This window comes from Nilaparvata lugens, chromosome 3 (assembly GCF_014356525.2).
Source record: "Nilaparvata lugens isolate BPH chromosome 3, ASM1435652v1, whole genome shotgun sequence".
NCBI lineage: Eukaryota > Metazoa > Arthropoda > Insecta > Hemiptera > Delphacidae > Nilaparvata > Nilaparvata lugens.
In genome coordinates, this window is record NC_052506.1 from 61,292,875 (window position 1) to 61,353,822 (window position 60,948).

Here is a 60,948-nt window from a genome sequence, read left to right on the forward strand (position 1 = left end):
CATTGACATCATCAATATTCACTTAAGAATAATAAGAAAGTGTGTCAGCTGCTGGGAGGGGTGTCAGCTTCTAGACTGATAAAAATGATAACTTTGATAAAAATGATAACTTTGATAAATAATGAGTACCTAACAAAAGATTCATATTGACACACAGCTATTGATGATTACAGATGTCTTCACAACCAAAATACCTTGAGATTTGCACCACACAGATGCTGCATCATAATCGTTGCATGTGCTGTTCTACACAATTTCGGGCTACAAAGAGGACAGTAATATTTAATTTTCAAGTGCAATTTTGTCTGTGGTAATTGATAATGCCATGTAAGTTAGAGTAACAAAATTTCATTGTAGAACAAGTACATTTTAAGTAACTATGGCACTTCACTACTAGGTCACTTTTAGCTTGTAAGAATTTTGGGTACAGAATTATACCCAACACACAACTTGAAAGAAATATATTTTTGGTGATACTGTGCATACTTATTATTCCATAAATATCTGTACATTTTCTGATAACTAAGTGATAAATTACTAAGTAATAAATTGTGTACATATTCTGATAACTGAGTAATAAATTACCGTGATGAATAAATTACTAAGTAATAAATTGTGTTTCTAATTCAAACTACACTTACCAAGTAGAAAAAACTAAAATTTAGCTTATTACAATATTCGATGGTCAAGAAGCCAAACCTCTTATGTCAATTTTTTCAACATTTTCAGGTTTTTATTGTAAAAAATCGAAAAAAAATCGCTTGTTCTGCTGCACTAACCTTCTAAGTTGGATAATAAGCAAGAAAATCGAAGATAATGTTCATATTCCTATGTCAAAACGTTATTTCTGCTGCACAATCCTCCTATGACAAAACACGGTTTGGCAGCCAGCTGACTTGTTTCTATTTTGGAGCAGATTACTCCTTTGTCAATCGTCTGCATGATCTCAGTTTACACATTTACAGTGTTGCTGACATAGTGTAGTTGACCATTTGCTATTATTTCGAAGTTTTTATGATGGAATTTATAGTTTAGAATAATTGAAAAGTTTTTCAAAAACCGAACAAGATTAATAATTATGGCTGCCATTAACCCTCGAGCGCTCGCATAGGTGGCAAATTCACCACCTTTTTCAGAATGTTTGTCATATTTCCTAACCTGGCTATCAGAGAGTGGTGGGAGTGCCAAGTATTCCTCCCCCACTATCTTTCCTAACTTCTTCATGCCTTATCCAGTTCAGTTGGTAACTCGCTTGAGCATAGGAGTGATTTTTAACGTGTGACTACCAGTGGGCGGCCAAATTGCCGCCGCGCGAGCACTTGTGTTGGGATCTCCCCCAAGAATTTTTCTGCACAATGTAAGTATATTTTTTCCAAATTTATAATTTGTATTAACATTACAATGAATAATTTTCATTTCAAACCGATTTGTAATGTATTTCTTGTTTTAAGTTATCTTTCATGGCTTATTATAATTTTAGAGAAATTCACCAGTTACAAACCAACAGTTTATAATTTATCCTATATCTAAAATAGCTGTATCTCTTGTGATCTTGTACATATCTATAATAATCTTATCTAATTTCTATGTTATCTAAAATATTTTTCATTAGTTACAGTTTGAGTATGTTTGTTGTTGTCTCAAAAAATTTTCTATAACTTTTGAAGATATTGTAAAGAGATTTGCCAGTTACAAATTAATAGTTTACAATTCTTTACGATAACACTAACTTATCTTTTGATTTTTCCTGTATTTATAATTATATAATCTATAAACTTAAATTTGTATGAAGAATGAATACTATTCGTTATAATTGGGCATAATAGTTACATTACATGGGTTTTCACATGGGTAAGCCTACTACAATGTTTTGGTATTTTTTTATGTTTTAGGGACGTATGCAACCGACCAGAAGATATTAGGCGTATTTTGGAAGAATTAGAAGAAGACGATCCAGAAGAAGGGGATTTTGATACTGTAGATGATCCAGATGATATAGATTACGACCCAGAAGGAATCAAATCAGACAATCATGATAGTGAATCTGAAGAGGAATTGGAAAGTGCTATTGAAGAGGAGCCTATGGTAAATGACAATGAAGAAAATGAAACAGAAGGTAATGAATTACATTTTTACATTGGAAAAGATGGGGAAACACTTTGGGCAAGTAATCCAGTTTCAAAAGATGTAAAAATAAAAGTGAAAAATATTGTAAAAATATTTCCAGGCTCTATAGGGGATGCTCGACAATGTATGACTGAATATGAATGTTTTTCGCAAATAATTACACCAAATATCATTGACAATATTGTAATGAATACCAATATTTACATTGAGATGAAAAAAGATACACATCCCGAAAGTCGAGAAAGGGATTATAAATTTACAAATAAATATGAAATTATGTCAGTTTTTGGGGCTTTGTTTTTGATGTCTGTGAAACATGGAAACCATGCAAATTTATCAGAGTTCTTCACTGCCAATGGTACTGGGCTCACAATACTCAGAGCTAATTTTAGTGAAAATCGTATAAGATTTTTGATGAGATGCATCCGATTTGACAATGTCAATACTAGACAAGAACGAATAAAGGATGATAGGTTGGCACCTGTTCGTGAACTTTTGACTGAATTCGTGAAAAACTGCAAAAAATCATATTCCCCTGGCGAATTTGTTACTATTGATGAAATGCTGGTTGCGTTTAGAGGGAGATGCAGTTTTATTCAATATATGGCCAAAAAGCCCGCTAAATATGGTATCAAAATGTATGCGTTGTGCGATGCTCGTACATTTTATACTAATGTTGAAGAAGAGAGCTCTTCTGGAACAATTACCAGGAGATTCAGAAGATGTATTCATGGACAACATTGTTGTAAAATATATGAAACGGGAGAAATCTGTAGAAGATATCTGTTTGGCCGAATTCGCTTCTTGCTATTATTCAAAATTAACGAGAAATAACATCAATGATGAGAATGATGATCAATCTTGCAATGAAAATCTTAGCAGAAGAAAACGACCAGCTGTGATACGATATAGAAGATACAAGGCAAAATTGGATCCTCAGAACTATTTCCGAGAGCAGGTCCTTCTTCTACCTTTCAGAGATGAGAAAAAGGAGATTGAAGAGAAAGACTGTCATCAGATATATTTGGACAAAAAAGAATCAATTGAATTGAACTGATAAAAATTTAATGTTGTTGAAGACGATTCATTAGGAGAGGCAATAGAGAATCTTCAGAACAATGAGGAAGAAGACTCTGGAGAAGAAGATAGTTGCACAGAGCCAGTTGATATTTTTGTTCAGGGTGGTATGAATGACAAAACTGATGTTAATATTACTAATAGAATAAGCATCCCGAAGCACATAAATGTTGACGATTTGAGAGAACTCTTTTAATCTCTGAATGAACAAAAGCCATTTGTCATGCACCTTTTGCATAGATACAAAGCAAATAAGTTACCATTCAACATTTTCCTGAGTGGGTCTGCAAGAGTACAGTGATTGGAGCAATTGATCACACATTTCTTTGATAGCCAGCCTGGATCAAATAAAGATAAGGTTGTTGTTCTGCTCTGTGCACCTTCTGGCAAAGCAGCTTTCCTGATAAATGGAGTCACACTACATACAGCATTTGCTCTTCCAGTAGCACAATTTTCTGGGAATATGCCCCGTTTATCAAATGATATTGCCAACACACTACGAGAAAACTTGATTAACATGAAGCTCCTGGTAATTGATGAAATATCAATGGTAGGCAGTAAACTTGCAAGTCGAGTTGACAATATGCTGTGGCAAATAATGGGCCAGTGATCAGTTTTCTTTTTTTGAACTGAAACAAATAATGCGGCAGAAGGACGACCTCTCATTCATCAATGTCTTGAATAATATTGCTCTTGGTAATATATCTTGGTATATATTATGTCGACATAATAAATTCCAGAAAAGTAGATGACAAATGCAATTAGATTATTCTCAAGAAATGTCGATGTGAATGAGTATAATCAATTTAAAATTGATGAAGCCCCAGGAAAAACTTTCATATCTTTTGCTGAAGATCATGTGCTGGGATCACTTTCAGAGCAATCAAAACTGAGAGTATTAAATTCTGTGAAAAAGAAGAAGCCTAAAGAATTAAATGGTTTGAGCAATGAAGTCTATTTCAAAGTCAGTCTCAAATACATGATCACTAGCAATATTGATGTTGGAGATGGCTTAGTGAACGGTGCTTGTGGTACTCTAGAGAAGATAATATTCAAGCCCAGCTCAAACTTACCCCATAAAGTATTCATGAATTTCAATGAAGAGAGAGTAGGCTCAAAAGCCAGATTATTACAAAGAAGTTACATGCTGAGTCATGGCATTGCATCAAATTTAACTCCAATTGACAAATCAAAACAGATTTTGAATTATTCAAGTAAACTGGAACGGCAGGTAATCAGAATTCAATTCCCATTAGTGAGCGCAGAGGCCATCACTATCCATAAAGTCAAGGCCAGACTTATAATGAAATTAGCATCAACTTTGATAAACTAAAAAATGTCACAAACTCAATGCTGTATGTAGCTCTAAGTAGAGTGAAAAGTTTATCTGGACTCTATGTTATGGGAGAATTTAGACGACCAAAGTCGAATAAGAAAGAGGATCCAACATTATTGGAGATGGCCAGATTAAGAGAGAATAAAATTTATAACGTTACTTTTTAAAAAAGATAAATAATTTGAATTAAGCACTGAACAAAACATTGATCTTTTGACTTGTGAAGTGAATTTTAGGTTATGTGATTCAATTTTGCATTGTACAGTTTATTTTACTCAACAAAACATGCCAAGACAAAAAAGTTTGAAATCTAAAAGAAATTTTAGAGCAAATAAGTTCACGAAAAAATCTACTGATAGGCCTACAGTGACTAGTGAACAGACTAGTGAAGCTGGGTCCAGCAATAAGCCTGTTACAAGTGCTTCAAAGAGGAAAATTTTAGACAATTTTGAACAGTTTGAAGCTTTGAATGCTTCATGCAAGAACTTTATTGTATCTTTTGAAATTATTTCTTCGATAATTTCAAAGTTTGCAAAATGTAAAGATTGTGACAGTGAACTGAAATTTGGAGAAGACTCCAACAATGAACTAGCTTGTAAGTTTTTGTTGAAAATTACTAGTGTTAGTTGTAAATTCTCTTTTCAGGACATCAAATAATTGTGTGGATGATTTGTTGGTTTAAGTGCACGTCCAGTGCCAACATACCTGTCATCAAATTTTTGGTTGGGATCGATGTGATATTTTATTTTGAGCACAAAATCACAAAAATTAAACGGCGGTCACTATTGTTTTTAAAATAAACTAAGTTCTTAGTAGCACAACTTTACATGCATTTAACCTATAAGTAGCAACCATAAGTAGCTAAGGTTAGGAAAAGCTTTAGGTTAGGAAAAGCTTAGGTTAGGAAAAGCTTTGGGTTAGGAAAACTCAGATTAGGAATATTATAATTTGATGATTTCAATAATCAAAATTACTGCTACTCATAGGTTAAATGCATGTAAAATTGTGCTACTTTGAACTTAGTTTATTTTGAAAACAATAGTGACCGCCGTTTAATTTTTGTGATTTTGTGCTCAAAATAACATACTAAATCGATCCCAACCAAAAATTTGATGACAGGTATGTTGGTACTGGACGTGCACTTTAGCCGATTTGTTTGATGTGAACTGTAGGTATTTCTATGGACTAAGTTGTTTAGGAAAAGGTCCTGAAGCAGGTAAGTTGTTCTGTGGAATAATGAGCATGACTAAACCAAGCATCTATGTAAATAGATACACAAATTTTGTAAGAGATGCTGCATGCAAAGTAGCAGAAGAATCAATGAAGAAGGCTACTCAAGAAGATATTAAAGATAATAAAGAGGAGGAAATTCCTTTCGACATAGCCTACGATGATTCATGGCAGTAGATAGGTTCTACCACTCCTGGCACAAGGTCAAAAAATAAAATAAAGAAAGAAATTGGAAAAATATTTCATTAAAAAAATATGTATTAAAAATATATATATTATAGCTATATATATATATATATATTTATTTTATATATATATAACTTATATAGAGCACAAAGTTAGGCCTTGCCCTACCAATGCGGTACTTCTAGAATTAGTATTTTTTACTGAATAATTTAGTACATCAGGATACTAAGTTAGGCCTAAACGTTTTGGAAGCGCATAAATGTTGACGATTTGAGAGAACTCTTTTTATCTCTGAATAATGAACAAAAACCATTTGTCATGCACCTTTTGCATAGATACAAAGCAAATAAGTTACCATTCAACATTTTCCTGAGTGGGTCTGCAAGAGTACAGTAATTGGAGCAATTGATCACTCATTTCTTTGATAGCCAGCCTGGATCAAATAAAGATAAGGTTGTTGTTCTGCTCTGTGCACCTTCTGGCAAAGCAGCTTTCCTGATAAATGGTGTCACACTACATACAGCATTTGCTCTTCCAGTAGCACAATTTTCTGGGAATATGCCCCGTTTATCAAATGATATTGCCAACACGCTACGAGAAAACTTGATTAACATGAAGCTCCTGGTAATTGATGAAATATCAATGGTAGGCAGTAAACTTGCAAGTCGAGTTGACAATATGCTGTGGCAAATAATGGGTCGGAATGTGCCTTTTGGTGCTGTATCTCTATTGGTTGTTGGTGATCTCAACCAACTACCACCAGTTATGGACACTCCCGTTTATAAGTTCCCTCCAATAAATGATCTGGAGAAATTAATCAATCACAGTCCTCTATGTGATCAGTTTTCTTTTTTTGAACTGAAACAAATAATGTGGCAGAAGGACGACCTCTCATTCATCAATGTCTTGAATAATATTGCTCTTGGTAATATATCTTGGTATATATTATGTCGACATAATAAATTCCAGAAAAGTAGATGACAATGAAATTCCTGGAAATGCAATTAGATTATTCTCAAGAAATGTCGATGTGAATGAGTATAATCAATTTAAAATTGATGAAGCCCCAGGAAAAACTTTCATATCTTTTGCTGAAGATCATGTGCTGGGATCACTTTCAGAGCAATCAAAACTGAGAGTATTAAATTCTGTGAAAAAGAAGAAGCCTAAAGAATTAAATGGTTTGAGCAATGAAGTCTATTTCAAAGTCAGTCTCAAATACATGATCACTAGCAATATTGATGTTGGAGATGGCTTAGTGAACGGTGCTTGTGGTACTCTAGAGAAGATAATATTCAAGCCCAACTCAAACTTACCCCATAAAGTATTCATGAATTTCAATGAGGAGAGAGTAGGCTCAAAAGCCAGATTATTACAAAGAAGTTACATGCTGAGTCATGGCATTGCATCAAGTTTAACTCCAATTGACAAATCAAAACAGATTTTGAATTATTCAAGTAAACTGGAACGGCAGGTAATCAGAATTCAATTCCCATTAGTGAGCGCAGAGGCCATCACTATCCATAAAGTCAAGGCCAGACTTATAATGAAATTTGCATCAACTTTGATAAACTAAAAAATGTAACAAACTCAATGTAATGGTAACTGAAATAGCTGCTGCTTCAGGACTTGAACAAAACTATACTCTAATTTATTATAACTTTTCAAGGAAAAATGTACTTGGTTAAGTTTAATTAATAAGTTAGCCAAACAATGCTAGTTTTTTTAGAAGTAGGTATGATCCACCTGTACTGATTTTCAAGATTAAACTGAACTAAAGCTAGCATAAGGTTGAACTTCTTGTTCTTATTATTGGCTAGACTACCTTGATTTTATGGGAAATGCTTTGATGAAAAAAGATCTTATACAGACTACATGGACCTTGCTGGACCTACATTTTGGAAGTGATGTTGAACTTAAGTTGTGGGGCTTTGGTCAAGCATTTACAAAGAGTGGATAAGTTTAATATACCACAGTTTTTCTGAGAAATGTAGTCTAGCTATCAGTAATACATTAATATTTTTCTTGCAACTATATACAGTATGTATATTTTTTCCAGGGTTTGAAACTGAGAGCGATTCCAACAGCGATTGTGGTGACAATAATTCAAGTGATTCATACTCTCCTAATGAAGAAGAACTAACTAGTGATTCTGACTGTGAAGAGCAAAATAGAAATTCCAGCCTAGTTGATGATATTGTTATTGGCCCAAGTGATGATGATGATGATGGAAATCCAAATGAACCCACATTAAGTAATGTGAGTCATAGTCAGCAACAGGTAACAGAGCACCATTCACATTTACTCCAAGTTGACGATAATACTGATGTTAATAGTGATGACGATATTATTGGTCCAAGTGATGAAGATAAAACCAGAATCGGCCAAGTGAACTTACTTAGCCAAGGTTTAAATAAATAAATAAATGAATAAATATGATTTTATTGCCGTTAAATTCTTAGAACAATAGGCAAAGTCAAATATTGATTACAGTAAGACAAAAGATAAAAATCAAAATTTGATTTTACAGCAACTGTACATACAAAATTACATTACTGCGTCTTAAAATAATACAGTACTTAAGTAAACTGTAAGTCAATTGGATTTTTCAAATACATTAATAATATTCATTTGAATGTACAAGACATATTCCTTACAGCACAACTTGAGCCTTTAGATCAATATATAAATACAAATAGAAACCTCTTAACTCTAAGCAACAATTATTTCACTCTCAAAGAACTCTTCAACACTATAAAAAGGATTTATCACAAGCCAATTCAATAATCTCGTCTTAAATTTCTTTTCTGTCTCTGATAGAATCTGTAGGTAATTTATTGCAAATTTTTATACCAAATGTATCATAACTTTTGGCTGTTTTGGATAACCTATGATAGGGAATATCAATCCTATGACAATTTCTTGTGTTATAGCTATGAGTTAAATAGCCTTAATTTTAAATTGGATGAGTTTTTTAACATGCAACAATACAGTATAAATGTAAAAATTCACTATTTTCATTATTCTAAGCTGGACGAAAAGAGGCTTACAGTGTGCTAGTCTATGAGAATCAGTTAAAACACTGACCACCTTCTTTTGCAATAATAAAATATTCTCTGCATGACTACTATTTCCCCACAGTAATAAGCTATATGTTGCAATACTCTGAAAAAAGGCAAAATATATCGATCTCAAATAATTATCTGGAACATGATTTTTCAGTTGTCTGATCAGATAAATCACTCTTGAAAGTTTGCTTGATATATAATTAATATGAGCTTCCCAAGTCTAATATCTGTCAATGAATATCCCCAGAAATTTTACTTCGCTTATTGCATCCACACAATCTAAGCCACTTCTAAGGGTGAAGTGCATAGTCTGTGTTTTATTCTCGTTGAGCATGAAACTCTCTTCAAATCAGCTTCCAATAACTTTATTATCTCCTCCTTTGAGGCAATCTCCAATTCAAATGAATGCACTGCTTCCTCCAAGTCTTTCACTCTCAATTTCAGAGCGCAGATTTCACTCTCCCGCCTGTTTTTCATTGGACTATGAATCCTCAAATATCATAGTTCTGTTTTCCCTTTCAATTCTCAACCTCTCTATCAGAGCCTCTTTTTCAAAATTCACATTGTTTAGCATGTTCTTTAAATCAGAATTCACCGTTAGTGCAGCGTCGTATATGTTCAAAAGTGAGGTGATCAAAGGGATTAAATCAATGACTGCTTCATTTGAGACTTTATCACAGATATCAACCAAAGTGGCGTGAAGATCAATAGCAATATCCATAACTGCATTGTTAATAAGGCCCTCCTTCAAACCATCAATATCTGTTTCCATGCCTAGAATCAAATTGTTTCGACTCGCTCTGGTACGGATTACTCTACTCAAAGACATTTTGAAGATGAAGTCTTAGTATGATTGATTGGGAGTAGGAGAATTATAAGAGGGATGAGAAGGAAGCGTCAAGAGGGCAATCAAGACGAAAGAAGAAGGAAGCCCCAGATTGAGGATTTATTGAGTTGCTATTTTAATTTGAAAACCCCGCTTCACGTGAAACAAGCTATAAGAGGTCAATTTGAATTTGTTATGACAACTGAAGAACGCCACAGGTTGCCAAAAGTCAATCAATACAATTCCCGAGATAAGGCAAGTCGACGTTATCTGAGTCAGTTAGAGATTATCTCCAAAGCTGTCTTTTGAAAACGGATCGGTATTAAGAACTGTCAGTAGTGTTGTAGTGTTTGTTCCATTAATAGAAGAACAGCTGTTTTTAACAAGTAGAATCAAAGCAATTCGAACACTTAAACAATTGAATACCTCCACTGTCTGATCAAACGTGTAGCCTCATACGATTAATGTGTGCAATAATTACTTACAGCTTCGTAACTTCCAGGTATGTACAGTTGCAGAAAGATATGGTGTAACCGATTAGACTAGTATGATTTCAAAATTATTAACAAATCAATCTGAATTTTGACAAATTTAGAAGAGCAATATTCCTATCCAAAACTGTATCTTGGCAGTCTTGCCAACCCTTCGTTGAGAGGTGAGCAGCCATTACTTCAAACTAACAAGAAGAAGAAACATTTCCACCTAAGATCAAAGTTTCTAGAAAAAGAAGTAAAAACCCTGATACTTGGGTGAAAAACAAAGCTGCTATTGCTAGGCAAAAAGGCGAGAGTTATAGTAACTACAAAGGTCATATCAAACCGGCAAAAGTTGTTGAAAAACAAATTCTGTGTACTGAAAAATGCCGCTTGAAATGTTCCAATAACTTTTCTATTGAACAGAGACAAGACATTTCGAACCAGTTCTACAAACTTGATGTCAATGCTAAAAATGCCTTGCTTTTTGGATTAATGAAAAAGTGTCCAGTCAAAAGAACAAGAAAAGGGGCCTTGAAACACAAGTCTGCATCATTTAAATACAATATCACTCATGATGGAGAACATACTTTTGTTTGCAAGAATGCTTTTGCTAAGCTATTTGGAATTGGGGAAAAAAAGATTGACTTACTACAAATGGCTATAAAGGAAGGCATATCTGCACCTAAACCTGATGAAAGAGGAAAGCACAACTCTTACTAGACCACATAAGCTCAAGGATGAAGTCAAAGAGTACATTAAAAATCATATTTCACAGTTTCCAGCTGAAGAGCCACACTACTCACGTACTACAAACATTCATAAGAAGTACCTCTCTCCTTTGCTTGACATCACAAAGATGTATCAACTCTACCTAGAAAAGTGTACAGAGGACAATGTTGATCAAATGTTTTGTTTCAAAGAATGTACTCACCGAAATGGTTTGTTTCAGAGTTCAATCTCTCATTTGGACACCCGAAAAGTGATACATGTAGTAAATGAGATGCAGGTGAATCCAATGAAGAGCATGTGAAGAACTATCAAGCAGGATATAAGTTACTGAAATCTGCATCAACTTTGATAAACTAAAAAATGTCACAAACTCAATGTAATGGTAACTGAAATAGCTGCTGCTGCAGGACTTGAACAAAACTATACTCTAATTTATTATAACTTTTCAAGGAAAAATGTACTTGGTTAAGTTTAATTAATAAGTTAGCCAAACAATGCAAGTTTTTTTAGAAGTAGGTATGATCCACCTGTACTGATTTTCAAGATTAAACTGAACTAAAGCTAGCATAAGGTTGAACTTCTTGTTCTTATTATTGGCTAGACTACCTTGATTTTATGGGAAATGCTTTGATGAAAAAAGATCTTATACAGCCTACATGGACCTTGCTGGACCTACATTTTGGAAGTGATGTTGAACTTAAGTTGAGGGGCTTTGGTCAAGCATTTACAAAGAGTGGATAAGTTTAATATACCACAGTTTTTCTGAGAAATGTAGTCTAGCTATCAGTAATACATTAATATTTTTCTTGCAACTATATACAGTATGTATATTTTTTCCAGGGTTTGAAACTGAGAGCAATTCCAACAGCGATTGTGGTGACAATAATTCAAGTGATTCATACTCTCCTGATGAAGATGAACTAACTAGTGATTCTGACTGTGAAGAGCAAAATAGAAATTCCAGCCTAGTTGATGATATTGTTATTGGCCCAAGTGATGATGATGATGATGGAAATCCAAATGAACCCACATTAAGTAATGTGAGTCATAGTCAGCAACAGGTAACAGAGCACCATTCACATTTACTCCAAGTTGACGATAATAATAATGTTAATAGTGATGACGATATTATTGGTCCAAGTGATGAAGATGAAACCAGAATCGGCCAAGTGAACTTACTTAGCCAAGGTTTAAATAAATAAATATGATTTTATTGCCGTTAAATTCTTAGAACAATAGGCAAAGTCAAATATTGATTACAGTAAGACAAAAGATAAAAATCAAAATTTGATTTTACAGCAACTGTACATACAAAATTACATTACTGCGTCTTAAAATAATACAGTACCTAAGTAAACTGTAAGTCAATTGGATTTTTCAAATACATTAATAATATTCATTTGAATGTACAAAACATATTCCTTACAGCACAACTTGAGCCTTTAGAAGAATATATAAATACAAATAGAAACCACTTAACTCTAAGCAACAATTATTTCACTCTCAAAGAACTCTTCAACACTATAAAAAGGATTTATCACAAGCCAATTCAATAATCTCGTCTTAAATTTCTTTTCTGTCTCTGATAGAATCTGTAGGTAATTTATTGCAAATTTTTATACCAAATGTATCATAACTTTTGGCTGTTTTGGATAACCTATGATAGGGAATATCAATCCTATGACAATTTCTTGTGTTATAGCTATGAGTTAAATAGCCTTAATTTTAAATTGGATGAGTTTTTCAACATGCAACAATACAGTATAAATGTAAAAATTCACTATTTTCATTATTCTAAGCTGGACGAAAAGAGGCTTACAGTGTGCTAGTCTATGAGAATCAGTTAAAACCCTGACCACCTTCTTTTGCAATAATAAAATATTCTCTGCATGACTACTATTTCCCCACGGTAGTATGCCATATGTTGCAATACTCTGAAAAAAGGCAAAATATATCGATCTCAAATAATTATCTGGAACATGATTTTTCAGTTGTCTGATCAGATAAATCACTCTTGAAAGTTTGCTTGATATATAATTAATATGAGCTTCCCAAGTCTAATATCTGTCAATGAATATCCCCAGAAATTTTACATCGCTTATTGCATCCACACAATCTAAGCCACTTCTAAGGGTGAAGTGCATAGTCTGTGTTTTATTCTCGTTGAGCATGAAACTCTCTTCAAATCAGCTTCCAATAACTTTATTATCTCCTCCTTTGAGGCAATCTCCAATTCAAATGAATGCACTGCTTCCTCCAAGTCTTTCACTCTCAATTTCAGAGCGCAGATTTCACTCTCTGCCTGTTTTTCATTGGACAATGAATCCTCAAATATCATAGTTCTGTTTTCCCTTTCAATTCTCAACCTCTCTATCAGAGCCTCTTTTTCAAAATTCACATTGTTTAGCATGTTCTTTAAATCAGAATTCACCTTTAGTGCAGCGTCGTAATTGTTCAAAAGTGAGGTGATCAAAGGGATTAAATCAATGACTGCTTCATTTGAGACTTTATCACAGATATCAACCAAAGTGGCATGAAGATCAATAGCAATATCTATAACTGCGTTGTTAATAAGGCCCTCCTTCAAACCATCAATATCTGTTTCCATGCCTAGAATCAAATTGTTTTGACTCGCTCTGGTACGTATTACTCTACTCAAAGACATTTTTAGGATGGAGTCTTAGTATGATGTGATTGGGAGTAGGAGAATTATAAGAGGGATGAGAAGGAAGCGTCAAGAGGGCAATCAAGACGAAAGAAGAAGGAAGCCCCTGATTGAGGATGGTGTAAGGATTTATTGAGTTGCTATTTTAATTTGAAAACCCCGCTTCACGTGAAACAAGCTATAAGAGGTCAATATGAATTTGTTGTTATGACAACTGAAGAACGCCACAGGTTGCCAAAAGTCAATCAATACAATTCCCGAGATAAGGCAAGTCGACATTATCTGAGTCAGTTTGAGATTATCTCCAAAGCTGTCTTTTGAAAATGGATCGGTATTAAGAACTGTCAGTAGTGTTGTAGTGTTTGTTCCATTAATAGAAAAACAGCTGTTTTTAACAAGTAGAATCAAAGCAATTCGAACACGTAAACAATTGAATACCTCCACTGTCCGATCAAACGTGTAGCCTCATACGATTAATGTGTGCAATAATTACAGCTTCGTAACTTCCAGGTATGTACAGTTGCAGAAAGATGTGGTGTAACCGATTAGACTAGTATGATTTCAAAATTATTAACAAATCAATCTAAATTTTGACAAATTTAGAAGAGCAATATTCCTATCCAAAACTGTATCTTGGCAGTCTTGCCAACCCTTCGTTGAGAGGTGAGCAGCCATTACTTCAAACTAACAAGAAGAAGAAACATTTTTCACCTAAGATCAAAGTTTCTAGAAAAAGAAGTGAAAACCCTGATACTTGGGTGAAAAACAAAGCTGCTATTGCTAGGCAAAAAGGGGAGAGTTATAGTAACTACAAAGGTCATTAGCAAAGGTCACTGGCAAAAGTTGTTGAAAAACAAATTCTGTGTACTGGAAAATGCTGCTTGAAATGTTCCAATAACTTTTCTATTTAACAGAGACAAGACATTTTGAACCAGTTCTAAAAACTTGATGTCAATGCTAAAAATGCCTTGCTTTTTGGATTAATAAAAAAGTGTCCAGTCGAAAGAACAAGAAAAGGGGCCATGAAACACAAGTCTGCATCATTTAAATACAATATCACTCATGATGGAGAACATACTTTTGTTTGCAAGAATGCTTTTGCTAAGCTATTTGGAATTGGGGAAAAAAAGATTGACTTACTACAAATGGCTATAAAGGAAGGCATATCTGCACCTAAACCTGATGAAAGAGGAAAGCACAACTCTTACTAGACCACATAAGCTCAAGGATGAAGTCGAAGAGTATATTAAAAATCATATTTCACAGTTTCCAGCTGAAGAGTCACACTACTCACGTACTACAAACATTCATAAGAAGTACCTTTCTCCTTTGCTTGACATCACAAAGATGTATGAACTCTACCTAGAAAAGTGTACAGAGGACAATGTTGATCAAATGTTTTGTGTCAAAGAATGTACTTACCGAAATGGTTTGTTTCAGAGTTCAATCTCTCATTTGGACACCCGAAAAGTGATACATGTAGTAAATGAGATGCAGGTGAATCCAATGAAGAGCATGTGAAGAACTATCAAGCAGGATATAAGTTACTGAAATCTGACAGAGAAAAAGCCAGAATTTCAGATAATATTGCTTATCTAACCATTGACTTGCAACAGACTATGCCACTGCCCCGTCTCAGTACTTCAAAAGCATTTTATTTAAGGCAGTTGTGGCTATACAACTTTGGGGTTCATATATTAACAAAAGAAGTCGACAAAGCTGAATTCTGTTCATGGACGGAAGATCAAGCATTGAGGGGAAGTAGTGAGATATTTAGTTGCTTGCTCACTGTATTAGAGATGGAAGAATCTTTGCACAACAAAGATCACCTCATTATTTGGTCAGATTCTTGTGCAGGCCAGAACAAAAATTTCCTCTTGATATGCCGTCATCAGTATGTTATTCATAAAGGTCTGTTCAAAGTTATAGAACACAAATTTCCAGAAGTTGGGCACACATATTTAGACTCAGACAGGGATTTTGGACGCATTGAGAAAAACTTGCGCAAACACCAAAACATCTACTCCCCAGATCAATACAGAGAAATTATTGTAGAATCATGTAAGAAAAACAAAGCTATAGACATGACCTTACATTTTAGGGAAACCAAAAATCTGGAAAAAGACTTGAAGCTTTATAACAGAAAGAAAGACGTTGATAAGAACAAAGTACATTTTAGAGACAACATTAAATGGTTGCATGTAGAAGAGTATGGCTACTACCATTTTAAGACATGTTTTGATGAGAATGCTCCATTTCAAAAAGTAAACATCCACCAAAAACTGTCTGGACATCCTACTCTTGAAACACCAATAACCATACCTAGATTAGTTCAGAAGACTGGTTCCATCAAGCAATCCAAAGTTGAGAATTTGAGACAGCAGATGGCCTTCATCCCAGATCAACATAAATGGTGGTATGAGCGGATTCTACATAAATACCCGTGAGGAAGAAGAAGAAGATTATGAAGAAGAGGATGACAAAGGAGACGATAGCTAAGAAGAGGATGACAAAGAAGATGATGCAGAATGATGACAAAGAAGGAGATGATGAAGAAGAGACATTAACTATTTGAAGAGTTTTGTAATTTAGTTATGTGTTATTAAAGAATCTTTAAAATAAGCACTAGTTTCTTTTTGAATACACATGCACATGCACTTTCATCTACTTCAGAGTTTAAAATTTTAAAAAATGTTGGAGGAAGAAGGAGGTATGTACTGTTTTTAAATATAAAACAAAACAAAATATAAATTAATAGTCTATATGCAATATAAGAAACTACATACTGTGGTGCGGTATTTTACTTGCCTCACATATGTAGAGAGATTTGCCAAATCATGTAGTGCTATATTTAAATGCCTCACGTTGGGCCGGCAAATCATGTGGTGCGTTTTTTAACGGCTTCACACATGTAGGGTGAATCTTGTACTGAGTCAATGGTGTAGAGGCTATAAATTTTGCAATGCGTGTGTGGACGCTGAGTGAACACCAGACTGATTGATTCACTACAAGATTCATACAAGTGTCGGAATCGCGGGAGGCCTAAACGCTCGCTCACCCTTGATTGTTCTAATGACAGATTGTATAATGATGAAATTTTTATAAGTAGTGTAGCGGACGCTAAACACTGAATACGGATACCTTAAAATTATTACCTGTGAAGAATGAGCATACAAAATCATACAGGTCGAGCAAAAATCCCGATGTAGATAATTTACGGGACTGCGTCTCTAATAAGTTCTGAAGGATTAAAATACGGTATTTGAACCAAATATCGTTCAGAATATATTTCGAGAACAGAGTCTTGTCGGGTTTTAAGCTCTATTGTAGGAATTTATATGATCTATGGCTGCCTCTGCTGTACAATTGATGCATTCGTTCCTAAGTCGAGGTAGGTAACAGATAAAAGCTGATGTATGAGCAGGTAAGGACAAAGAATAAATATCTCGATCTGACCCCACTCGCTACATCCACTTAGACCTGTTCCAATATCCAGCTTGATTCAATTATTCCAATGATCGTATTCGATCGGTTCTTGATGATATAGAACGTATCAGACACAATAATTGACAGGCTTAAGAAATAATCGAACTCAGAAAGCGAATTAACAAAACTGAAATATATTATAATAAAATATGTAATCATACAGTGCAGATTCAGAATTTGATTTACAGGTTGATAATAATTTAGCATTAATAGAATAGTTAAAAATTTTCTTATGCTTGCATGATACCATGCGTGATTCAACAGAATTTTACAATTGATAAAATTGAACAGTTTTGAAAAAATAGTGAAAAAAAAAAATGAATTACAAAATATATTTTAAAGTTGCTCGGGGTCGTGGTTCAGGCAGCGGAGGATAGTTAATCAACTACAAATTCTTAGAAATTAAATATGAATAAATTTTAGGCTCTTAATAACTAAAAGCGCTTGTCGGCGTGGCCAATAATTTAACGAAGAAAAAATTTATGTTTTTCTGCACTGAAATATTTTCGAAGCGTAGATTGGGGCCCCTTTTAAAACTTATAACTCACGTGAATTTCCTTGGCGGTCGTGGTTTTCTTCTTTAGATCAAAAATCGTTTGATCGGCAGCAATCCAGGCTTCGGTTTCAGCACGTGGGGAATTTTAATTTAATATTTCCTTCACCAAATTAATTAAGGGATAATTTACTTTAAACTTTTAAATTTATCGATTGATGAAAACAGAAATTTACAAATAACAAATAAATTGACCTAAAATATCGGCTCACAAATAGAACATTTAAAATCGAACAAGAAATTTTCACAAATAGGTCTTTGGTAACTATAAAAGAGATCTGCACGGTGAGGATTTCAAAAGGGAAGTGCTGTCTTTTCTCTAAGCTTCTAGGCTAGACCTTGCTTCTCAGAATCTCGATGTAATAATTTGCATAAAAATTTGCCATTGGTAGAACGCTTGTGACGTAGACATGACGTCAGTGGCAAGCAGTAGAATACAATTCTTTTAATTACAATAATAATTTGATTTAGGTAATTCTCAAAACTGCTTAATCTTATAGACATAGTTCCTCTCATACAATGTACATGTGCTAGCGTAAATGATAAGGTAGGGTTGTTGTCTGATAATAGATTAACATGTGTTGCTTTCAAACGATCACCTTCTTGGTGCTATTTCTATGCACTGTGATTGGCTTAGACCTGCCAAAGAGATTTAATTACCATGTGGTTCAGTTGAATTAAATCATTAATAAATTAATATTCTTATACAATTTTTATTAGGTTTGAGACTGTTATAATTAATTTCTGTCGTTTTATCAATAATATAATTTCATGCTATGACCTATTTAGTTACAATAAGACCTGACATATAATATAATTTCTTAAATAATAAATAATTTCAACGATAACACATACATTTTATTTTTTTTATTTGAAATTCTTGATCCTTTATGGATAGTTTTGATTTTTAGAGATGGTATTATATCTTACGTGAAGCCAGCGTGACATTTGACAATACTTTGAATCAGTCAGCTGCGTTCGAACTGTTTAAAAACATCTGATCGATAGTAAACAAAGTGTAACCTCAAAATCAGTGAGCGATTCATAAATAATTTGTGCTTTATTTGCAAAATAATTATAATTTTATTGAATAATTTTCCTAGAAAAATATTCAGTACAGAACGGTACTCTTATCAATATACAGTTACTGATAAGTAAGCTTTATCGCTCGGTCGCTAACTATTCCTTTAGCAAATTCTTTCATTTTAAAAGGTAATCACAATTTTTCTCTCTTTTCATGAGATCTATTTGAAAGATTCATCACAATACTTATAGTAATATAAATAAATTTCAAAAAATATATATTTGCTAATGTAGTAGAAGTAGACACTCAAGAAATTCTTCCTCAAATATCTCAAAACTTAAATTTTGTAACATACCCCCTTCATCCACTTAGCCCTTCAATAATTATTAATCCTTATTCTAAGGACTTAGAAAATATATCTAGAATTGATAGAATGTGGTGGGGAGCATCTGGTGTATATGAGGGGGCTGCTTAGCCAGCAATTAAGTATCTGTCAAAAGTCTAAACTTTTACTCTCACCTACTTGCCATATCATTATTTTTCACATTAGATTACATATTCATTGGTTAGCTCATCAAAAGTAGGCCTAATCAAGCAACTGAATTAATAATGTTGAAATTTCTCAGGTCTGCAGCAACTCCTCCATGTGAACAGGGAAACTTCCCTTGCATTAACAGTTAATAGCAGTTCTTGTCAATTATATCTTTTCTGTATGCTTGAATTATCAATTATTTATGATATGCATTGTTCGTTCTGTAGCAATAAAGAGTTTTTGATTCTATTTGATGATGGAATATATCAATATAGCAATGATAGTGATAAGTTGTGTATTGCTTTTATTGGTGGGGAGATTCTTATAGGTATTCCACCTCTCCCTCTCTGTATGAGCCATGTTATTGCTACAGATTTCTGACCTAGAAACTAATTTGCTGATTATATTTTATTTGTTTGTGAATGTTTCAGGTAACAGAAAAGCTCAAGCAGCTAAAAAACAGAAGATAACCATATGTGGACTTTGCAACAAATATGTACCATCATGTTTTCCTAGACATATTACGAACCATCACAGTGATTGGCCAGAAGTTAAGCAGCTTATTGACCTGAAGAGATAGAATGCTTCTTTGAAAGATATTCGTAAAGTGACCAATCTATTGAGAAAAAAAAGATAACTATACTTATTCAGTGAAACATGGAATGAACAACTACAGACCAGTTCATAGAACAAAAGAACGAAAATCCTCAGCTATTTGAAGGAGAGTATTCACAAATATATCAGCAGCAATGACCACAAGATGATGCCTGTTTCAAAATCCCCAGTTGATCCCGATTTGAGAAAATATAGAGAATTAATATGACAGTTATTGGGCGATGACTCTGTAGCAAAGTTTGCAATGAATGACGAGCTCATTATGCAATTTTTCAAAGAGAAATATCCCCCTAAGAAGCGCACCAGTACAGGTATCAAACATTTGGAAAGACTTGTGAGAGATGTATCCTGATTTGTATTGAAAGTGAAATCGATTGATGAGAGCATTATGAAAATGAAAGATATTTACAATGCTTATAAATTTCATATGGTTCTAGAGGCTGCTTGGCAGATGTCAGAAATAAATGAAAAAGGTTTAGTTTCAAAGACTTCGATGAATAGCAGCCTCAGGTCAAGTGTTTCTAGATGTCTAGGGCTATTTATGCATGAGGTGAGGACTACTATGCAAGGAAAATCCAGAAGAACTATTCTTGAAGAACTGACAGCTTTTCAACATTTCATTCAAGATAAGTGGATTGTGGAATTTAGAAGTTTTGCTGAAATTACTAAAACAATCTTATCAGTTGATAAAGAAATTGAAGTTGCAGACCCACAAGATGCATCTCAATATTGCATCACCAGATACAATGCTGCAATTAATAATCTCTATAAGAACATTTGTAAAGATTTGTAGTGAGACTTGTACTTGTCCGTATGGTTGTGCTTAGTCATTGAAGAGCTGTCGATATTGATCAGTGCACAAAAAAGAGCAATTCCAATATACCATGTAACAGACAATTTTCTGAACAGCTTGGAAATTCAACGCAGTTGACTGCAGAACGGAAAGAAGCAACAGTTATACTTGATGCCTTTTTCACTCATGGTAAAGGCAAGCAGAAAACCATCTGCTTCATAACCAAACAGTTAATAGCAGCAATCTACTTCATGCCCAAAATGAAATACATAGGAATGCTGTGAAGGGAGATTTGCTATTTTAGAGGTTTGATTTGGCCGAAGGAGAATGGTCAACTTTATGTGCCATGGCTTGGGCAAGAAAATCAATTGTTCTAAAATTGAGTAGAAAATAGTCGAGTAGAACTCTCAGTTTTAATACAATCCCTTTGTCACATATTTCCAAATTACCTTTTTGTATAAGAAATATCAAGGCATTTCCAAACTTCATTTTTTATTTGTATTGAAATACAGATATAAAAAGGGACTGTGTTTTTTAATTTATATTATTCTTACATTGAAAGGTTGAGAACCATATGAGTGCAGAGGGTTCCATGAAGTTTGGAATACCTCAAGGAACAGTTTTAGGACCAATTTTGTATTCGATCTTTGCAAATGAGTTGTGCTCCATTCAAATTCAAGGTAGAGTTATAGCCTTTGCTGATGATACAGCACTCCTTTTTCAAGGAAAAAACTGGGAAGAAGTGTTCCAAACAGCAGAGATAGAACTAACAAAAATCACTAGCTGGTTAAGACATAATTTAATGTCATTAAATTCAGAAAAAACAAAATTTTTAGCTTTTTCTTTAACAAATAGCACAAAACCACACATGACAACAATGAAGCTTCATAAATGTGATAGAAATAGTAACAATAATTGTAATTGCCCACTAATAGAACGCTCTGACAATATAAAGTATTTAGGAATAATAGTAGATGATTCATTGAAATGGAACAAGCACATAACATATACAACTGCCAAAATAAGGAAGCTTATATACAAATTCTATCAATTAAGGCGTATCATAGACAAAGAAATGTTAAAAACTGTATAATTAAAATTAGTTTAATCTCTTTTAAGGTACGGTCTGATAGTTTGGGGTGCAGCTAACTTCAGTTTTATAGATCCATTATTTAAAACTCAAAAACGCATTTTGAAAATAATGGGAAACAGGGAAATCCGGTTTCCAACCGTAGAATTATTTATAGAAAATAGAGTACTCAGCGTTAGGCAATTGTATATATTGCTGTTATTAGGGTATATGAAAAAACATCAAAATAGGAACCATATCATAAATCATAGCCATAATACTAGAATAAGAGAACGTTACAATCAAGAAGTACCAAGGATGAATACAGCATTTGGGCAAAGATCACTAGGATATTTAGGGCCTACAATATCTAATAGAATACCATTAGAAATCAAAGGAGAGGAAAATTTCAATAGCTTTAAAAGAAAAATTAGACATTGGTTATTCAGTATTGGGATACAAAGTAGTGAGGAACTAATAGTAAGTAGGATTTAGATTTAAGTAGTATTCTTTTTAAATAAGGTAATTTATAGGTAGAAAATAGTACCTCGGTTTAGTATCTTTGTACTAGGTGATGCTTAGGGTAATAGATATAGTTTTAGATTTTTTGGAATTTTTGTATTATCTGTTGTAGCATAAATTGGTATTAATTTGATGATAACCTCGACACAATCATATATTATATAGTGAGGTATCATTTTCTAAACCCTGAATATTGTTATATTAAAAAATATGTAATATAATGTAATGTATGTATGAATTTATGAATAAACTCCTCTGGATGTGTCGTCCAACATCCAGAGAAATTATTATATATATATATATATATATATATATATATATATAATATATATATATATATATATATATATAGTCTTTAATATTCATATTCATATGTATGGCAAAAAATATGTGGTATTTTATTATGGAGCTTCTGGCTGAATTATGTTCTGTATAGCCTAACATATTTTGTTATAATTTTTGATTCTATTATTTTGATAAAGAATATTTTAGTAAAGAATCTATTCATAAAATTCAGACATTTATCATTTGATTTCAATTATTAGGTGGTTAAAATGAAGTTTGATTGAAATGAATTGAAGAAAAACTTATTTTATGAAAGATCAGGAAATATTGTTTAATTATAATAGAGGTTATTCAATAGAACCATAAGAGAAATTTATAGATTAAATTAATCATGATGCAAAATAAACTGAAGCATAGTTGATGAAATAGAAAAATAAAAATCAAGTACCCTTTCAATAACTTTGAAAATGTAATTAAATGACATATAGAGAACTTTGTTAGGATTAAATATAGAGTAGCGGTGTTGATTATAGGTATTCAGTAGGGTTTTTGTTTACACATCGATTTTTAATTGATAACATCAGAGCCGAACATTAAGGTTGGTGAATGATAATATAGGCTTAAGAAAGCAAGTGTTAGATTTAGATTAAACTGTTAGTACATGGATTTAGTCTAAAAAAAATTTAATGGATACCTGATTTTTTATTTATTGATTTGAAGTAGCCCTAAGTGTGAATTTTAGTTGATTAAATAATATGTAAAAGGGAAGACTGAAGCAAATAAATAATGAATTTCAAAACAGAATTTTGCAGGAATTTTGTAATGAGAGTTTTTTAGCATTGCAGTCACTTTTCGACACAACTGTTCCAGATTAATTCCATGTTCGAAGTTTAATTTCAAAACCAACTGATAAAAAAAACAGCGGCCTAATTTTCTATCCTAAAAGTGATAATGCTATCTCTTTGTGCTATACTATGTACAGTATCTGTTTGTCAGTATATTTCAATTTTGTATTTGATTAGTTAATTATAAATAGAATTAGTATAAATTGTAAAGTATATACTTTGAATATAGTATAAATTGTTAAATATATCTTGATTTTTAAAGTACACTTACAGATAACTTGACTTCAATTATTATAAATTACTTAATAATGAGTGACAGTGATAATGAAATTCTTTCAACTCCAGAAAAAATAACTAATGTCCATAGATAAGATGGTGTATGTAATGGTTGTATTGGGCCTTTAAAGCACTTGTGAGATATTTAGAGCACTCGCTATGCTTGCTTGCTCGTGCCCTAACTAACATTTAACTCATGCATTATAGGGTTTTATTATACAACCGTTGCATAAACTACTATTAAATTTGCAACTCTTAAGATTGAGTCTGTAGCAATAGTTTGCAAAATGTCCTTTTCCATTGTCCATACAATGTTGCCAAGTCACACAAGGAAAGTTGACATTTTTACATCTAATTTTAGTTTTTATTCTACATTACATTTTATTACTTGTTACTTCTCATTATTACTTACAGAGTTACTTTAATAAGAGTTACCATACATTATTACTTTAGGCCTATTCACGTTTTACTTGAATGTATTTTTTATTAATTATAAAATTAGCCTAATCTCATTTTATTAAATTATATCTCATTTTTATTCATTTTTGATATGTATAATTATGTTCTTTGTATGGTAAATAAAATTTTTAATTTGAAATTTGAATGAATTTTTTGAATAAAGGTGGATTTGGTGAATGACTATATGAAAGTTTTCATGGGTAGATTTTTTCCAAGAATTTTAGCTGAATAGTGAGTTATTCTTCTAACTACTATTTATGCTCATTTAATACATCCTCATTATAAAAAGAATGCCCATGGAAACATTTTCATGAAAGTCATGAGCCATCTGTATTCCTAAATAATCCTCCTACTGACAGTAAGATTGTCTTGAAAACGTATAGCCTAATGTCTATATTTTCCAATAAATTGAATGAATATTGAACAATATTAATATCTTTCCTCTTCTACACCTATACACCTAGGTGATCCATGTAGCATGATACAGGCTATTTTTGTTAGTTATTTATACTATATATTTGTTAGTTACATATTTACATATCAAATAATATATATTTGAGACATGTGGGTGACACATATCGGACTTGTATCATCAATATCTAAATTATATTTTTGTTAGTTACTTATTTACATAACACATATGTATTTGAGACATGGGGATCCCACAATACTACCCTCTATGTTAGAAGGACTGACACATAATATGCAAACTCACAAACTTCATTACAAACTAACAATTACCCTTCCTCCTCCTCTTCCTTTTTTTCTTTGTTTGAAGGCAAGTTGGTTTTTAATTGGCTAAAGACTAACAAATTTTCTTGTTTTCTCTCAACTGATGTGTTTCCCTCTTCTTCTACTGATGTGTTTCAAGCTGTTGCCACCCAAGAGTGCAGGGGAATCACCCATATGAGAAGCAGCCAACTCACCACTGAGTCCTGGGGTGCCGTGTGAATGGAGACCAAAGATTGGGTGACCTTCACCATTACACTTCTGTCACCTCTTGCCATGGAGGTTGCTGGACAGGGTGAGGAGCTGTCCTGTAGTGTCTTCAGTGATTTGAAAGGGCTACACTCATTTTGCTCATTAGGAGGGCGGTCATGGATAGGCAGTGATGTAGCATTGGTCATGTTTGACATGAGGCGGGCCTCTAGTGCCTCCATGGATGCCTGGAGTTGGTCCTCTGACTCAGAAGCCAGAGTATCACTTGAGTGTGGTGGAGGGGGGGGGTCACTTGCAGGTTGAGTGGCTGTCAGTGGTCCCTGCCAGTTCCTTGTCCGAGTTTTTCATGTTGTCCCTTTGTCCTGTTCGAAATGCTTTGCCACACTGTGGGTCAAGGGTCAGCTGGTTGTGTTTCAAATTCGTTTTGCTAACAAAAGGTGGAGTTCTTGAACTCATAAATACAAATAATAAAAATCTGGTGTGGCGCAATCACACAACTTTCCTTGCCGTTATGAAAATTGATCAACTGACGCTAATGTTCCCACGCAACTCAAGTCTATTATTTAAAGATCTAAGCCAGCTGGTGACAGGACAATAACGTTGCAGACACACGAAGTCTGCTATATCTTCATAGTGAATGATTTAATAGAATCAACAGTTGCCAACAGTTTGCAATTTAATAATCTTATTTTCTTGAACATCGAGCTTATTTTCAATTTTAGGTGAAAATGTTGCTGAACATTAATTGTAGAGATTTTTATGCTCAATCTTTTCCACTTGAAATTTTTTGTTTAAACTGTATCTGAAGCCTGATAATTGGGAATTTAAAATCAAACTTTGCATAGATGGGGCACAGCTCCTGAAATTTTTACAGATATGGGACTTGTGGTAGTTGATAGAGCTTATCAATGACTATTTTAGGTATGAATTTAATCAAAATCTTTGAAGCCGTTTTCGAGAAAATCGCGAAAAACCCTGTTTTTGACAACATTTTCGCCATTTTAGCCGCCATCTTGAATTGCATTTGATCGAAATTGTTCGTGTCAGATCATTTTAGTTCAAGGACCTTAAGTTCCAAATATCATGTTATTCCATTAATTGGGAGATGAGATATTGTGTACACAGACGCACATACACTCATACACACACACACACACACACACACACACACACACACACACACACACATATACAGACCAATACCCAAAAAGCACTTTTTTGGACTCAGGGGACCTTGAAACGTATAGAAATTTAGAAATTGGGGTACCTTAATTTTTTTCGGAAAGCAATACTTTCCTTACCTATGGTAATAGGGCAAGGAAAGTAAAAAAACTATGAACGACCTGGTGTGTGGTAATGCTTTAACCCTAAAAATGATAGACGTCGCATTTGCGACCCAAAAAATCCTTCCTTAAGTGATAACGTCGCAAATGCGATGCATTAGCAGTCGATCGCAGGAATCGACTTATCGACCGAATCAACTAATCGAATGTATCGAGTATCGATTCCATTCGATAGAGAAAATTCTGGTGAAGATTCTGATGTATGATTATGTGTCGTTAGGTTGGCAACATTTCGGTCAGTCAGCCGTCAAAGCAGCCATCTCTCCTGTTCGACTCAGTTCGCAACCCGAGCGTTTGACTGATTGTTTCTGAACCAATTTTGCTCTCCAGTACAGTTTTTTACTCGTATTTCCTGTTATTTTTCAGTAATTATCGAAGTAGATATTATATTATATCATTCTTTAGTATTTATATAGGTTGTAAACTCGGTAATTTGTTGTTTTTTCCGTATAAACAACCGTGTGTTTACGTGTTTCCGTATAAACAACCATGTGTTTACATGTACCGATTCAGCTTGATACAAAATGTTAGTTATTATACCGGTATAATTTTTACAGATGTGTGATTAGTCAGTGTTTTTGCAGATAAAATTCATATCACAAAACAATCAAAGGACAACCTCTTTTATTTATTGTTTTGTAATATTATAGAAATTTTCCCAGCTCAAGATGAGCAAAAATCTTTCTCCAAGGAAGATTGCAGCATTCTTCGAGATGAGTGATCCATTGGAAGATGATGAAGATGACTACGATATTGATAGTGGAAGTGATATAGACAATAATATGACAACTGATTCTGATGAAGATAATGACGATTTTGAAGACAATGAAAATACCTCGCTAAAAACCATTGAAAACGTTGAGCCAAATACCGAAAACGTTGAGCCAAACATTATTGAGCCTGTAGAACTTCAAAATATTGATATTGAGAGAATTCCAGTAGTTTTTGTAAACAATGAAGTTGGAGAGAATGAAGGGAGGGGAGAAGAAGAAGAAGTTAGTGAAGAGTATAATGAGGAAGACAATAATAATGATAATGTTTCTAATCAAAATTGGTGTAGAGTTTATCCGGCTGAAGATGAATTTGATGTTACTGGAAAGTTTCGTGTAAGAAATCCAGGTGTAAGAGACTGTCCACCCAGAAATAGTGCTCCCATTGAATATTTCATGTTGTTTTTTACTAATACAATTTGGAAGCTCCTAACAGAGGAGACAAACAAATACGCGGAAAAAACGATTGAACAAAAGCGAACGTCTGGCAATATGAAAAAGTTTTCTAGGGCAAAACAATGGGCTAATATTACCATTTCAATGATGAAAAAATTTATCTCTCTTCTACTAAACATGGGATTGACTCGCAGAAAGAATGTTGTTGACTATTGGGACACTGCTTCATCACTATAGGTGCCATTCTATCATAAAATAATGACGGTGAATCAATTTCAACTAATTTGTTCCATGTTCCACATAAGTTCGAAGAAACAGGGAGAAAGAGGACAGCCAGGCTACGAACCATGATTCAAAGTAAGAATTTTCATCGATTACCTGAACAAAAAATTCTTGCACCATTTCATTCCTGCTCAGAAACTGGCTTTGGATGAAAGTATGATTGGGATGAAGAACAGGTGTACATTCATCCAGTACATGCCACAAAAACGCCACGCCCGATTTGGAATAAAAAAGTTCGAATTATGTGACAGTCAGTCAAGTTATGTATTGCAAATTTCTATGTACAGTGGAAAGGACTTCTTGTTGGGAGAAGGGCCGTTCACACAGAAGGTGGTGATGGATTTGATGACAAGAGCAAATGTGTTGGACAAAGGCTACCATCTATTTATTGATAATTACTAAACAAAATTGCCACTCACTAGTCATCTCTATAGCCGCAAAACTTTTGTTACAGTCACAATAAATAAGAATTCTCGAGAAATTTCAAAGTCGGTTGTGAACTATAAATTAGGAGTGCAGGAGAGTATATATTACCGGAGTGGACCCGTGCTGTTAGTTGGATACAAGCAAAAGAAAACGCACAAGCCAGTTTATCTTCTTACAACTGGCTGCCATGCTGAAGATAAAATGATAAAGAGTAAGAGTGGGGCACAGGCAGTGAAGCCAGATTTAATCCACAAATATAACTTATCAATGGGAGGAGTGGATTCAAGTGATAAGTCCATATACCATGTGTCTTGTACTAGGCCAACCAAAAAGTACTGGAAAAAAATATTCATGAATTTTCTTGACATGGCTCTTCTCAATTCATACTTGTTGTATGAAAGAAATACAGATAAGCCCATGGAATGCAAAAAAATTATCGTCCAAGTAGTTGAAGAATTATCAAGAGCAGTAGAAGACTGTGATGAACCTACAGCTCCTGAACTGCAGCAAGAAGGTAGTTCATAAGTCCTCACCAACTTCCAGGTCGACAGGAACGTTTGTGTGGAGTGTGTGGGCCACTCAAAAAAAGGGGAAGAAGCCATTACTGGTGCCCTGGATGTAATTGCGGAGTACATCCAGCTCGTTTCCACCAGCTGAAACACTTTTGGAGGCCAATGAGATGTGGAAGGAAGAGGAAGGCTTCTTCTAGTGACTCAGAATAGTCTTTACTCAGAAATGACTACTAAACTTTTTGAAATATGAACATTGTAATATTATATATTATACATACTTAAAGCTCATAATTTTCTGATTAAATAGTAATATAATAATGGTATAGAAGATGCATTCTCCAATTTATTACAATTTTTCCAAAAAAGTGTAGTGCGCGGCTTCAAAAATGAAGATTGTACATAGTGACAAATAGAAATTTATAGAAAAATAATGAGTGGACAAATGTTTTATTTCTATACATATTTTGAAAGAGGACATAAATGCGCATATTTTGTATATCTTGGAATTCCACAGACTTGATTCTTTATGTGATTTATATGACGTGTAAGTCAAAAATACAAAAGTGAAAAAACTGTCTACATCTACATTTTTGTGTATCACTCGTGAAGGAGATAAGGTGAGTAGGGTGAGTTTGTCAACTTTATGTATGCTAATAGTTCATAATTTTCTGAATAAAATGATATATAATAATATTATGTTTATAGCATTTCCCTAATTATTATTATTTTTCCAAGATTATGTTGTGTGCTGCTTCAAAAAAGCCCATCACTTAAGGCAAAACAGCTCATCAGTTCTAGGGTTAAACCCAGACAACTCAAGAACTTTTTTTTTCATGTGAAAATTATGACCTTTTTTTTCAACTCAGTTTTTTTCACATGGAAAAGTTGAGAAAAAAGTTTTTTTTTCATGTAAAAAAGATGTAGAACAGAAACGTGGAAATAAAGCTTGTTTTCAAATTTTTACAAAGTTCCATTCAGACGAATGGATTTTTCCCTAATAGGTGATATGCAATCTAACAGCTGGACACTATTATAACAAGAAGAAAGCTCATTTTGATTTCTAATCATTCAACAGCTGACAAATTTCAAATATTTTTCATGTAGTGCTTCCTTCTTCAACAGCTGACAAATCTATATAAATAAAAATGGAGCCTCATATTTTGACATTCAATAACTTTCTATGTGAGCACCGAATTTGATGATTTTTTTTAGTTGTGTTTGTTATGTTTCTCTCTGTCGTTTGCTGGCAGCATCGGCAACTCATTCTATGCTATAGTGAGATTCGCTTTCAGGGATGCAATCCATCAGATACAAATGGAACTATAACAATGGAACATATGATTTGCAAGCAGAACGACATTATGATGTGTGTGGCACACTATCGTAGTGCATTCCAGATGACTGAAGATTGAAAATCAGTTACATCTTTGTTTCACTGGTAAGCATTCGTTTATTTGATATTATTATTATAATTACATTTATTAATCATATGAAATAGTAATATAATCGAAAACAAGAATAATATTACGAGCAGAGGAAGAAACAAAGGTGGTCATACCATGGGACCACTGTGAGTAACCTAACCTCAAATGTTACTTGTAGTCTATCTTATAATACACACTTTGAACTTATATAATAGAATTGTAATTTGCATCTAAATCTATATTTTCAAAGATAAATTGAATTGATATATCCATCAATTTATTCAATTCGTTGTTTATGATTGGTAATGTTCCACTACAGTGATCGATCATGATTATAATGGTAAAGTAATGTGACCCCATCCGTTCTTATTTTTATGATGTCTTTTGGCAGAGATGGAGTTGATATTCTCGATCTACAAGAAGAGGATATTTATAAAATTTGGGAGGATCTCTCGAGTGATTTGGAGTCTGAAGATGGTCTTGATGAAGAAGATAACAATGATGAAGAAGTGGCAGTGGCATGTATGTTCAACTTGGACACCAACAATGATCCAGTAAGTCTCAATGAACCAGTCATTGAAGATATTGAGCCCCTTGATATTGATGCAATAACAATGCTCACTGAAAATGAAGATGGGATTCTAGAAGATCTTGATGAATTGAATGAAACTGAATGAAATTGAATGACATTCCACTATGTGTCCGCTTACATAATGAAATTGGGTATGACTGGAAACATTCATTCAAACAGCCACCACATGATAGCTTTGATTTTTCAAACAAGTCTGGACCCATTGTTCCCGATAATATAGCCAGCCCAATTGAATACTTTTCAGTCCTTTTCCCTGACACACTCATGGAAAAAATTACCTATGAAACAAACTTATATTGCTCTCAACAAAGAGGTGGAGCTATCAACTTTATCCCAACCGATGCAAAAGAACTGAAAACATTTCTCGGCATAAATATCATAATGCATGTGAAAAAAATGCCTAGTTATAGAGACTGCTCATCTGATCCCATGTTACGTGACAACTATATCTCCTCAGTCATGACAGTGAACAGATTTGGGTGGCTATTATCAAATTTCCATATCAATGATAACCAGAAAATACCTGAATCTGGTGAGCCTGGATTTGATAAACTCAATAAAATACAACCCTTTCTAGATACAATCTCTCAAACATTCCTAGATCATTACAGCCCGGCCCAACAGAATACATGTCCATTGATGAGTCAATGATAGAATTTAAAGGAAAACAAGAATAATATTACGAGCAGAGGAAGAAACAAAGGTGGTCATACCATGGGACCACTGTGAGTAACCTAACCTCAAATGTTACTTGTAGTCTATCTTATAATACACACTTTGAACTTATATAATAGAATTGTAATTTGCATCTAAATCTATATTTTCAAAGATAAATTGAATTGATATATCCATCAATTTATTCAATTCGTTGTTTATGATTGGTAATGTTCCACTACAGTGATCGATCATGATTATAATGGTAAAGTAATGTGACCCCATCCGTTCTTATTTTTATGATGTCTTTTGGCAGAGATGGAGTTGATATTCTCGATCTACAAGAAGAGGATATTTATAAAATTTGGGAGGATCTCTCGAGTGATTTGGAGTCTGAAGATGGTCTTGATGAAGAAGATAACAATGATGAAGAAGTGGCAGTGGCATGTATGTTCAACTTGGACACCAACAATGATCCAGTAAGTCTCAATGAACCAGTCATTGAAGATATTGAGCCCCTTGATATTGATGCAATAACAATGCTCACTGAAAATGAAGATGGGATTCTAGAAGATCTTGATGAATTGAATGAAACTGAATGAAATTGAATGACATTCCACTATGTGTCCGCTTACATAATGAAATTGGGTATGACTGGAAACATTCATTCAAACAGCCACCACATGATAGCTTTGATTTTTCAAACAAGTCTGGACCCATTGTTCCCGATAATATAGCCAGCCCAATTGAATACTTTTCAGTCCTTTTCCCTGACACACTCATGGAAAAAATTACCTATGAAACAAACTTATATTGCTCTCAACAAAGAGGTGGAGCTATCAACTTTATCCCAACCGATGCAAAAGAACTGAAAACATTTCTCGGCATAAATATCATAATGCATGTGAAAAAAATGCCTAGTTATAGAGACTGCTCATCTGATCCCATGTTACGTGACAACTATATCTCCTCAGTCATGACAGTGAACAGATTTGGGTGGCTATTATCAAATTTCCATATCAATGATAACCAGAAAATACCTGAATCTGGTGAGCCTGGATTTGATAAACTCAATAAAATACAACCCTTTCTAGATACAATCTCTCAAACATTCCTAGATCATTACAGCCCGGCCCAACAGAATACATGTCCATTGATGAGTCAATGATAGAATTTAAAGGAAGATCATCTCTCAAGCAATATATGCCTCTGAAGCCAATCAAGAGGGGATATAAAGTATGGACTCGAGCTGATGAGACTGGATATATATGTGAATTTAAAATCTATACTGGGAGAAATAGAGATTGTGCTGAAAAAAACCTTGCTACTAGAGTAGTGAAGGATTTGACAACAAAGATTACTGGCCATAACCATAAAGATTTCTGTGACAATTTTTTCAGCTCTGTAGAGCTTGTCAAGGTTTTACAGGGTCAGAAAGTTCAAGCATGTGGAACAATTCACAAAGACAGAAAACATTTGCCAAGCAAAGTGGTTAAAAAAAATCTCAAACATCGGGGTGACAGTTATTGGACGTCAACCACTCCTGGACTTTTTGAAGTAAAGTGGATAGATAAAAAGCCAATTTTTTTATTTCAAATTTCTACAAGAAAACGTGACTTTCCTAGGGATGAAGGTTTTGAAAGTGTTGGGAACCGAGGTCGTAAGAGGAAGGAAGAACAGTTACCTAAAAGCCTTCTACGAAAGGAGAGGAAATTACGGATTAAACTATGTCAGCAAGACAAATAAACGAATGGTTGCAAAAAAAAGCAGGACCCAATTCAATTCGTGTTTACATGAAAAATGCCAAAATAATTGTAGTATGAATTTCACTGAAGAAGAAAGGCAAAATTTGTTTCAAAACTTTTGGGCTATGGAAATTCAACAAGAAAAAACAATTTCTTATCTCATGCATTGATCAAGTAGAGAAGAAAGGTACTTACACAACTATCTTAATAGTCGCCGTGGTCGTACTATGAATTATTACTTATTCCTAAATAATGAAAAAGTAAGGATTTGTCAAGAGTTTCTAACAAAAGCATTAAATATTTCTCAGAGACTGCTTCACTTTGAAGCAGAGTATTCTTTTGACCGTAAATTGGAATTGAATACACCAAAAGCTGATAAAAGAGGAAGAAAGATACCACCTAATAAAACACCTGAAAGAGATACAACAGCAGAGATAGAATTATAAATTCTCTTCTAGCCGATCCTTCACATTATTGCCGTGCATCTTCTACTTAATTATACCTGCCTGTTGAGTTCAAAAATCTATCTAACCTTTATAGAAACTATGAACAGCAAAGTATGTTGAACAATAAAACGGCTGTCAAATATCAAGTGATTAGGAAAATATTCAAATCAAATTTCAATATTGGCTTTCATAACCCAAAGAAAGATAAGTGCTTGATGTGCGAGAACTTTAAAAATTCTACTACTGATAATAAGGAAAAAGAAAAGTACGAAGAACCAGGACCTCCTAAATACCGGACCTGAGCATAAAACAAGATGGCCGCCCTGTTTGGTGGACTAACTTACTGCCATCAGCTAGGTTCCAGCTCTCTCTAATAACTTATTACTGTTCAAAATCATTTTTAAGAATTTAAATAAGGTTTAGTTTCATTAATTCAATTAAGGTTTATTAAAGAAGTAATCATTTGATGGGGTAACTGGAATTTATTTATTCTCATGCACTTAGCATTCAAGTGCAATTCACATGCACATAGTTTATAATTATCGTTATTTTATTCTAGCCTAAGAATTCAATGTTATCAATTTTCGCGACTTTGCTTGCTGGGGCAACTTATTATTATTCTTCATGTTGCAGTACTAATTGTTCAGAAATATATTGCCCAATACCTTTACACACGATTTAATTGTGTTGTAAGAAAGTTGATTTGGAAAAATTGTAGGGAAGGCACCATCACATCGTTTTACTTTCTTCTTGGAACAGTCACAAAAGAACCATCTTCACACAAAAACTTGTCTTCTTCAATAATGCCTGATGCTCTAAAATTATTGATACACACAGCCGAATTGTTGGTGACTTTAGAATCTTTCTACACCTTGTCCATTTTTTCCTCAGCTCTTTATCTTTGGGAAAAGTAAATATTGTCACTAAAGCTGGGTTTAGCAAAATGTTAATAACTTAATCCTCATAGATTCTATTTCATTGAACATAACTTATCATATACAGGGTGTTTCAGAAGTAGTGTCGAGAATTTTAGGGTATTGTACCTGGATGCTAGGAGACTACAAATGTCATATTTGAAGTGTCCAAAACTCAGCGGTTATCCTTATAGCTGCCATTTTGTTTTTTTCACTTAAAAATTTTTATCTCAAGAACGAAATGTTGTATTGATCTGAAATTTGGCATGAATATTTATGCTATAAAGACTCAACTATAAAAAATAAAAAAAAATTTTTTCGTTGAAATTTTTCAAAATGGCGGCCATTTTAAATTTTTGATGGCGAATATCTCGAAAACCGTCCATTTTACAGAAAATTTACAAGAGACAAAAAAGTTAGCAAATTTTTTCACGATTCCAATGATACCTAATTTATTAAGATTGGTCGAAGAATAACAGAGAAATTAATTTTTTTCGTACTGCATGCATGACCACTTTTCACCATTTAAAGATCAATATTAATTTTTTTTATAATTTCATGAAAACCGTTCTTATTACAGAAATATACAAGAATAACTTTCCTCCAAATTTATTTTACATTGAAAAATATTAATTTCACTCAAATCGGTTCACTGATACTAATGCAGCAATTGCTCAAAATGCCGTCCTTCAACTTGATTACACAGTCTGCACCTTTCAATCATGGACCGTCGAACTGCTATAAAAGCATTTTCATCATCTTGAATGGCACCTGCTGCAGCAACCACTCTTGCCACAAGGTCTTCTTCGTTTTCTACTGGCGTGCTGTAAACAAGGTCTTTCATATGGCCCCAGAAAAAAAATCTAAAGGGTTGAGGTCAGGTGAACGTGTGGGCCACGGTACTGGTCCACCCCGCCCAATCCACCGCTGATGATAGGTCATGTTCAGAAAGTCCGTAACAACATTTCCGAAATGAGCAGGGGCACCATCATGTTGAAACCAAATATTATATCTGTTTGCAAGAGGCACATCTTCCAAAAGTTCTGGTAGTATGTCTCTTAAAAAAGTAATGTACGTGGGAGAATTCAGACGATTAGGAAGAATGTATGGTCCAATCACGCGATTACCTAAGATACCCGTCCAAACATTCAGCGAAAATCTATGCTGATAACCACGCACTTTGACCTCATGAGGATTGTCTAAGGCCCAGACGTGACTGTTGCGAGAGTTGAAGATTCCTTCTCTTGTAAAGCTGGACTCATCGGTAAATAACACATTTTCTAGAAAATTTGGTTGGATAATGTCTTGCTGAAGAAACCAACGGGCACAGTTTACTCTTGGCTCATAGTCGCGTTCAACCAATGAGTGAACTTTTTGAAAGCGGAAGGGGTGAAGTCTTTCCTTGTTTAGTACACGCCACACAGAAGAAGCACTTGAATTGATTTGCTTTGCAACTGCTCTCGTACTCGTTCTAGGATTGAAATCGAATTTCTGCAATACTTCCTCTTCAAAAGCAACATTTCGAACTGCTCGAGGCCTACCAGCAATTACCCTGTTCCGTTCAAATGAACCAACTTCTCTCAGCCGATTGTGAGTTCTTGTGAACACCTTGTCGGAAGGGAGACGGCGGTTTGGAAATGCAGCTGCATACATTCTTCTTGCTTCGGTCGCATTGCCAAGAGCTGCTCCATACATGAAGTGAATATCGGTGTACTCCAGCGAACTAAATTCCATTACAATAATTAAATATTTGTGTAGAAGCAACGTAGGAAAATATTGAAACTGGAAATTTAAGATAGAAATAAGACCTAGGAAACGTGAGACTAAGAAATAGGAAGCACTACATCTGGTTCTTTACTTTTAATGAAACAACAATACTTTTACAAGACAAACATTATCATCTGAAAACCATTGTAAAATCATCTGTTTGCCCATATGGAGCCATACCGAGTTTCAAAGCTTCATCTTAAATACATCTGGAATTAAAAAATTAATATTGATCTTTAAATGGTGAAAAGTGGTCATGCATGCAGTACGAAAAAAATTAATTTCTCTGTTATTCTTCGACCAATCTTAATAAATTAGGTATCATTGGAATCGTGAAAAAATTTGCTAACTTTTTTGTCTCTTGTAAATTTTCTGTAAAATGGACGGTTGTCGAGATATTCGCCATCAAAAATTTAAAATGGCCGCCATTTTACAAACTTTCAGGCATGCTTAAACTATAGTTTTATTATTTTCAATATTTTTCTTAAATGACTCATTTTCTACACCAAACGGAATTGGGAATAATGAGGAATGCATCTTTCAAATCCCATACTTGATAGCCTATGTCATATTCGATTTTTCATATTATCTGGGCTTCCCCTAAATTTTCCTCCACGAGCCGCCACTGACACTCACTATACATTTTGAGTTCTTAAAACTTTACTATTCACAATTTGAATTTATTAAACACTTACTATACACTTTGAATACTAAAAAAATCTAATTTGAATCTCTATTGCATATTAAATACAGTGAATATCGTTTATTATGACATCGGCTATAATGACCTATCGGATATAGTGACCGGAAAGCTGCCCCTTGTTTGGTTTGCTATGCGTACAATGCTTTATTATATCGCTTATAGTGACATCGATTATAATCACATATCGGCTATTATGACCGGATTTCTATCAAAATGAGGAAAATAATATCGTATATAATGACGAAACGTTAAGTAAACAGGATGTTCTCCAGACAGGAATCATCATGTCTGTATTTATTCTAGTTGAGCCGTATTATTGGTCAGTCTTTTATTACGAAATCGTGAAATGTGCATTCCTCTGAACATTATAGGCCTATTCAGACATTCAGTTCAATTCAGCCTTTCGTTCGGTTCTGTTGCATCCTACAGTATTTCGGTTTCATGTGTGATTGGATTGTTACTGTAAAGTGTGTGTTATATTAGTGTGTGTAGTGCATGTTTCATTAAATTTTACAAACAGAACTCTTATTTTAAATTGTATACAGTGTTGATAATATGGCTTCTTCCCGTAAGACTTTCACTATTGAAGAAAAATCGCACATCATTTGGCGAATTGAGAATGGTGAAGCAAATAGGGACATAGCGAAGGAATTAGGGGTTGGACATTCAACAATTTCGGTAATATGGAAAAATCGCGATAAAATTAAGCAGAGCTTCGAGACAAGTTCTATGAAATCAAAAAAACTTCGTCCTAGTCAAAACAATGACGTAGATCAAGCGTTGCTGAAATGGTTCAAGATACAAAGAGCGAATAATATTCCTATAAGCGGTCCAATTTTGCAGAGTAAAGCAAATGATTTGGCTGAGAAGTTGGGTAGACCTCGCGATATTACATCTGCATGGATACAACGATTTCGCCAGCGCCATGCAATCACAAGTGGTAGAATAAGTGGTGAGGCAGCAGCAGTTCCAACTGGTATTCCTGAAGACTGGTTAAACAATGTGTGGCCAAAATTACGTGATATTTATCCAGATGAAAAAATTTACAATGCTGATGAAACTGGAATTTTCTTCAAACTGACTCCTGAAAAAACATTACGTTTCAAAGGTGAAAAGTGCACGGGGGGGAAATTGTCAAAAGACAGACTAACTGTTTTAGTTGCCGTGAATATGGATGGGAGTGATTAGCGCAAGCTGATGGTTATAGGGAAAAGTGCTAAACCTCGTTGTTTCAAAAATGTTAATTTATTGCCAGTAACATATGAAAGTAACAAAAGAGCGTGGATGACAAGTGAATTGTTCGCTTTCTGGCTACGAAAATGGGACAATGAACTGAAATTGAAAAATGATAAAATATTGTTGATGGTAGATAACTGTCCAGCACATCCACATGTTGAAAATCTTACATCTATAAAGTTGGTGTTCCTCCCGCCTAATACAACATCTGTTTTGCAACCCTTGGATCAAGGTGTTATAAGGTCTCTGAAAGTCAACTATCGGAAACGTCTCATTCTACAAATCATTCAAGATTTGGATGAAGGATGTGAAACAAAAGTCTCTGTACTCGACGCAATTACAATGTTAGAAAGAGCTTGGAATGAAGTCACATCCATTACAGTGAAAAACTGTTTCAGACATGCAGGATTTTTAATGCAGTCTGATAACATTATTGAATCTGCATGCACAGAAGAGTCGTTACAAGAATGGGGGAGAAGTTTGGCTCAACCAGTGTCTCAGGATTTCTTTGAAGAGTATGAAGAAGTAGACAAGGATTTGGAAACGACGGCAGCTGTAAGTGATGAGGAATTGCTGACTTCGACTTTGAGAGAAGAAGACGACGTTATAAACACTGAGAAAGACAATGATAATGATGAGGAAATCAATCCACCAACACTGACTGAAGCTTGTAAAGCGATCAAGACAATTTGCCAATTTCTTAGTGTCACAAATACAGCAGATGAAGCAACAAAAAATGTTCTATTTAATCTAGAGAAACAGTTTCAAACATCGTACTACAATTCAAAGTGCAAAAAACAAACGAAAATTACAGACTTTTTGAAAAAGACCTAATTTTAACATTTTTTTGAGTTCAATTTTTTCTTATTTTGAGTTCAAGTTTTTTTTATGAAACATTGAATTATTTTCAAACTAAAATGAAATTTATGAAGTAGCCTACTGAAGTTTTTGAACGGGCCATATTTGTATACTGTATTAACCGGGACTTTCATTTGAATGTGACTTCGTTTGTGATTTCGTTTCAATTTTCATAAAAATTATTAAAAATTTACAGTACATTATAATAATATAAAGGACGTTTCAGTTTGGAAAGTGTGTTTACCTGGAATAAAATGCTGCAACGAAAACGTAAGTGTCATTATTTATGCTGTTTTTTCACTAATGTATACTTTAGTACTTCCTGAGCCTAGTATCGGATATAGTGACTATCGGTTATAGTGACCCAAAACTGATGGTCCCTTGAAGGTCACTATAAACGATATTCACTGTAATTATAAAATGATAATTGATTAATCATAAAACTCGTGAATATTATAAAGCCCGTGACATTTAATAAAGGTCACGAAAGGAGAATCTGATTCTAAGGGAGAGTGTTGATTTCTTGTCTGATAAATTCGACTCACTCGAACAATATGGCCGAAGAAACACTTTGGAGATTCATGGTGTGCCGGTGCCGGTGATGAGAACGTTACAGATCTAGTGATAGCAACGTGTAAGGCCGTCGGAGTAAATATAGGCGCCGAGGCAATTGACTGTTGTCACAGATTGAAGATGGGATCTGGTCAACCGACTCCTGGTATAGTTGCAAAGTTTGTTCGTCGTGACGTTGCGGATAGGGTGATCAAAGGCAAAAAATCAGTTAAGAAACTTTCTACTCGTCATGTGGGGTTACCGTGTGATGATCAGCCTGTTTACGTCAACGTATCATTGACCGCTAAGCGAAGGAGAATTCTGAATATCGATGGCTTAGAATGAAAACCTCGTAACTCAGTGACTCAATTTTTTCCAAAAATTTTTTTTTGCATTTTTGGTTAGAAGACCTCTTATCTCACACATTCTAATCGACAAAATGATGATTTTTGCTCTTTATTGCCATCTGGTGAGCAAAATATAAACCTCGTATATTCGTAGGCTACAGTTTGTAGAGAGAAAACCTCGTACATCTGTTCTTCATGTGCACGTTTCAGTTGATGATTTCTCACAGTTATATCATAGAGAAACAATAGCGTAAGTAAATAATAGCTTATGCTATCGTTTTTCTATGGTTATATCCAACTTATAATACTGTTTTTAACTGGAGATTGAAGCTAGGTCAGTAATCTTCATACTCAATTATTTATTTTTCATAATATTCCATAATAAATACTAATAAACTTTACATCAAATTTCATCTATAACAATGAAAAGCTTGTAAATAAGGTTATGTAGTAGTAAATAGTGAGAAAACCTTGAATCAAACTTTCTATGTAATGGTAATTTTTTGTTTCATGAATTTAATAATAAATAAGGCCTATGGAAAATGATGACTATTTGACCTGTAGCAGACACTAAATTATTCATAAAAGATTTCAAACAGAAAAGAACGGTTTTATCTCCTTTGATGTATCACGAATCACAGTTTCAAACAGCAGGTATGCTTTCTTAGAGCCTTGTTATGAATAGAAATTGTTTGATTGATTGCACACTATAATATATGATGTGGTTGTGGTTTTATGATTTTAGATTATTTTTATTATTTGGAAATGAGTAAAAAGTAATTATAATATATTATATTCTAATAGGTCCTAAACAGATGAAATTGTTGCAGGATAAAAAATTGAAGGCGATGCAGAATGACCTCCCGAAGCGAGATTATTTATCAATTGGCTTTAAAGCAGCAACAACAAGATGAATCTGATCAAAAACCTCGTTACTTCCATCAAAGGTGAGCACAATAATTATTATTGCATTTACATAATATCTTTAGTTGTTACATTAAATATTATTATTATTAAGCCACATTTATGTCTGGTCAGGTAGGTAAGTCCGTAGTGTTTGGTTTTGTGCATCCATCAATCCCCTTTTTGTACTAATTATGATTATCAAATTATTTCAGTATTATTATTGCTACTTGAACGAAATTGTTTCCTAGGTTTGAGAAAATTTTAGGTTATGTAGGTTGTTGTCAGCTTGACAATAAAGACCACCAGGTTGTTTTTGTTTTGCATAATAATATCCCACAGCTTTCCAAGATAAAACTTAGAACCGAGAGGAATTTATAATGATCTTTTTTTGATTAATGATAAGCCAATAATTGTTTCTAACTCATTCAATCTGAATAAATTTGTTTTCGACTTATACAATCTACTTCATTGTTCAATTATAATCGAGTCAAGATCTTTACAATAAATTATTTTATTTTCAGATGAACAAAGTGGACCCTTTGCCTGGCAGACTGGAGATATCATGCAGTAGCTGGACACTTCAACTGCCAGCCAGAAAAATGGATTGCCTGAACATTCATTTCCAGGAGGAAAAAGTGGACCCTTTGCTTGGCAGAGTGAAGATATCATGCAACAACAGGACCCATCAACTGCCAACCAGAAAGATGAATCGCCTGCATATTCAACAGAAGCAGACTTTAATGGAAACAATGTGTATCTCCTGGTTCAAAGTGAAGGTACTGAAGAGAGTTTTATCTTACAGCCTAAGCCTTCTACTTCAATGCAAGTTTTGGAACCACTTGGTAAGAGTAACTCATCTATCAATATAAGCATGGAAAATTTTACTGGGGTAGATGAATTTGACTCAAGCAAAATAGAGGACATGGGCATACCAACTTTACTTGACATGTCTTTTGATCAAGCTGTAGGTGAAAACCAAGAAATACAAACTGCGAATTCAGAAAGTAGTTTGTCTGTACAAAATGAGAGTGATAAAGAGGATGGAGACAGTAATAACAATAGTAATGTCATAGGTGACGACCAACAGATGCAAACTGACAATTCAGAGAATAATTTGTCAGGGCATGAAAATGATGAAGGGGGTGAAGAAACAAGTAATAATGAAATCAATGGCAGAAGGAAAAGGGCAAAAAGAGGTAGAGCAGACAGAACATCATGGAAAAACTAAATTAAAAGAGCAAAAGTTGAAGAATATTTTGGGATGGTTTAAAATGATTGTGGAAAATCTGTATTCAACAAATAACGGGGAAAATGGTTATGAAACAACGCTGTAAATGTAAGGATAGTCCAAAGGTAGTTTTCAAATGTTCTTCAGTTACAGATGATGCTAGGAAAGAACTATTCATAAAGTTTTGGAGCTTGAACAGAGGAGAGAAGAAATTTTTTATTGAACAGTTAGTGGAAAAAAAGGTTGTGAAACAAAGGACAGTAGAAGCATCAAGTTCTCGCCGTGGTCATTCTCTTTTCTATCATTTTAAAATAAATGAGAATGGTGACCGAGTAAGAGTTTGTAAAAAGATGTTTTTGAATACCTTTTCAGTGGGAGAATGGTCTGTGTTGAATTGGGTAAACACAGAAAGTAACAAAGAAACTCCCTAATGAAAACACAAATTTGTTTTGGAAAAGTACCACAACATCACTCACAACACAACTGTAAAGAAACTCCCAATCAAGAGAGGAAGAGAAAGGGTCTAAGCAAAGAGAGAGAACTCATTAAACAGTTTTTGGACAGTTTACCTAAGCTTGAGAGCCACTATTGTCGTAGGGACACAACAAAATTGTATCATGTGGCAGTCGAAATCCGAATTGTTTAGGGAATATAAAGCTTATTGTTGCCATCAAAATAAGGAAAATCTACAAGCTTCTATATTCACCTTCTGGGCAGTATTTGAAAAATGTAATTTAGGGCGATTCTCCCCCAAAAAAGACCAGTGCCACCTATGTTGCTCATTCACTAAGGGGAATGTGGACGTCAAAATTTATCATTCCCACCAAAAAAGAAAAGAAAATGCTCGAAAAGAGAAAAACAAAGACAAAGAAGATGATATTGGAACCCAAAAGACAGCAGTTTTTACACTCGAAATGCAAGCTGTACTATTGAGCCCCTCACTAAAAGCCTCAGCTTTGCATTACAAAACAAAATTAAAAGTGCGTGATTGTAATTTGTTTAATCTGAAAACAGCTGATGCCTATTGTTATTTATGGGATGAAACAGAAGGAGGAGTCAGTGCTGATGAATTTTGAAGTATACTCTATCATTTTTTAACAAATGAAGTGGACAGAAACAAGTATGAAGAAGTGATTCTATGGAGTGATGTCTGTACCTCACAGAATGGGAATTGTATCTTGTCCAATTCTTTACTTCTTGCGTCCAAGAAAACAGGCTTGACTATTGTGCAAAAGTACCTGGAAAAAGGTCACACTCAGATGGAGTGTGACAGTATCCACAGCACAATTGAAAAAAGGTTGAGGAATAGGGAAATTTACTCCCCAGCTGGATATATTGAGATATGAAAGACAGCTCGAATTAATCCAAAGCCCTACCAAGTAAAATATCTAAATCATACATTTTTCAAAAAATACAGCAGCCTCAACTTCACATCATCAATCAGGCCAGGCACAAGAAAAGGTGACCCAGTTGTAACTGATATTAAATGTCTGAAGTACACCCCTATGGGCTCACTGGAAATGAGACTTTCATTTGCTGAAGATTTTTTTTCAACTTCCAAGACGGATGACAAGACCATCAGTAGACGAATTAGTTCATCCTCTATATTCATCAAAAATCCCTCTTGAGCCATTGAAATTCAGACACTTGCAAGAAATGAAACTAGTGCTTCCTACAGATATTCATCCTTATTATGAGAAATTGCCACGTTTCCTTCAAGCTCCTGGGCATGAAGTTTGTAATGGACAAACAGATTGCCCTGCTTAATTGGTCAGTAGAGATTTTAGACTTATCTATGACTATGTTTTAAAATTTAAGTTGTAGAAAATAATTCAGTATTAAAGAATTATGAGTACTTTACAATAATGTGTCATTGATAATATCATGTTTTGTTCATAATAGCTTATTGACAATGACAGACTATGATTTAAGTTTCTTAGATTCTATTTCGTCACGTTAGTGGCAACACCTGCTATCTCATTTTTTAGCCAAAATGAGTTATCAGCTGATTCTGAAGAAAATCGGAACGAAAAATCGACTGGTGATGTTAGTTTTCTAATTTATTCAACAGATCGCGCATAAATCGCGATTCAGTCAACAGTGGTTATCTGAAAGTGTTTGTCAACACCAGCTATCTCAGCAACATTATACAGGATGTGTGTGAAATGGATGACGCTCTGTCTGGTAAGTACATTCTCATTGAGTTTTCTTCTTCTATAAGTGAATTTCATGTTTTCTTAATTCAAATAAAGAAATTTTCAATTAAGTTCAATTCAGCTTGTGAACAAGGGCAAACAATGATTTCTAATAAATAATTAGCCTCACAAAGTACAACCATGAGATAGCCTGTGTTACAGCAATCTGAGCCATTGGAGATAGCGCCTGTTGTTAAAGGTTTTGCTATGAAGACTTTGTAGGCTACTCATAATATCCATTACAAGCATATTGGAGCCATTTAATTATTTTTTTAATTAATTTAATGCCGTATTAATACCAAGATAACAACCTTCATAAATGAAAAAATTGATAGTGAATTCTGACAGCACATGAACTGTAATAATGAAGGCCTTTCTTAACTTCCTAGTACTGAATATGACTTCATTTGTTTTATAGATGAGGTGAGATTGTAATAATTATCCATATTGAGTGATAATTAGAAACTAGAATGATATTGTCAAACCACAGATTCACATAAAATCGAGATATTGGTTCTGGTTGATACACCGTTATCAATCTCTGGTAAGCTCTTGATGATAAACTCTGGGGTTCATCAGAGATTGATAATGATGTAGCAACCGAAACCGGTATCTCAATTTTTAATAAACCTGTAATTTGACAATGATCTAGTATTTTTATTCAAAAACCAACATCATCATTATTGATTCAATTCACATTTCATTTTCTTCAGACCATGATGGAAGTGATTTTGCAAGCCAAGACATCCACACAGACTCCAAGGGCGATTTGGACTTCTACACAGACCTCGAGGGTGATTTGGGCTTCTACACAGTGGATTAACTACACAATGCTTTGTGTAATGATGAGACCACTTCAGTATGGCTACCGGTTCTACCTGTCAAAAATATAGAATCTTCTTCTTCTTCTTCCACTGTAAGTAACAAACCAGCAGTTGTCGAATGTCCTGATGATTCTCCAACAGAAGCAGCTGAAACACTCATCACTGCAGCTGAAGTAAATGATGAGACCACTTCAGTATGGCTACAGGTACTACCTGTCAAAAATATCGAATCGTCTTATTCTACTGTAAGTGACGAACCAGCAGGTGTTGAATGTCCTCATGAGTCTCCAACAGAAGCAGCTGAGACATTCATCACTGCAGCTGATCAGGTTTTCGTCAGCAAAGAAGCACTTTTCGAGGGCGTCATTCTGGATGTTGAAACTACTGATGACATCACTACGCAACCTGAAGATGTTGGAATAAAAAGAAAGAGAAAAATTGTGAAAAAGCCAGAAGAATGGAACCGAAATAAGGAAAAATAGAAGCGATTGAATGGTGAGCCTTATATAGGATTTAGAAGAGGAGTCAAGGGGAGCACACAAAAATGAAGAGTCATCTCCAGACTGATATTCGGTCCTGGAATCAGTTATACCTACTGAACACCGAGAGGTGCAACAGGGAAGGGAAGAAACCCTTATCAAAATTAACATTCCTTCGCATGAAAGATGAAAAAAACTTTGCTATTCACATTCCCAAAAAAGACAAGTGTGACATCTGCTGTAGTTATGAATTGAAGCATGTTTCAGAGGAATTTTACAAGCTTCATCAGCTCAGGAAATAAGCAGCCCATGATGAAAAATCAAGGGATAAAGTGGCAGCTTCAGAAGGACTTGAGGACTTGAAGGACAGAAGGACCCTGCTTAATTGGTCAGTAGAGATTTTAGACTTATCTACGACTATGTTTTAAAATTTAAGTTGTAGAAAATAATTTAGTATTAAAGAATTATGAGTACTTTACAATAATGTGTCATTGATAATATTATGTTTTGTTCATAATAGCTTATTGACAATGACAGACTATGATTTAAGTTTCTTGGATTCTATTTTTTTGACAATGCTCCTTCGTTTGATTTCTCCCTATTGAAGGGGTTTGCCTTAAAATCTCTAGTTTCATCTCAAAGTTATTTCAGACCATGTTAATTTAGTATTACTTTCAATTCAATGAAAACTAGCTCCATGTTTAATATTGTTAGTAGAGAACGTTTTATAGTAGATTTTTTGATAAATTATAGACAATGTAGTTTAAGTTTAATAATATAACGATAATGAGTCATTTATTATATTATATTTGTTTTGAATATATGAGTTGCTACTTGACAATGACTAAGTTTTATTAGTTTCTATCATTTTATCTGACATTTTTCTCCACATTGATAGTTCCATTGTATAATTAAGTTTCAAATAAATTGATGTTCGTATGGGTGTGCATAAAAATATCCAGATTTCAATCATAATAATAAGTTTTAATAATGATTAAATTAATAAATAACGTGTTTGTGATCATTTCAATAGTGTGACACTTGTAAATTTGGAATAAAACTATTCATATTTGGCTATCATAAGACAGTGAGCAATTAGAAATTAGAAGCCAAATAATAATAATATTATTCTAAATGCTGTAGAATGAAAAAATACATTATTTTTCTCTTTCAAAAATCGTCTACAATGCACCATTAACAATATATAGATCTTTTGCGGTAATTTTAAATGCAGTTGAAAACTTAACCCTTTACTTGACAATGTAACATATATCCATATAAATTTTTTTTCGCTTTCTCCTATGTATTTGAATGCTTTCTTCGCAATGAATCACGGGAGTAACATCATCTGATTGCATTAGTCGAGTTTGAGCGTATTCCGGTGAGAATTAAAGTAACTACAATCACTTTGGCAAGATGGCTACCAGAAGGCAACAGCAACCTGTATGCATGGTGAGTTTCATCAACAATTTGATTACTAAATAGTCGTGATTTTCAGTTCGAAATGAGTTAATTATGCTCGAAAAAACTTATATTTTCCACTGCAGTTCTCAACACATGCTAATAATCATTTTAATAATAGATATTGGCGAATAAAAATGATTGTATCACAGAATACACATTGCCAAGGCATCGTCAACTAATGCTTACCGGACAATGTATATTCCGTGTTGCATTGCCAACTACTTAATAACTTATATAGTTCCAAAATAACTACACGTTTTGTAGGTTTAGTAGGTTATGAGGAACGTTATTTTTAATTAGGATGGTTAGTTTTGATGTTTTGTAGTTTATGGTTTAGTAGGAAATGAGAGACGTTATTTTGAATTAGAATTGCAGTCAAAGCAAATAGAAAATTGGGTAAAGGTCATTACTGACAACGCCTGTAACGGCCCACGACAGTGATATAAGGAAAATAAGGAGAATATTATGAAATACTTATGGAAACATAAAAACTATTTTGTGCATAAAATTCTTAGGTTATGAAACTATTATAGGTAATTCGATTTTTTTCTTTGTTCCAGAAAAAGGCTGAAAAACAATTTTTCACTTCTCGAACTGAGAAGATTATGGCAGCACATGCTCTACTTCCACCAGAGGATGGGTCATCAGATATGGATGGATTCGAGTCTGATGAAGAAAACAATATATTGTCAAAGCGACAGGATAATCCTAGCAGTTCAGAAAGTTCTATTCCACCTTCTCTCACGTCTTCCATGGAAAGCCTTCTTTTTCAAATTGAAGCAGGTGATACCGATACAATTTCTTTTCCTGTGGACTCAGGTGACTTCACACACCAGCTTCAGTCTGGCGGACTAGACAATGTTCCATAGGTGATTGAGACAACTGAAATCGCCCTTCATGAACTGAATATTGGAGAAAATCCCCTAGTAATTACTGTTCCTCCACCAGACAATGTCACAGTTTCCCCTCCATTTAACGGTAATATTGAATGCAGTTGAAAACAATAATTTTGGCAGATTTTCAATTTTCTCGAAACAATGTAGGCCTATTTTTGATGACTGATTCAGGTGTAGAAGTGAATTTCCAGCACTTTTTGTCCCATGCAGAAATCCTGTCAGACATGCCGTTAACGTGCTACTGATGTTTAAAATTTTAAAAAATAGTATTTGATCATAAAAAATTTAGAAAAAAATTATGAACGTTTCTGTTCATATAATCAACCTTGTCCTAGAATTTCAAATGATTCTATCCAAAATTGAAAAAGTTATAGGGTAAGTACTCCTATTGTCAGCCACTCCCCAGTGCTTGGCAGGTTCCTTATATTTTCCTTGTTAATTTGAATTAGGAGAAAAAATCAGCCTCTGTGTTATACTCCAGTGCTCGGCCACTATCACGTGATTCAATCAGTCTAGCCAACATTACGGTATAGAACGATCCAATAAAACAGGAGTTATTTCATTTGAGGTCTACACACAGCTTGAGCAAGATGGTGTATTTCAAAAATTTTCTCGTTGCACATGCTCTTCATATTACGGTAAGTTCTAGTTTAAATACTTATTATTCACTCATATTCGAGAGTGCTTCCAGTATCTAACATATTACTTGAGTTGTTTAGAACATAAAAATGTAGATAACTACTTTTTATTAATATTCAACTGAATGGCCGACTACTGGTGTTGAAATCATGTGGAAATTCCAGTAGTCGTTCTTTTCACTCCAAGTGGCATTCATCTAATAGATTCACATGTTTTATTAGTGGGAACAACATTATTTCTTATAAAAGTGTGAAAAATTCAGTGTTAGGCCGCCTTCAAGTGACATGGCCGACTTCTGGTGTCACAGTAATTTGTTCATTCCCAATGTTCGGCCATTAATTTTATTTTCAATCTTAGTGTTAAAGTAATTATAGGCCTAGTTTACCGGTATGTTTTGAAAAATAGATTTTTCCTACATTTTCTACAATAATAATAGAAATACAGATAATTAGATATCCACTGCCACAACAGCTCTTCAGAGCAACTGAATTCATATAGTAGGTACCAAGCACAGTTCCATTGTTTAGGTACTAACATCTCTTATTCTTAAAAAATTGAGAATATATTTCTTCATAATCTTGAAAAATAGTAAATATTGAGATTATATCTAGTGTATTTTTTTCAGATGAATTGTCTGCAATAGTCTGCAAAGCCGACTATCAGGAATGATGGCTTCAGGAAAACGACCCCACTACCATGCATATTCTGTCAATTCTATGTCAGAAGCCTTGAAATCAATTCATGAGGACAAAATCTCTGTACAGGAAGCCAGCCATCGCTTTGGAGTACCTAGAACATCAATTCAGGATCGTCTAAGTGGTAAGGTTTCACTGCAGGATGGGAGTTGGAAAATGGGCCCTGACCCAGTATTATCCAAGGAGGAGGAGCTTAAACTTGCTACGTGGTTAGAGGACTTGGCCAAAAGTGGATTTCCACGTAAACCAGATGATTTGTTGAACTCTGTTCAGCAGATTGTGAAAGCAACTAAAAAAGAGAGACCATTTGTAGATGGACGACCAGGTAAAAAATGGTATGAGAATTTTATGAGACATCATCCGCAACTTGTAAGAAAAACACCAGAAAGTTTGACAAAAGGAAGAGCTCTGATAACTGAAGAACTGATTAGAAAATGGTTCAGAGAATTAGAAGAATATTTGGATGAGATAGGTCAAAAAGATATTCTAAAAGAACCAGATAGAATACTGAATGGAGATGAAACTTCATTCAGTATGTGTCCCAAAACAGGAAAAGTGATAGCTCCAAAAGGTTGGAGAAATCTGTATGATATCAAGATGGGAAATGAGAAGGAGACTGTGACAGTTCTATTAGTATTCACTGCAAGTGGAAGAACTTTGGTTCCAATGATTGTGTTTCCTTTTGTGAAACCACCAAAGCTGTTGTCGAAAGCATGCCAACAGGCAAGTGAGACAGGTTGGATGCGAAGTGAATTGTTTTATGAGTATGTTGCAAATGGAGTGGATAGTTGGCTGAGGAAAGAAAATATCAAGAAACCAGTGCTGCTGTTTGTTGATGGGCACAAATCCCATCTCACCTTGGAGCTGAGTCAATTTTGTAGTGATAATGGGATTATTCTTTACGCATTGCCTCCCAAAACTACCATACTCACATTCTTCAACCAGCTGATGTAAGTGTATTAAAACCTCTGAAATTGGATTGGAAGGAGACGGTGAGGAAATGGCAAAGCCAGCCAGAGAATGTGAACTCCATTCTTACAAAATCAACATTTGCTCCTCTTTTGAAAAAAGTTCTTGATTCGCCATCATTGGAGAATTCCATAAAAAACGGGTTTAGGAAATGTGGACTATTCCCTTTTGACTCAAATGAAGTGGATTATTCAAAATGCATGAAAAATAGACTAGAAACTTTGACACGTGATATTGTGAAAGAGAGTGATATTTTGATTGAGAGTAATATTGTAATAACTGAGAAAGTCATTATTTCTTTGAAGCAAAAATTTATTGGAAGAGGAATTGATGTTGATATAGTACTTGATGAACTTGAGAAGGCTAAGAAAAATCAAAACCACAATAATATGAACAGGCCTACAGTGGCAATTGAGACACAGTGCATTGCTGATATTGACACAACAGACATGATAATTGACATAACAGACATGATAATTGACAACGGAAATGATATGGAGAATAACAATAACTCAATAACTCTCAAAATTCATGATGAGTAAAATAAGGAAAACTATGACACAAATCTTATCAGAGACACTGAAAACTCGTCCAACCTTCAAGTGGATACATTGTTTGATGATAGTGAAATAGAGGCAATGGCTGATTATATATTGTTTGAGAATTCTGATGTGGTAGATGTAGACACCAACAATCCTTCCAAGACATTATTATTTATCAAGACATCTCCAAAGTATCATCTTCAGAAGAAGAAAATAATAGGCCTAATGAAACAGCCGAAGTAAAAGCAGGTCCAGAAGAAGAAAATAATAGGCCTAATGAAACAGCTGAAGTAAAAGCAGGTCCAGAAGAAAAAAATAGTAGGCCTAATGAAAAAGCCAAAGTAAAAGCAGGACTATTATCTCCTTTCAAAAAGCATTTATTCTACCCAAAGCCAGTACAATTGGGAAAGAGAAGAAAAAAATCAGAAAAACTTCCCAGTGCAATCTCATCTGATAAGTGGCGAGAGTATTACACAAAAAAAACATAGCTAAAGCTGATGAATTCAACAAAAAAACAAAAACGAAGAGAAGAGAGAGAACAAAACAAAAAAATAAAATTGGAAAAATCAACAGCCAATAATTCTGTTTCGAAAAAAAATATTGAAAAATCTAAAAAAGAAATCAAGAAAAATGAAAAAAATATTTCAAATTCTAGTGAGACAGAATTTGATGAAGCAGAAACTATGATGGTAGGCACCAAGAGAAAAGAGAGCGATTGTTCTGACAGCGATGGAGAATCACTTCATATGATGGCTTCAAGGTTTGAGGAGAAAGAAGAAAATGGAGAAGAGGAAAGAGAAGAAGAAAACGAAGAAGAGGAGAGAGAAGAAGAAAATGAAGAAGAGGAGAAAGAAGAAAGTAGGAATGCGAAAATTGGTGCATGGGTATTGGTAAATTTTTCTACAAAAAAAAGTGTTCAACATTATGTTGGGCAGGTAATGGAACTAAATAGTGATAATGATGAGTGTCTTGTAAAATTTTTACACAAGTGTAAAAGTGACAATAGTTTTGTATGGCCAGAAAAAGAGGACTTATCCCTAGTACCAATGAATGACATTATCCTTGTTCTCAAAGAGCCGCAGATTGATAGGAGAGGAGGGAAAGTATTTTTCAAGTTACGGTTTGATGCCTACAATGTACAATGAACTGCTTTTGTATATTTGAACTGTAATTCAAACTGTTTTTTCTCTATTTTATATCTTTCGTTTTTCGAATATCTAGCATATATAAGTATGATTTAAGTCAATGAACATATAGAATTAATTATTACATTGGTTGATTATTCAGGTTTATTTATTAGGTTAATTTTTGGTGCATCTGAAGAGATTTATGTCATTTTCTTTCTTATTTTACTTGTCATAATCAATTTTATGATTGAATTCACAAACAAGAAATATTTTATTGAATGTAACTGCTTAGCAAACAATGTCAACTGCTTGTTTTCATTTAATGTCTCTCATTTTTTGAATATCTAGTTTTTATAAGTTTGATTTGAGTCAATGTACATATAGAATTAATTGTTACATTAGGTGATTATTCAGGTTTAATTGTTAGGTGAATTTCAGTGTATCTAACAATATTTATGTAATTTTAATCATCATAATTGATTTGAATATTGAATCTACAAACAAGAAATATTTTCTCAAATTGACTGTTTGGTGAGCAATGTAGACTGTTTTTTTTTAATTGCGTGACAGTCATTTTTTGACCATTTGAACGCTTTCTTTCAATTTCATAACTCTTATTTTTGGACTATCTATTTAAGTATGATTATGTAGAAAATATTCCCTATTATAAACAAATAAATGATTCATCTCATTATATAAGGCAATTATTATCAATTAACCCCCTACTTATAGCATGTTACCAACCTATGGCCGACTACAGGATACAAAGTGGTCGACAATTGGGCTACAGTGGCCGACTACCAGTGATTGTGTATTTTTTTTATTCATTTATTTTTTAAAAATACATGGCATTTTTTCCCATTCAAACAACTTATCAAACAGTTTCATAAATTTTCTGTGATAACAATGGAAAAAAAATATTACATTTGTTTTTATTATATATTTACACTAGATGATTGAAAAAAGAAATAGTCTGTAACTGGCCAACTACTGGAGCTTTTACCCTATCATTTTTCAAATTAGATTCCAGTTTATGCTTGAAACCATGGCATTTATAAACTTTCAACCAAGACATTGAAAATAATGATTTTTGAGTTTTCAATTCAAATGATAACCGTCTACTATTTTATTGATTCCAAGATTATTTCAAGTGTCAATCACAAGCCACTCATGTGGCTTCACCTAATTATGCTTTTAATATGAAAATTATTCCAATAACATGGGATCTATAAATTCAGCAATACCGGTATTTAAATATCGCGCAAAATTGTATTCATACATATGATTGAATACAAAGCGCATGTGCCGTCAAAACCTTAGACCAGTTATAGAATAGACACCATGGGAAGTCTAGCCTCTGAAGCCAACATCTACTGCCATATCTCCAAATCGTGACGTCATCATCGGATGGAAAACTTTCAGATTGTGTCTATTTCAGAAGTATGTAAATTATAAATTCATTAAAATGGTAGACTCAAGCTGCGCTCCCGCTGAAATAAACACAATCTGCTATGGAAAATAATGTGAACAAACTCTACAGAAGAGTTTTCTATCTGATGCTGACGTCACGATTTGGAGATATGGCAGTAGATGTTGGCTCCATCGACTTTCAGTATGAATATACAATGAATATATTGCTGAAGTTTCTTGAAAGCATTATTGCTTTATCGCAGAATCAACGTTCTAAATTGTGCAATTTATGGAATCAAGCAACCCATTCGACAATTTGTCTTCCAGAACACTCATGATAGTCGAAATGTAATTGCATACAGGTGAGTCAAGTTTTATCACTTCCACTATACATTTTTTTTCTATTTTGAAACTTCTTTATTGATTCATAAAGTTACATAGGTAATATGACAAATTACAATAATTATATTAGCAAAACGAACTATAAAGCCCAAAGGTATAATAATACCAGTATGTGAAACAAATTGAATTGAGGTTAACTATATGTGCAGTGGTGTTCGAAAAAATTACCTATTAGGTAGAGACTACAATGATTATTCTACTTTACCTGCCAAGTAAAATATTTCGGCTAAGCTCTAGCCGGTGTGCTCCCCCTGTTATCTCAGTTATTATTGAAGATATCGACTCAATTTTTTTTTAAATGAAAGAGGAAGACAAAATAAAGCGTGCTAGCATATTTTTATACCATTTGATTCAATTTTAATATTAGAAATAGCTGTTTCAAAACTAACCTTATTCTGAAGAAAGGACGATTCTAAATTATAATGATTTGTATCAACTATTATTAAAGATATTATGGGACTCAATTTTTTAAATGAAAGAAGAAGAAAAAATACGTGTCGGTAACTGAATAACAATTCTAATCAATGAAATACAATGTTATTAATATTAACAGCAAATTTTATATTTTGTCCAACCTATAATCATATCATGTTTTTACTAGCACCATAGAGTTGTAGAGTTATAGAGTTGCTGCTCTATTCTCTAAAGGTCACAAATTTGAAGCATGCTGAATAGAGTTGTCATCGGTTTTTGAAATTGCTTGATAAGAAAGATTCCGATTTCAACTTGTTCGATTAATGATTCAAGAGTTCAATATTTATTTTATTGCTTTACAAACTTCAATTTGATATATTTGAATTATAATTTGATCTACATTTTTTTCCATAATTGGAATACTTTTTTTTCAAAAAATTGGTAACCCTAATGGGTACTAAATTTGTGAAGTCTCATTTAGGTATTAATAATTAAAGTTTATTTATTTATTCAACCATTCAGAATTATACAACTTACAGAAAAGTACCACAGGCTAGCTTATGCTTAAAACGGTTCCAGTTATAATTTTCACTATCTTCAATTTTTTCAAAAAAAAAATCCAATTTTGGGAAAAAAATCATTTTGAATTAGAACTCAAATGTATCAAATTTGAAAAAAAAAATTCTAATTCCATCAAAGAGCTAACCATTACTGCTGACCACATTTTCTCCTGTATCTAACGATATTGATGAAACCCTACCTACCAAAGTTTTATGTGACTATCAAACCTTAAGTGATGAAGACTGAGCAAGTATGAGGGTTGCTCAGTCTTTATCTGGTAAGGCTTAGTTATATTAGGTTGGAAAATGCTTGGTTAGAGGGGAGCTCAATGGTTGGGCTGGATTGCATTTGTTAGTTTGAGTTAGGCTTTGTTTGGTTGGGGATGATAAAAAACTCAGGTTACAAAGGTTTGGGTTGAAAAAGGTTGGGTTAGGAGAGTTTTGGTTAGAGGAGGTTGGGTTGGAAAGATTTTGCTTAGAAAGGATTTGGTTAGGAAGTCTTAGCTTAGAAACACTTAGGTTGAGAAAATATTAGGTTGGGAAAAGCTTAGGTTAGGAGAAACTTTGGTTAGGAAACTGTTGGGTTGAGAAAAAATTAGGTTAGAAAAAGCTTTGGTTAGGGAAAGCTTTGATTTGTGAAATCTTTGGTTAGGGAAAGCTTTGATTTGTGAAAGCTTAGGTTGGGGAAAAGCTTTGGTTGGGGAAAGCTTCGATTAGGAAATGCTTAGGTTAAAAAAAGCACAAGTAAGGAAAAGCTTAGGTTGGGGAAAAATTGGATAGGAAAAGCTAAGGTTAGGGAAAGCCTATGTTGGGAAAAGATAAGGTTAGGAAAAGCTCAGGTTAGGAGAAGATCAAGTTAGGAAAAGCTTAGGTTGAGAAAAGCTTGGGTGAGGAATAAGCTTAGGTTGGGAAAAGCTTTGGTTAGGAAAGCTTAGGTTAGGAGAAGCTAAGGTTGGGAGAATCTAAGGTTGAGTAAAGCTTAGGTTAGGAAAAGCTTTGGTTAGTGAAAGCTTAGGTGAGGAAAAGCTTTGAGTTAGGAGAAACTAAGGTTAGGTGAAGCTAAGGTTAAGAAAAGCTAAGGTTAGGAGAAGCTAAGGTTAGGAGAAGCTTAGGTTGGGAAAAGCATGGGTTAGGAAAAGCTTTGGTTAGGAAAAGTTAAAATTGGGGAAAGCTTAGGTTAGGAGAATCTGAGGTTAGGTAAAGCTTAGGTTAGGAAAAGCTTTGGTTAGGGGAAGCTTTGGTTAGTGAAAGCTCAGGTTAGGAGAAGCTTTAGGTTAGGAAAAGCTTTGATTAGGGGAAGCTTTGGTTAGTGAAAGCTTAGGTTAGGAAAAGCTTTGAGTTAGGAGAAACTTAGGTTAGGAGAAGCTTGGGTTAGGAGAAACTTAGGTTAGGAAACAGTTGTGTTAGGAAAATATTAGGTTAGAGGAAGCTTAGGTTAGGAAAAGCTTTAGTTAGGGAAAGCTCTGGTTTGTGAAAGCTTAGGTTGGGGAAAGCTTTGGTTAGTGAAGGCTTAGTTGAGGAAAACCTTTGTGTTAGGAGGAACTTAGGTTAGGAGAAGCTAAGGTTAGGAAAAGCTTAGGTTGGGAAAAGCTTTAGGTTAGGAAAAACTCAAGTTAGGTGAAGCTTATTTTAGGAAAAGGTTAGGTTAGGAAAATCTCAGATTAGAAAAAGCTTAGTTTAGGAGAGATTTGGTCTTGTCCCAGGCTCAGCTTTAGTCATACTTGTTCAGGTTAGTAATTATTTGACTTGATTCAAGAGTTCTGTTGTGTATTTTTGAAAGAATAAGAACTCTCAGTAGAATTATTTCAATGATCTTTATTGAACACTTTATATTGTTAAATCGAATACGATACAGAATAGAAAATACTAGAACAGGTGAACAGCGCCTTATGAATGTGTCTGTCTTTGTGTTTCAAAATCAATGCCTGTCTGATCTTTTTAAATGTTGTAGTGTAGAAATGTACAATAGATAATAATTTAGATTATAATGCAAATGTTTGTGGTAATCATATCATATTCTGTATAATAAATGTTGTTGGTAATAAATTGAATCAGTGTTTTCTTCATTTCTGTGCAATATTTTATGTTGGCTACTCTGTATAGGTGGTAGTTCAAATATATATATAACAAGTTCATTCAATTAAAATTTATCATTGTCATAAGAAAATGTGATCAAAAGTAAAGGTTTGTACATTGTTCACCACTTCTTCAACTCCTAGTTATTAACATTATAGTTCTTTCCATACTCCAAGAGTCTCTACTTTTGAAAAATCTCTTTATCTTAACTCTTGAATCCTATCTCAATGATCAATTGTTCTATTCAATCATCTTAATTACTATAAATGTGAATGACTTGAACCTGACATAAATTGACCAGAACCTAATTGTTTTTTTAATGTTTAAATTAGTATTTTAGGATAAAATTTATATTACCGACATCTATTTTTTCTTCCTCTTCAATTTAAAAAAAATTGATTGATATCTTCAAAAATAGTTGAGATAAAATTTATTGTGCAATACAATATTGTGAGATACAATTTATTGTTAGTCACATAAACCAAAAATTACCAATTTCTGTTCTGTTTCAGGGTCAGCTTTAGAAACTTAATGTTAATTTAATGAAAAACTCCCCAGGATAATATCTAATTTCTATTTAATTCATCGATTAATCAATTATATTGTATTCCAATGTCCATGCTTGCCTGCAGTTACCTCTTCAATCACTTTCGAAGAAGTTGAATTGATGCGAACATTCATTCGAGCAATCGCTTATTTTGAAATCTTTAATTCGGCCATATATGAGTCAGCTGTGCTATTGGCTTCAATAATCACAGTTCATTCTTCATTGTTTACATAACCTCATTCTTCATTGTTGAGTCTCACTTCAGAAATTCAAAGTGTTTTTTTTTAATGTTTTAATTAGTCTTTCAAAATAAAATTCATAGAAGCAACACCTATTTTTCCTTCTTCTTTCATCAGAAAAAAATTGAGTTTATACCTTCAAAAATAGTTGAGATAATAATATATTTAGAATCGTCCTTTCTTCAAAATAAGGTTAGTTTTGAAACAGCTATTTCTTATATTAAAGTCGAACTAAATCATATAAAAATAGGCTAGCGTGCTTTATTTTTTCCTCCTCTTTCATTGAAAAAAAAATTTGAGTCGATATCTTCAATAATAACTGAGATAACAGGGGGAGCACACCGGCTAGAGCTTAGCCAATATTTCTGTTTATAATTGATTGGACAAGTAAAAAACTATTACAAAAACAGTCTTAATAGAAAGTTAGTAGTAAGCTTGCATAGGCCTACACAAGAATATTTGAAACTTGAAACTTATAATGTACAGTATTTCTAACAAAATACTTGTTACCTACCTAATAGAAGAATGAAGAGTAGGCTACATATTTTTACTATTTTTATAATAATTAAGTGTATTTAAAATTAATTTACAGTCCAGTTAATCAGTCTGACGCTTACCTAACCTATAATGACATGTTAAATCATGGCATTCTTAAACTTATCCCAAGTTCATTTCCACAAGCCAATTTTTTTCTGAAAATGTATGAAATTGTTTGTAACTTATGTAGACACAATTCTTGTTTTCTGTTTTGGCTTCAGTACAACAAAATAGGCCTATGTAACACAAATTCGTTCTGGGTTTAAACAAAATACAGAGTCTGTAACTTGGATTGAGTTTTAAGCTGTGTTTACACTATGTAACGTTTTCATAAAACAAATGTTACATAACAAATTAAATCAAATGTTACAAATGCATATAACAATTTACATGCAACTTCGAATTTTATAACAAAATTTCATGTCATATAACACGTTTTTCCTTTCCTGCATAAAATCAATAAACACAAACAGATGTATATTTAAGCTTATTACAAATTTATTTTTTTCTATAACCAAAAATTATACAACAAATCTATATAACTGTTATTTATAACATGTTACATGTAAGAAGTTTATTAATAAGTTATATATTATAAACACACTTTTAGTACTAGGTAGTAAGTTTTAGCATTTTATCAGTTTCCTTTGTTTTTGTCTATGATTTTCTTGAAACAGGGCCTTGCATTAGTTATCAAAAATAATGAAATCCTTACATTTTAGGAAAGTGAAGAAGAATATGACCCAATGTGGAGATTGTCAGAGAGTGATTCCAGTTAATTCAGTAGTGACAATGATATCACTCGGAATGATTTGAGAGGTGAGAAATAGCCTACTTGGTCCATGTGATAATTACAGATAAATTTATTATTATTCACCTTTGTGTAAATTGTTTGTTGGTTAATAATTTGTGAAGAATTAGATTTTCAACACTTTTATGCTTTTGAGTTCAGCTGTTAAATACAATCTATCTATAGCCTATTCAGAATAATGTAAACATTAGAGCTTTTAACATTCAATTGTGAATAAATACTGAGTCTGTATGTTTGTTCATAACAATTTATTAGGCTATGTCTAAAATGTTTGAATACATTATTATATTTGAATTAGTAGATTCCATGTTGTGGTCTCATATTCAGAACCTAAACTTTAAAGATTTTTGTCTAAACCCAACAAAATGTCATCAATAACCAACCTTACAATATAATAAAGAATCCAATGAAATAAAAATAACATGTCGTTTTTGTTTTAGATTGTTCATCTCCAATTACTGCTGATCAACTGAAAATTGCTAAAGGAGTAGAGAAAGTATTGTCAAAAACATCACCTGGAACTAAGGTAATGTGAAGTGGGGTAATTGGGATCTTGGGGCTATTGGAATCACAGGTTTTTTTTAATTTATTTTGGCTTGAGAAATTAAAAATTATATTGATTATTAAACTACTTTATTTTCTTCATCTATTGATACATTCAAAATTGATTTAAAAATTGTCAATCACATCGAATTTTTTTTCGTTTTCTCTACATTTCCAGTCTGGGACAGAGTTGATCCATAATTTTACATTTATTCACAGGTTGAATACGAGCTGTATGAAATGTGACAGTGGAGTGCCATTCAATGTTTTTTCGGGTGTAGAGTTCAAAAATGAAGTCGAAATTCATCTAGGAACGTTCAGAAAAGTGTTGCAGCCGTGATCCCAATTACCCCATGAAAACAGCATCATGGGGCATTTGGGATCACGGCTGTTGGGGTAATTGGAATCAGAGTGATTCCATTTACCCCAACCACCTATTATGTTTTCAGTGAAAACTTGTGCTTTTTGTGGACTATATTGTGAACTGTTTATTATTTTTACGTTTTGAAGTGTTTTGTGAACTATTTGTGACTCCAACTGAAAGTAAAAATGGTGCGAAATTACATAAAAAAGAATAAAGAAAAAAGCTACACTGATGAAATTTTTCAAGCTGCAATAGCAGAAATTGATAAAGGTCTCTCAGTAAGAGGGGCCTCTCAAAAATACAATGTTCCATTCAGCATGCATGCTAAGAAGGGGACCAGGAGAGTAGGGCAAGGAGCTGGAAGGCCTACTGTTTTTCCCCTTGAAGTGGAAAATGAATTGGCAGACGGTTTGAAGACTCTTGAGAAGTGGGGCTGGGGTTTATCTCAGAAGGAAGTGATAGATGTGATTGCTGAGTATGTGAAAAGAAAAAAGATTGAGACACCTTTCAAAGATGGCCACCCAGGAGAAGATTGGTTCCTAAAATTCAAAAAAAGAAATAATTTGTCATTGAAAAAACCACAGTCTCTGGAATATGCCAGAAAAAAAGCTACCGACCCTTTTATCATTTATCGTTATTTTGAATTACTCGAAAAAAATTTCATGAATTGAATTTGTCAATGAAGCCAGCTCAAATATATAATATCGATGAGACAAGTTTCTGTCTTGATCCTTCGAAAACGAAAGTTGTTGGACAAAAAATGCACCATCTTCTAGAGTAGTAAGTGGACCCGGATGCGAGAATACAACTGTTCTATTTGGTGTGAATGCTGATGGTGGGAAATTGCCCCCTCTCATTATGTTCCAAGGGAAAAATGTGTAGGACACATGGATGGCTCCTGAAGTTCAAGTGTTTCCTAACACTAGCTATGCTGCATCCCCTAATGGATGGATGCAGTCTGACATTTTTTTAAATTATTTTAAAAAAACATTCCTG

The 60,948-nt window shown here is 33.8% G+C and overlaps 1 protein-coding gene, 1 long non-coding RNA gene and 1 pseudogene across 2 annotated transcripts; all 3 read left to right on the plus strand.

Annotated features, from left to right (window-relative positions):
* Nucleotides 1–37,546: 37,546 nt before the first annotated feature.
* Nucleotides 37,547–39,162, plus strand: LOC120350266 (annotated as a pseudogene).
* Nucleotides 39,163–49,384: 10,222 nt separating this feature from the next.
* Nucleotides 49,385–50,365, plus strand: LOC120350267. The gene has a single exon (XM_039422856.1). It carries the CDS (start codon nt 49,385–49,387, stop codon nt 50,363–50,365), a length of 981 nt encoding a protein of 326 aa, XP_039278790.1.
* Nucleotides 50,366–53,691: 3,326 nt separating this feature from the next.
* On the plus strand, nt 53,692–59,593 carry LOC120350527. Its single transcript, XR_005570854.1, has 3 exons — nt 53,692–53,821; nt 58,957–59,053; nt 59,486–59,593. It is a non-coding gene; the product is annotated as an uncharacterized LOC120350527 (long non-coding RNA).
* The last annotated feature ends 1,355 nt before the right edge of the window (nt 59,594–60,948 follow it).

What these genes read in the sequence shown, in the direction of transcription:
- LOC120350267 (XM_039422856.1), top strand. Translation starts at nt 49,385, where the DNA reads ATGGCTTCAGGAAAACGACCCCACTACCATGCATATTCTGTCAATTCT.